This window comes from Podarcis melisellensis, assembly GCF_964234715.1.
Source record: "Podarcis melisellensis genome assembly, chromosome: 4".
Taxonomy (NCBI): Eukaryota; Metazoa; Chordata; class Lepidosauria; order Squamata; family Lacertidae; genus Podarcis; species Podarcis melisellensis.
The window spans coordinates 5,444,978-5,517,066 of NC_138531.1; the positions used below are offsets into that span (position 1 = coordinate 5,444,978).

Sequence of the window (72,089 nt, forward strand, 5' to 3'; positions counted from 1 at the left end):
AGGACCACAATACCCGAAGGACCACCTCTTTCCATATGAATCTACCTGGACCCTGAGATCTTCTTCTGAACCCCCCTTCATGTGCTTCCTCCTCAAGAAGTCCAGAGGGTGGCAACACAAGAACAGGGCCTTCTCTGCAGTGGCTCCCCATCCGTGGAATGGGAACTTCCCCAGGGAAGTTTGCCTGGCTTCTTCATTATACACCTTTAGGCACCAGGCAAAAATGTTCCTTTTTAACCAGGCCTTTGGTTGATTTGATTGACATCCTATGCCCTTTTAAATGTGTTTTTTTTGGGGTGGGGTATTGGGTTGTTTTTATTTTGATTATATATTTTGTTGTTTTATATTTTGATTTTGTTCCCTGAGTGTGTGCCCTGAGACCTCTGGGTATAGGGCGGTATATAAATTCAATTAATAATAGTAATTCAATTAATAATAATAATAATAATAATAATAATAATAATAATAATAATAATAATAATTCCACTGCCTGCCATCAATTTGTACTGTTAAACCCTTGCCATTTTTTTTTTAATTTTGCACAAAGTTAATGTAAATCAATGATATTTGAAATGGAGATTCTTCTTACCACTGAGAAATGAAATTGCCTTGCAACACTGCCAATCTGCAAGGGCTTCACAAACCCTCAAATTTTAACTCCAAAGGGAGTTTGTCCAACAAAAATATATCACAGAATGTGCAGTCTTTTCCTATACAATCCTGAAAACCATTACACTACACAATAAACATTTCATGTCACCGAAAAACATACACCCACCTTTCCAGGAGTGTATTCACGATGAGGTAGAAATGCATGTCAGTGCTTTGTATGGGTGCAAGAAACTGCCAAGGGTGTCAACCAATGAGAATAATAGCCCAAAGAATTAGAAAAGAATTGTGCATCACACCCAAACTTTGGACCACCCTATATGATGCAGACACAGCAAGAGAATATGCAATGTCTGCTGCACTAATGTTGGCCATAGCAATGGAGCACAAAATAGCCCCATCTTTTGGCAACTGAAATGATTTAGTTTGCACATATCTGCAGCCCCACTAAGGATGAGAGTTTCAGAAGACGAAGTGAGGAAGGCTGCTTGCACATTATTCTTTTTATTTCATTCTGTTTTACAGTTATTACTTCTGTTAACTGCTTTCCAACTACATTTACATTACACAAAACACTTAATGTGAGAGCCTGCAAATCCAATATGCATGTTATTAAGAGAATGGAACTTTTATCAGTAATTGTGAAGAAATAAGCAGCTATTTTAGAGTGGGGAGGGGACAACCTACATCAAGTCTTGGTTTTATTACTGGTTTTGTCTCTCCTCCCTCCTTGCAACAGTTTTTAGAAGACAATATTGGTCATGTGAAGTATTCTAACTGAGATTGGTATAATGTAATGCAGTCTCCAAATTTCTGCAAAGGGGGGGGGGGATTTCCCCCTTAGTGCACACATGATAAAGCAGTTTCCTGATTCCTGATTCAAAGCTTAACCACTCACTACAAGGCATAAAGTTTTTTTCCTTGATGTCTTGATGTCAAACTTGTCCACATGGATTTCAGTAGCAGTAGTAGTAGTAGTAGTAGTAGTAATAATAATAATAATAATAATAATAATAATTGCATTATTTATTCCCCAGCCACTCTGGGCAGCTCCCAGCAGATTAGTAAAAAATGATAAAACATCAAACATAAAAACTTCCCTAAACAGGGCTGCCTTTAGATGTCTTCTAAAAGCCAGATAGTTGTTTATTTCCTTGACATCTGAAAGGAGGGTGCTACTACCAAGAAGGCCCTCTGCATGGTTCCCTATAACTTCGCTTCTCACAGTGGGGGAACCAGCAAAAGACCCTCAGAAGAGGACCTCCGTGTCTGGGCTGAACAAAGGGGGTGAAGATGCTCCTTCAGGTATACTGGGCCATCCTTCTCCTTGATGTCAATGGGAAGCAAATTATTTTCCTCCTGGTTCTGTTAAACCTACAAACGTTTTTCACATATTACATGCATCATTATACATATGATATTACATGGATATTATATGCCTATACACTACAGGTTTCTTAAAGCAAACAACATATAAACAGACCCCTGCAACAATGCTGATAACTATATAAAATCACTTATGCAGTAGAAACACAATACAGCATGGGGCTCTTTCATTCATATTGTATGTATTATATATGTGGGGGTTTTTTGTACAATTAGTTGGATTTTTTTAAAAAAACACACCAACAATGGCAATATGACAATGCATGATAGTCTTAGAACTAAGCAGGCCCTTGGGAAAAGAGGCCGTCTAATTGATCCAAAGCTTAGTTGGGTCAGAATGGCTGGGTTCCATGTATAAAACAATTTTAAGCAAACTCTTCCTCCATCTCCCCTAACAGAAATATATCAACATAAAACTAAGGCTTTGGTCCTTGTGTATTTATATACACACACATGCATGAATCCATGAAGGACACTTGTTAGAGGTTTCTTCTAATGGAGTTGTAGTGCTGAGAGTGAAAAGTTAAAGGTAAAATGTTACCGTTTGTCACAATTACGTCTTCTATTGGCAGGCATTCTGAACTTTTCTGTTTGATAACTAGACACAGAAATTTGAGTTCTTAAAGCTTTGCAGCCAATTTAAAGGCTCATTTATTTCACTGACAGCAAGATGTATATGCTGCCTTGGAAGCAGGATGTCTGGGGCCAAATGCTGCCACTTTGTTGCTCGCTTGTCTCTCAGGAAGTAAATAGTAGCAATTTTTCAACAAAGGAATACTAGAGCAAGGTGTTTAGCAAATAAATGAGCACAATATGACCTATGGTGTCCTGAAAATTACTAAAATTCATGAATAATAAAATGATCTATAGATTGTTAGCAGAAAGCTATAGCAAAGGCTAATTTCTAGCCAGTGAAGCTTCACAGGATAATTTGTAACTTTTAAAATTTTAATGACTTCATCATTTTTTAACCTTTTTAAAAAACCAGTATAATTGTTTGGATGCAACCTTCAAACAAGACGGCCTATGTAGAAAAGGTCTGTATGGATGCTTCAATCATGTTATGAAATATTAACTGTTTCTGTCAGAAGGGGGTCTTCAGTTTTATTTTTCCTTTCCTTCCACATATAAGGAAGATACGCAGCCTCAGACCTGGTCCATGCGCGCAGGAGAATGAAATGGGAAGGGAATACGAGAATGTGAGAGTAACATTAGAATGCAGGCAGGGCCTTTTTTTAACATTCTCATTTCTTAAAGGTAACATTTCTGCTTGCAGAAATGTTTGTAGAAACTAGCACAGAAAGGAACTCTTCTTTCCCTCTAGCAAGATTTTGCTTTGTCTTCAAATGTGGAGGCCTTCAAATTTGTATTCCCAAGCTGCAGCTTGATGTGGTACGGTCTACTTCTACTTTCTGATTTACACTGGACACCCTGAAATCTCACTATTTGTTTTAGGGATGCCAACTTGAATAAAATATTGAGGGGCAGATAAGCCCTGCCCCACATATTGATCACTAACACTGCGCATACACACCATTTGAATGACAATGCCCATTAACTTTTTTTTGGGGGGGGTTGGGGGGTCCTCTCTAATATTTTCTTGGGGGGTGTAGTAATGTCAGGAGGGAGTTTTAATCCCACACGCTGTCACCATGTAGTAATGCTCCGGCCACTTGCCCCTCCCTCACCTGTCCTTACCCTCCAGCTGGATCAGGTTTCTTGGACGGCGGACGGCAGTGTTTACTTTTTTACAGAACAAAACGCATCAAAAATGGTATTGCTGCCACCGCTCCCTTATCTCAGGGCACCAGGAGACACAGCCCAGGGAGAAAGCTATGCTCCCTAGTTACCGGCTGCCCCACCCTGCAAGTTGTTTCCACAAAATTGCATGCAGAAATTCAACAGGTAGTGCATAACCAATTTGTCAGGCTTTTGGACTTAGACTTTCCCTCAGATTGGCACACAAGACAGAAGAAGGTCTCTTTTTTTAAATTTATTTTAAAAAGAACAAAGTTAACATGCTTAAAAAGCAGGCACATCTTTTGTATATTTCAAACAGGTAAAACAAAGACATTGCAAAGTATAACTAGCTAGGATACTCACACTAAGAACAAAGAAAAAGTTTAGGTAGTTTCAGAGTCCTCAGCAAAATCCACATCACAAAGACAGTAGGGATCTTCATCACAAAGAATACAGGCAGGACGACTGTTAGCAAGGTGGTAAACTAGCAGATTGCAGAGCACGCCTTCTCAGCCCTCTCCCGGGATCTTTATTTCTAAATCTCACGTGGAAACGGAACTCAGACCCAATCAAAATTCTTGATTATGTTCAAATTCACCAATGACCAGCCAGTTGGCTAATAATTTTAACTTGTGACAGCTGAGCTCGTTAGTTCCCAGGACTTTGGATATCAAAGGGTTCCTCCCTTCCGTGGACACACCACAGATGCACATTCCCAGGGTAATTGGAAGGTTGATAACAAGCTATTTGGGTGTGAATGAGCTGGGCACCAGGTGTCAAAAAGCCCCAAATCAAACTGGAGAAGTTCCTTTCCCAGATAACAGTTCACACATTTGGAGACTGTTAGTCTGCAGTGTTAAAGCAACAAGACCCCTTTCCCATAACTCTTATGGCTTTTGACTTCCCACAATACTCTGCTCCTCACTTGACCAAAGTTTGAGCTATTGAAATTCCTAACTTCACTACAGGGGGGCTGAAGGGGCCTCAGCCCCTAGGAGCTGACTCCTATGCTTTGCTTTACATATTAATTTGCAATCAGATGGTGGCGGAGCATTGAGTGCTGCCTCAAACTCGTGACTAAGAAAGACATGGACCCTCCTCCCCATTCACACTTTGCACTTCTTAGGGTAGAATGCCCAAATATGTGAACATAGGCTTACTTTTTCATTGTTGTTTATGTCTCTTCTGGCCCAGATAGGAAATCAGGTTGTTATCACATGCCAAGCTCAAAGAAAGATGGCACAATTTGCTGTCACAAAGTGATTGACCAATTATGCCACATTGGTGCTGATACAGCCCCTATGATCTAATCTATGGACCAATTTGCTTGAAAGAGGGGCAAATTATCTGCTGGCAAGGGCTTGGGCTTATTCTCACTGAATGTGCAGATGTGGAAGGGGAACAAGAACAGATACATGTACATCATCCTGCTTTCCTTCACACTTCCTATCCCACCCAGGCCTTGGGGTACCTTCCAATTTTACAATTCTATGATTCTCCGTGTGATTTTGAAAGTGAGAACAGAGCTCCCCCCCCCACTTCTCAGGTTGTTGCTTAGTCACATCTGCACAGGTGAGAACTCAGGCAAAATGTTGGATGAAAAGAGGTCTGGAACAGGGCTTTTAAAAAATAAATCCTTATTTATATATCACTTTTATGGGACTGAAAATAGACCCACTGCTCCCTGACCTGGGGTCACCTCATGTGGAGAGACATGACTGGATCTCAGCTCTCAGTGGCTGGACACTGCTGTGATTACTAAGTATTTAATTTGTTCCAGCTCAAACACACACACACACACACATACCATTAGGTCTCTCTAGCCTGTTTTGAGTCTATGCTGTATTAAAAAATAAATTTGTGTGCCCTGGTAATACAAATTCAGCATCACGAAGAACTGGCATAGTCCCATAGAAATTATACAATTCAGGTACCTTTGTATAATTTATTCTATTTCCTATAATGTATTTTGTTTTTTACATAATGGAGGCTGCAATTGTATAAAATTTACCTGGAATTAAGCCACATTGAACTCAGTGAGACTTACTTCTGAGCAGAACTATAGGATTGCATTGTTTTTCTAGGACCAAGGTGAGACTGTAAAGCTCCTTTTTATTTTTGCTATTGGACGCTGAATGTAGTTTATGTAATGCTGTTTTATTTATAATACTGATTTTTGCGTACGTACAGTATACCACCCTTTATCAAAATATCCCAATGTGATGTACAACATTAAGAGCATAATTTACAGAGCATAATAATAAAAACATAAAATAGAGCATAATAATAAACAGTACGATAATAAAATAATTATAATAAGAGTCCTCGCCCACACTTTTAACAAGCCATAATTTGTTGTTACAAAATTGTTTTTACCTGTTTGGTTTTGAACTATGTTTCTGTTTTCTTTGTTGTACACTGGTTTGGTGTGGAAAGTTGGCATGCAAATAAAATGAATGAATGCATCTTACTAGTAATGGGAAAAGGCAAAAACATTTCATCGCTGCTAATCAGTGGGAATCCTATTAATCCACTTCTTCTGACTTTGAAGATCCCAGCAGCCACTGATTGCCCATATGCTTCAAACATATCCTCATAGCCATAAGGGCTAGAAACTTTTATAAAAATAATGTTTTAAAAATAGATTCTCTGGTTATTAAATTCTGACTTAGGCTGTGCACACATTGCCGGCTAAAATTGAGCTTTGTTGTTGTTGTTTAGTCGTTTAGTCGTGTCCGACTCTTCATGACCCCATGGACCAGAGAACGCCAGGCACCTCTGTCCTCCACTGCCTCCCGCTGTTTGGTCAAACTCATGCTGGTAACCTCAAAAACACTATCCAGCCATCTCATCCTCTGTCGCCCCCTTCTCCTTGTGCCCTCCATCTTTCCCAACATCAGGGTCTTCTCCAGGGAGTCTTCTCTTCTCATGAGGTGGCCAAAGTACTGGAGCCTCAGCTTCACAATCTGTCCTTCCAGTGAGCACTCAGGGTTGATTTCCTTCAGTATGGAGAGGTTTGATCTTCTTGCAGTCCATGGGACTCTCAAGAGTCTCCTCCAGCACCATAATTCAAAAGCATCAATTCTTCGGCGATCAGCCTTCTTTATGGTCCAGCTCTCACTTCCATACATCACTACTGGGAAAACCATAGCTTTAACTATACGAACCTTTGTTGGCAAGGTGATGTCTCTACTTCTCAAGATGCTGTCTAGGCCTGTCATTGCCCTTCTCCCAAGAAGCAGGCGTCTTTTAATTTCGTGGCTGCTGTCACCATCTGCAGTGATCATTGAGCTCAAGAAAGTGAAATCTCTCACTACCTCCATTTCTTCCCCTTCTATTTGCCAGGAGGTGATGGGACCAGTGGCCATGATCTTCGTTTTTTTGATGTTGAGCTTCAGACCATATTTTGCGCTCTCCTCTTTCATCCTCATTAAAAGGTTCTTTAATTCCTCCTCACTTTCTGCCATCAAGGTTGTGTCATCTGCATATCTGAGGTTGTTGATATTTCTTCCGGCAATCTTAATTCCGGCTAGGGATTCATCCAGCCCAGCCTTTCGCATGATGAATTCTGCATATAAGTTAAATAAGCAGGGAGACAAAATGCAGCCTTGTCGTACTCCTTTCCCAATTTTGAACCAATCAGTTGTTCCATATCCAGTTCTAACTGTAGCTTCTTGTCCCACATAGAGATTTCTCAGGAGACAGATGAGGTGATCTGGCACTCCCATTTCTTTAAGAACTTGCCATAGTTTGCCGTGGTTGACACAGTCAAAGGCTTTTGCATAGTCAATGAAGCAGAAGTAGATGTCTTTCTGGAACTCTCTATCTTTCTCCATAATCCAGCGCATGTTTGCAATTTGGTCTCTGGTTCCTCTGCCTCTTCTAAATCCAGCTTGCACTTCTGGGAGTTCTCGGTCCACATACTGCTTGAGCCTTCCTTGTAGAATTTTAAGCATAACCTTGCTAGCGTGTGAAATGAGTGCAATTGTGCGGTAGTTGGAGCATTCTTTGGCACTGCCCTTCTTTGGGATTGGGATGTAGACTGATCTTCTCCAATCTTCTGGCCACTGCTGAGTTTTCCAAACTTGCTGACATATTGAGTGTAGCACCTTAACAGCATCATCTTTTAAAATTTTAAATAGTTCAGCTGGGATACCATCACTTCCACTGGCCTTGTTATTTGCAGTGCTTTCTAAGGCCCATTTGACTTCACTTTCCAGGATGTCTGGCTCAAAATTGAGCTAGGTCATTCTTTTTCTTAATTTGGATCAAAGCTAGTTTGGGGAACAACATTTCAAAACACAATATTTCTTAAGAAAATACAGAATAGATACAGGCTAAATATAGACTGTGTACACCACTCTCCAAATCAGTGGAGGGAGCACACTGAGAGTGTATATAACCTGTGTGACACATTCAGGACTTTTTCTTTACTATATATTCTTCTTTGGCGATCACTCGTAGTCGAGTAAGATTGTCTTCCATAAACAGGGTTTTAATGACGAGTCCGTAAGTGACTGTGGAGGCCAATTCTGGGCAGCCAATTTTCAGAAGAACAATTCTTTACTATATAGCAGCTTAGATAAAGGCATTCTGCCTCCTTCACCTCACACATGGAGAAAACATCATCAAATATTAAAAAGAAATAACAATAGCAGCAGCAGTAGCAATAATAATAATAATAATTTATACTCCACCCATCTGGCTATGTTGCCCCAGCAACTCTGGGCAGCTTCCACAACATAAAACATAATAAAACATCAAACATTAATGGTAGCAATCTGATCCAATATAAAAGTCACAATAAAATAAACAACTTGTATCAAACGAAGCCACATTCAACAATACATCAGAATCTGCTAGTAAGCAGTAAAATTAAACATCAGCAAATAATAATTAAACAGTTCACACTTATCAACCACAATAAAGAATTGCCAATCTATAATCAATAAAAATAACAGCAAATCACAACGCATATAATACCACAAAACATACAAAACCATGTAAAAAAAGAAAAACAAACAATAGTTAAATGTCAGGCTGCCAGAAAAGCCCCTTTACTATTGGCCAATGCTGTAAGCAGAAGCAGGCACAGCGCTTGCAGTACAGTGGTCCGTTCCGCGAGTCTCTTCGTCTTGCGGTTTTTTCGTCTTGCGAAGCAAGCTCATTAGCGGCTTAGCAGATTAGCGCTATTAGCGGCTTAGCGGATCAGCGGCTTAGCGGATCCGCTGATAAGCGGCTTAGCGGATCAGCTGTTAAACGGCTTAGCGGATCAGCTGTTAAACGGCTTAGCGGAATGCAACAACAGCAGCAAGGATACTTGTAGCTAAGCACTGGAAAACCCAAGATCTACCCACATTGGAAGAATGGCAGACGCAACTGATAGACTACATGGAACTGGCGGAGATGGCTGGCAGAATCCGAGACCTGGGAGAAGAGACGATAGAAGAAGACTGGAAGAAATTCAAGACTTATTTACAAAAAATATTGTAAACTGTATGAATGTTAAGAAGGATGCTAGAGTATAAACAACTTGGCACCATTAAGCTAGAGGAAGTGAATTATGAAGATAAGCTAAATCTAAGAAAAGATTAATATTTGGAAGTTCTAAGCTATATTTAATGCTTTAAGAGTTGAGCAAAAAGATATTTAAAACTAGAGATATAACATTGGAAAATTAGACAATAAGAATAGAAACAAGGGGATAAATTTGCTGGACAAAGTTTTATAGACAAGAACGCAGGAGCGGGAGATGTGAGGGAGTCCAAAGAAGCTAAGAAAATTAAGTTAAGAGATGTGATATTGTTTTGTTTATTGGCATTGTAATTAAAATAAAATGGCTTAGCGGATCTGCTGTTAAGTGGCCTAGCGGCTTAGCGGATCAGCTGATAAGCGGCTTAGTGGCTTGGGAAAAAGGGGGGGAAAGGAAAAAACCCCGCAGGAACTCGCAAGACATTTTCGTCTTGCGAAACAAGCCCATAGGAAATTTGTTTTGCGAAGCACCTCCAAAATGGAAAACCCTTTCGTCTAGCGGGTTTTCCGTCTTGCGAGGCATTCGTCTTGCGGGGCACCACTGTAATTAGGTAAATGCAAAAGACCCCTGGATGGTTAAGTCCAGTCAAAGGCGATTATGGGGTTGTGGTGCTCATCAGGCTGAGGGAGCCGGCATTTGTCCACAGACAGCTTTCCATGTCATTTGGCCAGCATGACTAAACCGCTTCTGGTGCAATGGAACACCATGACAGAAACCAGAGTGCACAAAACACTGTTTATCTTCCCTCCGCAGTGATACCTATTTATTTACTTGCACTGGCGTGCTTTTGAACTGCTAGGTTGGCAGGAGCTGGGACAGAGCAACAGGAGCTGGCCAACCTTCTGATTGTCAAACGCAAGAGGCTCAGTGGTTTAGACCACAGCACCACCTGCAGTAATGAACTTTATTGCTCAGTAATCAAGGAGTCATCACACTGCACATCCATCAGATAAGCACGTCAGTTACAGAAGCTAAAGTTCCGTTCTCCCTCCCCCTTATTTATACCTCCCTCCTTGCATTTTTCTGCTGTGACTCAGCTTTTCTTAATTTTGTTCTAGCCTTTTCTCGACCCTTCGTTCCTCCGCTGAGAGTGGGAGAGGGGAAGGGGCTGAATCAGGACTGTATTGCAGAGCAGGGACTAGTCCCTGCTCCTTCTCTGTCAGTGTCTGTGGAAGCCTCCAGCCTCTCTCCTTCCCCCTCACTCTCTGGTGATGATTCCTTCCTGTCCCCCAGCCTGAACCTGGTTCAAAGTCCCCCTTCAGCTGCCTCCTGGACTCCTGGCTGCCACCACCCTTCTTCATCCAGCCAGTCCCTGACATTAAAACAGCAAAAGAAAAAAATCAGGAAACTCTCAAGAAGTCAATACTTGACTTCTCAAGTCTCATGCATGTTTTGATGTTCTTTGGGACAATAATTGGATAAAGTACATTGCTTTTCCATACTAAGCTTGGCAGTGGCCTATGCATGGGAGCCTATGCTAATGGAAGAAAATGGGGGCTATTTTGAGACGTCTATTCTTCTTTACACTTCCTGTGAGTCTGATCTCTGTGAAATATGTCATGTCAATGACAGTTCTGAAACATCAGATAATGTGACAGTGAATATGAGCGCTCTCTCATGCTTTGAGACCATCTAGTTTGATAAAAGTCTAGCAACCTAGCTAGCATATGATCAGATTTTGCTACCACAGATGTAGGCAGTGAAACATTCTGACTATGCTGAAAGCAGTTTTTTTAGTGTATGGTCAGATTCTTCCCTTCTAATTAAGCAGGACTTGAAGTTAGCTTTAAAAACTCCTAAAATTTATGGGTTGCACACATACATATTTCTGATTGCACAATGAGACTTCCCTTTGTTCCTTCTACAGTCCCCACACAGCCTCAAAATCACCCTCCAGAAGGTTGAGGGGCTCACTGGAGCAGAATTTGGGGGCATGGAAGGGGCTGCAAGGGGAAAGAGAGGAAGGGGGAAGGAGAAAAACTCTCCCATGCTGCCTTGAATGCAACCAATGCATAAATACATAAATCAGTCAGCATGAATGACTGCTTCAATATGCTGTTCACTCTTGCAATATAACATGATGTGGTATGCAATATAACATATAATGAGTAGGGTGTTGCACTGGCTTCCATTTTTGCAGTACAAAAAAGTATTGATCTAATGTGTAGAAATCTGTTTGCTTCAAGATGGTTCTGGAAACTTCTCTGTGTGATACAAGATAGAAGCTAGCACTCTCTAGCTGGTGCAAGCTGCCTCTTTTCCTTCTTCTTCTAACAAGTAAGTTTCCTTTGTGCTGAGAGCAGGTGTTGTTTGGGTTTAAGCTGGTTCAAACTGGTCCTGTATCCCTTTCTCCCAAGGTCATGCTGCCAGAATGATCCTGCCTTTCACTTTCTCTTTCCTTCTTGGTTCTGTCTACAGTACTTATTTCCAGTGTGGTGATCTGTATGTTGTATGTTTAAGTGCTAGGGGTTTAGTCTTATTGTTAAGTTTAAGCTAAGTTTTTTTGCTGCAACTGGATTCTTAAGGGCTATGCCAATCCTGAAAAGTTTTGCAAACTGTCATGCTTATTTGCCTTCAGCAAATAATACTGGATGAAGTTGGTTGCCTTTGAGTTGCCTCTTGAGTTGTTTTTTGGAACCCTGCATCATGTTTACTTTGATAACTATTTGTTGTGACTTGCTCTGGGTTGTAATGGAGCAAAACCACAATAGGTGTAACATATTACTGTATTGGCCTGAATATAATCCTCACTTTTTCCCCAAATCCCAACCATGAAAAGTTAAAGTGGTGACTATTTGCGACCTTATGGTATGCAGCCAGGAGTGTGGGGTGAGCGCGGTGAAGCGGCTCCTGCCCCTCGTGTAATCCCCCATCCTCTTCCCCAAGGCCAGGAAGGGAGAGGGCGAGGAAGGGGAAATGCGGCAACGTGGCTCCCCACCCCCAGTATGCAGCCAGGAGCAGCGAGGAATGGAGTGGCTTATATTTGAGTATTTTTTCTTTTCCCCGCCTCCAATTTTAAAGGTGCGACTTATATTCGGGTGCGGCTTATATTCAGACCAATATGATATCTGCTTGATTTTGTTTAGATTGATTTTGTTTAGACTAAACCATAAACATTAAGAAGAGATATGTGCAGAGAGGCCTATAGGTACTCTATGTTTAAGTCTTAGTGTGTGTGTGTGTGTGTGTGTGTGTGTGTGTGTGTTTAATAGGATACAGTAATACCTCCACGAATGTCCACCACATCTAGCATCCATTCTGGCAAACGTCTGCAGCAAACCCGGAAGTACCAGAATGGGTTACTTCCGGGTTTGTCACTCGTGCATGCGCAAAAGCGCAAACTGCTCTGCACGCCTGCACAGATGTGACTCTTTGCCCTGTGTCCTTTTTGGCTAGCGGCCGGGGCTCCAAAACAAGGTACGACTGTATATGCAAGGAGTTCTATAGATACCCTTTCTTTATATTTTGGATTCAGTATAAGCAAATTAGACAAAATCAAGCAAATAAAGGTAGATGATTACAGACCCAGCAAGTGCAGTGTGGGTTGGAACTTCCCTCTAATCATACAAAGCAGCTAGTGCCGACAGGGCTGTAAAACTCTAGGCCTGGAAGGTTTCCAAAATGGAATGTCCAGCTCCCTGCCGTGAGAATCAACCTTCAGTAACCAAATAACCAGAAACTATTTGCTCATGCCATCAAGATCATAGTGTGCCAAAAGTAGTTTGCAGGGCTGGGGAAATTAAAGAATGCCTTAAGAGAAGAAGTAAATTAAACTCCAGATACTTAAGCAAGCAAGCGAGCAAACAAACAAACAAAACCCCAAATTCCTGGCAGTCTGATTACAGGGGGGAAATTCCTCCAAATGTAGAAGTGTCCTGCCTTCTGAGCCTTCCCCAGGGGAATGTATTCATAACCTTTCTCTTGGTCACCTTGTTCAGTTTTTTGGGGATCAGGAGTTGTTATTGTATGCATGGTTAATAATGCATGCCTTAATAATGGAAAATACTATGGTACTTCTCATTTCCATGTGAGGCTTCTCTGGAAGGACCTGCCCCAACTTTGTTTACTTAAAAGAGTAGTGCTTGCTAGGAGCAAAGACTTTTTCAGCTCTAGAACAAACTCTCTGAGGAGATATAATGCAGGCCAACAAGCCAGGGCTGAAATTATCTGGGAATGCTCGGGAATGCTCAGGCTGTAAATAACTCATCTTTACTGTTCCAGCTCTTAAATTCTGTTTTAAATAGATTAATTTCAGAATTACATTTAGAATGAAGGATCAGCTTTAGCTGTCAAGTCTGCTGAAGTTGTTAATAAGAGCAAGAAGTTGTGCTGCACCATTCACAACCACAATTATCTGCATAAGTGAGTCCACCAGTGGAGAATTTGAGCAACGGGGCTCACTCCAGCTTTTAATAGAGGAGGTGAGGACACACTTGCTTGACTATCTTGCCCCCACTCCATGGCAGCCATTTGGTGGTGGTCCCTATGAATTTTGAAATGTGACTGCAGGCCACCAAAAGGTGGCCAATAGCTAACATAAAGTCATTAGGCCAACCTATGTTGGTGAAGAGAAACTGTTAAATGGACATGTCAAATTTTATGCTGGATCTATAACTAGATAAACAGGGGGGGAAATAAGCAGAGGAATATATTGGAGGGGGGGATGTGCAGTAGTCACTAGTATTGGAGCCTGGCACCTAAAACCTGGGCTGTTGATTGCTGCCATATCTACCTGAATGCCCTGTGCTTTTCAATTAAGCCTCACTTTTAAGAAAAGCAGCAAGCTTATTAATGTCTTTCTTGTAATTGGGGCTTGAGCTCAGTACCTGTCAGCTGCCTGATTACTTCAAGCTCACCTGGGATTGCCTGCTCTCCAGAGTTTCAGATCAGGAACTCTGGCGTGTAGCTGATCTAAGTTGGGTTGGAAGTCACCAGCAATTGACTGAATAGTGGTGACTTCAAGTCCTGTGGGAACATTCCTTTGTGGCACGGCTTGTCTCCCAGTTAATGTTGCAATGCAAAAAAATGGATCATCTGATGTCATGGTGATATCAGTTGATGTGTACACAACTCCACCTGTCAAAGTGGCCTACTGGGGGTGGCGGAGCTTAGGATCTGGCCTGCCAGGCTGAAAAGTTTCTCCATCCTTGCTTAATAGTCCAGCCATAGTGTACTGCACTAAGCTGCAGCTTCCAAACCAGGCTTAAGGGCAGTCCCACACACAGCACACAACAGTAGTCCAGTCTTGAGGTTACCAGCACATAGGTCACTGTAGGCAAGCTATCCCTGCCCAGGAACAGGTATACATGTTTGCAAAGGGGCTGTGGGGCTATACTGTTAGTCCCTACCTCATCACCACTCAATTCATTTAGGCTTCCCACAGTATTAAGCATTATCTTGCAGTGATACTGAAACCCCATGATACCAGGCCAGAAGTTAGCAATCTCCCTTGGCGTACACAAAAGGACCCCTTGACCTAAATTTGGCCATGTTTGTATTCGGCTTCTTCAACCCTGCACAAATATTAAGACCCCTTTTGCTTGACATACCTAGCTCCCTGCAACATGACACATTTAACCAGCTGCAGTAGACATTAGAGGAGCATACACAGCTGAGCTTTGTGGTTAGCTAGCTTCCCAGAATTGCAGAGGGTACAAAGATGGTAAGGGGAAGAGGGACACAACACAATGAGTTGCCTCTAAATCACAATACTTGTCTGAACTAGATTGACACCCACCTCTAGCCAGAGAGTTGACCACAGAAGTTCTTGTTCTTGTAGTTTTGTCTGCTTGTATTAGACAATTGTTAGAGAAGGCAAATGCTCGCTTGCTGGAAACACAAGAAGAACATGTCCACACAAGGACAAAGACCCCTTTCTACCAATGGGGCACAGCAGGGATCACAGGGGAGGCGGGAGGGTACATGTAGAGAAAGTACATAACATGTGTTCCGTATATAACGTGTGTGCTTCGCTGGTTCAGCTTTGGAAAGAAATCCCTGAACCCAAATTCCAGTGCTGAAATAAAACTTGTGAACTTCGACTCAATTGTTTGTCCTTATTGGCTGGGAGGTTCAACAAAAGATCGGACCAGTTGGGGCCCTAAATCATGCAGCGAGATTTACAACTACATGGGAAGTTGCCTGATGTGCGTAATGATGAGGCACTGGCTAAATGGATGGTCCCACACCCCCTTTGCACCCACACTGCCCTTTAAAGTGAGCAGCATCTGAATAGAGCTAGTGTATTTGGGAGAGCACAGCAGAATGCACTAATGTGAAGGCACTAGTTTCTCCTCTCAGTAATATGTGCAGGTCTCCATCTTTACCTCCTGTCCCATGTCCAGCCTGGCTCCTAATAAAATCTTGCTGTGTAATCCTGTTAATCCTATTAATTTTGATGCAAATTGCTCCCAGGTATGTGGGTGTAGGATTACAATTGTTGCAATCAGTTAGTCACAACCAAGTAATAAGGGTGATGATGAAGACAAAGATCCCCGGTAGGAGGCCAAGGATTTTACAGGTACACAAGACTTTCCCCTTTTTACAATTAAACCATTGCACAATAATCAAAGATGCAAGCATGGGGTGGGGGGAAGGAGAGAGAGACGGCTCTTGGACAAGGGAAACAAGAGCAACTGGTTGGAGAAAAGGAAGTAACACAAAGTAGGTCAATTAATAAATTAAGATGTAATGAAATGAAATGCTTTTTTAAGCCTTAAGAGACAGTGCCTTTCTTTCTATTTGCCTTCCATAAGAAAACTAAAGAAAGGTTGTAGCTAACTAATCAAGAAGCTTTTCCTAAAAATGGTCATTGAAAGCAAACTGGGAAATAATTTGAAAATTTGAATCTGTTCTGGTGTAGTAGATAAAACTCTAAAAGATATGAAATAAATTAACAAGCTTCCCTTAGCAAACCACTGACAATTATTTTTGAAAAGCCATGGTAAAATTGACAAAGCTAAGTTTTAGATCAAAGGCTCTTTCTCATTTTCAAAATGGCAACATTCACTCCCAGCACTAACTTTTATTTCTAGAAACCTCCCCAGTGAACCTCGAGAACCAAACAAGAAGGAATGCCAGGGGAAACAGCAGGTGTGCATTTCACCCTTGTTGTCTAATGCCTAGAAGAACTTGCCTGTATTTTGACACTGCAACATTCTGTGTATCCATGGTGGAATTGTTGCCACATTCCTAGTTGTAGGCTCCCACATAAAATTGCTGGTGCAAAACAATGCATCTGGGAGACAAAACAAAGAGCAGTTGCAAAAGGAAACCACTGAGTGGAGTTGACATGAGCAAACTTGCTCTTCCGCTGTGTGGGTTGCAAAAAGCAGCTGCTGCTAGCAGAAAAACAGCAAGCACATTCAACACACTTTTAAAGTGCATGGCTCTCCTGAAATAATATTGGGAAGTGCAGTTGGCCCCTCATACGCATCTAAAATTCCCAGCAACCTTAACAAACTAGTTCCCAGGATTCGGGGGGCAAGGCAGGGGAGCAGTGGGTTTGACCAGTGTCTCTTTCCAATGCTTTGGCCTTCCCATGTAAGCTTGACTCATCTTAAAAGAGCACTCCATCCTTACTGTTGATTCAATCTTTAAAGCTGTTGTTCATCAAATATGCCAACTTGCTGACAAATATGGACTCCTACTTATTACTGATTTTGCTTCAGAAACTCTGTGCTGCACATCAGAGGTTGGGTGAGTGGAAGCTTGTTGGATCTACTTTGCAGTGAAAACAACAACAGCCTAACAGCTGCCAGCAGGAGCCAAGTGCAAAAATGCACACACAGCCCAGCTGCAGTATCAGTTAAAGGGATTATAATACAATGGGATTATAATAATTCAAGTAGAGAGGATTTTAATTTCAAATTAACTTTGTTTGATGCATTTGCAAAGTTGCTTGATTAAAGGAATGCTGAGTAATGGTGGGAGGCACCAGCTAAGAAACCCCCCAAGGGAACCCCCAGGGGAAGAAGGCTCAGAGTCAAGGGATTGGTGGTGGTAAGAAAATGAGTGGTCAGAGGGAGAAGCGGGAGCAAAGCAGGAGGAGGTGACAGGGTTTAGTGAACAGGAAGAGGCTGCGGCAGAGCATAGTTCAGACTTTGAGGCATAAGCAGAGGCTGGAGGGGAGGGGAGACAGGAGGGGTGCTCAAGAGTCTCCCCCTGCTGCAACCAGCTCCCCTCCCTCTTGGTCTCTGAGAACCTATCAAAAATGAAATGAGGAAAGCAGAGGGTGGTTGTGTACAAACGCAGCCTGAGACTGTGAGGGAAAGACCCTGGAGAGGAGGAATCCTAGTGGGCACTGGGAAGGCAGGTTACCTTAAGTCCTCACAACTGCAAGACCTCCTAGAAAGAATTGCTGAGAGCTGTGTTTCCTTGACTAAAAAGTTAACTTCACTGGTCTTGGATGACATAGTTTTGTTGCAGACCAACGCCTGACTTCAGCCCTGACAGGCAAATACTCAGACCATAGAAATACAATTGGTAGATAGGGCTCTGTGTGATGTCATTTCCTATCCGTTCCTAGAGTGGAAGGAGCACATACTAGTTCCTGTTCCTGTTCCTTTGACCAGCATTGGATGTAGACATGTCCCCGCTTGCTCCAGCTTTGGGCACATGCTTGAAGCGAGTTATGCTGCAAATGTAAGTATTTTGCCTGCATAGTTTTTACTGCTGCCTTTGCTGTGAATCAGTGACATTCAACTGCGTGTATGGAAGGCTTCCTATATATACACTGCTGCTGTATGTGCATGGGGTGTTCCATGCAATTAGAAATCTTACTCAAATATAGACTTCTATTATGAATTTTCTAGTACCCCTCCCCCCCCCAAGTACTTATTCATGCAGCTCATATTTAAATGATGGAACTCGCTTCCACAGGAGGTGGGGTAACCACAAACCTAGATGGTTTTAAAAGAGGATTTGACAAATTCATGGAGGAGCAGATGGCTATCAGTTATCATACCTTTTAGCTACGGAGGTTGTGCTTTGTCTCCTCAGTGGGAGGCTGCAAGGCTTCTGAATACCAGTTGCTGAAAACCACAGGAGGGGAGAGATGCTCTTGTCCTCAGGTCTTGCTTATAGGGGCATCTGGCTTGCCACTGTGAGCACCTGAGCCAATGGCTTCAAGTTACAAGAAAATAGATTCTGACTACGTAAATACCAGGAAGGCCTTTCTGACAGCAAGAGCTGTTTGACAGTGGAAAGGACTCCCTCGGGAGCTTTTGCTATTCCTCCTTGGAGGCCTTTAAGCATAGATTGGATGGCCATCTGTCCTGGAGGCTTGAGTTGAGATTTCAGCACTGCAGGGGGCTGGACTAGATGAGCCTCAGGATACCTCCCAACTCCACGGTCCTATGAGCCCATGACTAGATATGCCAATGTCCTGATCCAGGAGGCTCTTCTTATGCCCTTATTTCTGTTTCCCCATTGTTAACTGTATTTTGCTTTGTCATTGTTATTCTAAAACAAAAGATGGACTTGCGCTGCAGCTTGTCTACTGCTTAACAAACATCTGAGAACAGGTCAATTTTCACCGACAGTAGAACAAAACAGAGTATGTGTGAGTACTTTCCTCTCGGCAAGAAATACTTGCCATTGCTGTAATCTGCTAATGGCTTCCTTACCTTAGAGGAAATTCGCAGGGTCAGCCCTGTAATGCAAAGAAGATAAGAACATAAGAAGAGCTCTGCTGGATCAGGCCAGAGGCCCATTTAATCCAGCGTCCTCTTCTGACAGTGGCTGGGCTGATGCCCAACGCAAGTCTGCAAGCCAGACCTTAGTGCAACCTCACACTCTCCTTTGGCGGTTTCCAGCAGCTGGGATTCAGAATCATACAGCCCCCAATGGTGGAGGCAGAACGTAAGTATCATGGTTAGCACTGGCAGAGGAAGAGGAGTGTGGGTGGTGTGCCACGCCACCGGGACGTGCGCCAGCTCCGCCCCTGCCTGCTCTCCGCCCCTCGGTACCATGCCAGAGTATGAAACTCCACCACTGATGGTTAGTAGCCACTGATAGCCTTTAAAGCTAATATGGAATGATTAGTGCAGCAGCCCCAGGATACTGAGTGGTTTGGATATTGAGTGGTTCTAGTCATTGTCAACATGCCCTTGCATTCAGCAAGCAGATTTTCATCTTGCCTAGGATATAAAAGACAAATAGGTTAACACTGCTCTTTCTGAATTCTGATAACTGACAGATAGTTTGAAGAATATGTTTTTGTCTATATCCTGACAAATAAATCAATATTGCCTTTTAGTTTGAATTATTGTAGTACTTGGAGATATGAAGACTAGCTTCTTCCTTGCACAAAGACTGTTAGTAGTCAAAGTTAAGTGTTCCCTAATTCGTAGTAGTAGTAGTAATAAAATAATAATAATAATAATAATACAGACAGTCTCTCTCAAACCCTTCCATAACATTTTATTTTAAGGATTATATGACATTAAACTTCTAAAACCATGGTTTAGCAAATGGTTACTGGTATGAATACATTTGGGGAGGAAACTAAGGACAATTAATAAGTTTTTTAGTTCCATCTAGTGGGAAAGATGTGTATGCTGTTTTGTAATGAAATTGGCAACAATCATGACAGAAATGCTGAAAAAAGAGAAATGGCAAATGTTCTGTTAAATATAAAACTTCTACATATGGGGAGATATAATCAAGAGGGGGTGCTTATGTTAGTGTTTTTTGTTTACTTGGTTATGTTGGAGAGAAAAATGGCTTCGAATTTTCAAGCTCCGAGAAGTGTATACGTTAATGCAGGTTATAGCTTAGATCAGAAGAAACCAAACATGGCTGGAATTTTCCTCAGATACCCAAGTAATTGAGAAGTGAAGGGAACAAAACTTAGCCAAAAACCACCATTGTAGGTTCTGGGTTGGCTGAGTAGGTTAGAACTTAGGCCCCAATGAAATCAATGGGGAAAGATAGTCACAGCTTTCAACAATTCTATAAAGCGTGTTCTCCTTCATGGAGAGCACGTGTTGCGGTGGGGGCCACCAGGACACTCCAAAGTTGGGGGCGGGCTAACTGATCGTTGGCCACTGATGCGATTGGGGCTTCCCTTGTTGTTGGGAAGAAATTAATGTTGCCATTTATTGATTGACAGCCAGAAATGCTAAAACTCCTTGCACGAGGCTAGGTCTTCCTCTTTTCGCCTGTGCAGCGGATTGCCCGTCCCTCCCTCCCTAGAATAGGGTTGTTCGCTTTGACCTTGCTATGCCTGTCATGGGGTCGTCTGCTTTGGAGCGGGGGCCTGGTAGGAATTTTGTCCATCTGGCTGATTGGCTGGGGCCATTTGGTTTTTGCCTACTGCGTAGCAAATCGTCACAACTTGTAAGGTTCACGGTTAGGCATTGGTTTATGGTTTGGTTGGTTGAGGGGCATGGATTGGCTGTGCCTGCCCCTCTAATGCTGCTGCTGCAAGGGATTCCGTTAAAGGAATTGGGGGCTAACTATTGCTTGTCCACTCTGTCAAGGGGGCTCGGGCCATAGCAATGAGCTCCTGGTTGCATTTGGGGTGAGGGCAGGTTCCCCTATTCTGTATTCCCCCATTCTGACTTTCACATCGTGCGGAATGTCAGTCTGTCCCCCATGGTGGGGGCAGATAGTCGCAACCAATGCCTAAGCAACCACTCACAAATTTGTATTTTAATAAAGTTGTGGCCAAAATTATGCCAAAAACCTTAAACAAAAATTCTGTGTGATGTGTGAGTTATTGGGGTGGACCTGGGGACCTCGACACGCAAATGAATGGAATTTATCTTAAATAAAGGGACTACAAAGGTCCTCTATTCCAACCCCCTGCAATGTAGGAATATTTTTGCCCAGCGTGGGGCTCAGACCCATGACTCTGACATTAAGAGTGCCATGCTCTACCAACTGAATGTTTGTTTATTTCTCTGTTTTTGCACTAATTATATTTCACCAATTGGAGTCTTTATATCTTGACATGCCACATCATGATGATACCTCTCCTTTCCTTAACTCTGAGAATAAACAAATAAATAGTAATTGAAAACTTGGATATACAGTACACCAATTCTATCACTCCTCTTTTGATTCTTCTTCCTTTATACCCAAGAGCATAATTACAATCTACAATAATGAATTTATAAAAGCAGATCATTATGTGTAATGCCAAAGTCCTTCAGTAATTTATTTTTAACATTGTAACACTGAGCTGCATTATTGTCGACAGAAAATCATGTAAATTCTCTGAAGCCTCTTAAACAGGCCCTCAAGGTAGAGAGTTATAGCATTTTTCTGCTACAGGCTAGTTTCACTGTCAAAGTATAATGTTAGAACTTAGGGCATGAAGAGCCAACTCTTCAAAACTGAAGCAGAAAAATAGGTGGAGAATTATTTTCATATAAAAGGTGCATTACTGAGTAGCTCAGTTGAGCGGGAAGTCTGCACGTGAGTCAGACCTACCACTAGTACTATTATTATTTAGTGACATTAATGAATTAATGACCTTCTATACATTAAGGCAAGGGACGCGGGTGGCGCTATGGGTTAAACCACAGAGCCTAGGACTTGCCGATCAGAAGGTCGGCGGTTCGAATCCCCATGATGGGTGAGCTCCCGTTGCTCGGTCCCAGCTCCTGCTCACCTAGCAGTTCGAAAGCACGTCAAAGTGCAAGTAAATAAATAGGCACCAATATGGCAGGAAGGTAAATGGCGTTTCCGTGCACTGCTCTGGTTCACCAGGAGCAGCTTAATCCTGCTGGCCACCTGGAAGCTGTACGCCGGCTCCCTCGGCCAGTAAAGCGAGATGAGCACACAACCCCAGAGTCATTTGCGACTCGACCTAATGGTCAGGGTTCCCTTTCCCTTTCCCTTTATACATTAAGGCAATGTACAACGAAAACAGCAAAAGAAAAATTAAAAAATACAAAAAAGGTATTGATACATTTAAAACAGAACTAAAACCATACAAATAGACACATGTGACAAAGACCCATATATCCAGTTTGGAAAGCCTGAGACAAAAAATGCCTTTAATTTAATGTCCAATAAATTTCATTATGGTTGATTTGTGATTCTGAACTTCCCTTCTTCCCTTCTTGTGTCACATATGAATGCAGGACAGAATGTGGACAACACAAAACAAATGAGGTCAGCTACTAGAGAGAGGACCTTCTCAGTGTTGACACCCACAGAAAGGACTGCCTAGTACTGATATGATAACCTTTTTAGGTGCCAGGTCAATACTTTTTTTTTACTCCTTTTTATATTAGCTGTACTGATATCATTATCTGTTGCTGGTTTTAATTATGTGTTAGATTTTAATATCATGTTGCATTTTATGTTTTTAATTTTCAATTCCCCCCCGGGGGGGGGGTCTTGTTGTATCTTGGCCAGAATGCTATTCCACAGAACAGGGGCAGCCACACTGAAAGCCCTGCTCTGAGTTATTGTGGAGTGGACTTTTGCAATCTTTGGAACTTGCAGGCTTTTGAAGACTTTGGAAGTGCTGTGCATATAACGGATCTACAGCATATGTGATAAGGTGGTTTCTCTAACGGCTCTGTGTATAACGAGTTGCCAATATAACAGAGCAAGCAAACGTTGGCTCAGGTTGACTACTATTCTTATGCATGGGACTTGGACATGAGCACTAACTTCAGATGTTATATACTGCTAAAAATAACAAAGACATACCTCTGCTAATGCCTCAATAGTCATTGACACTATTTGCCACATCTAAGGCAATCATATGCCTCTATACTAGCATTGGTTAGCTCTGCTAGGATCAAAGATGTCATTCTGACCAACAAGTTCTACTGATAATTGAATCAGTGTACTATTAGCATTCCCTGGGAAGCAAACACCACTTGTTTCCTCAAGGGACACCTTAGATATCTGACTGTTTTCATTGGTTCAGAAAACTGTTGTGACCACCCAATCAATCCATGACAGGATACCTGCTTTGTTGTACCTGCTGATGACTCAGTATCAGTGCCAGTAGTCATTGAATGTCCCTTTTGTCTAGCTTTGTACTTGATTTAATAATATTTTTTCTCTAGGAAGCTCTGCTCTCTAATTGGTGTCTCTCAAATGACATGTCCTCTAAATGGTTTCCCTGTTTAGTTTTAGTTTTTTTTATCCCAGACTCTCCACAGTTCAACCTTTGGAATTCCTCTAGGAGAATGGTATATGCTTCTATCATGCAAGCCTGCTCAACTTCATGAAAGTCCATGGAAACAAACCTTGTAAGCCTTAACTATATCTTATCCCTTTGTCTCCTCTCTGTGTTTCTTTTCTTCAAGTTAGCCAGGATCTCTCAAGGGAACATGTTTTATGCTCTTTCTTTAAGGGAGCTTCCCCCCCTCCCATGTTTAAACCATATTATGAGAGTTCTAAGTGATCCTATCTTGTGAATCACTAACCACTGAAATATATGTATGGCCCTAGGGTGACCTATAAAAGCTTTCCTACCTTCATCCATCCCATCATCATCTGAGCCTCTTTCCTGAAGCTTTTTCCCCCCTTCTGAGCCTTACTATGTATCAACCATATTCAGGTGGGTGAGCTAAGGCAGACTAAAGAATTTGTGCCTAGTCTTCATCCTGTCCATGGAATCCCACATTTTTCAAATCAAAATGAAATCTGGAGAGTCACCTGCTTTCCTCCTCCTTTCCACAGAACAGGCAACTGAGAGTATTTCATTTCACCTTTTGTTCTCTACCTTTACTGTTTCCCAAATTGTCTTTCTACTATCATGTGATCCAGGGGTAGGCAACCTAAGGCCCGGGGGCCAGATGCAGCCCAATCGCCTTCTCAATCCAGCCCACGGACAGTCTGGGAATCAGCGTGTTTTTACATGAGTAGAATGTGTGCTTTTATTTAAAATGCATCTCTGGGTTATTTGTGGGGCATAGGAATTCGTTCATATTTCCCCCCAAAAAAATATAGCCTGGCCCCCCACATGGTCTGAGGGATGGTGGACCAGACCACGGCTGAAAAAGCTTGCTGACCCCTGATGTGATCCAAAACAAGGTAATTTGCATTCAAACATTCCCTTGTGTGACTAGGTTTCCACTGCAGCTCTGTCAGATCCCTCTCCCTGCTCCTTCTCTGGCAATCACTGAACTGAGTGCGTCCATCAATCTCTATCATAATAATGCACTAATTCTAAGTCATTGGTCAACTTTGCATACATGCAAACCCAACATTCATCATCTCTTCCCAACTCTTCCTCTTTTCGCAACCACCAACCACACACTGCACACTGCACACAAAATCTGGGATTTTAAAATAAGAAAAAAACTTAGAGTAGTAGGGATAAAGTAAGCTGATGAAGTGTTTTGTGAATCAGACTAAAAGCACATCAAATAGAGCACCAATTTTCATATGCTGTCAAACAGTTTAAAAGAAGGGGGTGTTGCCCTTACCCCGTGTTTTGTGTGCTCATCTCTGAGCTCTGCACTTTCTCTGTGCTCAATAGATCAGTTATACTTTGTTCAAAGTGCTGAAGGGTGATTTGATAGGGTGATGGATGATTATCTTCCAGGTCACTTTCATCCCATGATGCTTGGGGAAAGAGACAGAAAGGTAAATAGATCAATGGAAAGTCTTAAAGAATCCTTGATGTGTTCTTCCTTCTCAAAGCAGCTCAGCTATCTACAGGAGCTGCGGAAAGGGAAGCCATGGGGAATGGCAAATGAAGAATATATTTGCTTTGGAGTGAAGCCCATTTCAGCAGAAGAAGGAAACTTTTCCTCAATCTGCTATATTCTCTGTTAATTTTTTCACTTAAATATTTTAACTAAATCTAATTGGAACATGATAATAACTTAAACCATAGCTGTCAACTTTTCCCTTTTCTTGCGAGGAATCCTATTCGGAATAAGGGAATTTCCCTTTAAAAAGGGGAAACATTAAGAGCTATGACCTAAACATGCTAGCATTTCACTACAGAATAACCTTCCTTATTATCCTCCAGATTTTAATTGCTCATTGGGTTGGATTCAAAGAGTAAATGTAAAGCAAACATATTCTATTTGGGTAACTAACTACTATTTTATACTTCCATCCAATCTCAATATGCGTTTTTTCTGGAATGCATTGCTCCCACCCTTAACATCCATACCACTCCTTCTTTCAAAGGCCTTTTTCAAATGTGCAATCTAGGTAGAATAAGTAAACATGAGAGAAGAAGCAGGTTCTGTCCAGAAACAGCATGCATTCAATTTCAGCATCTTAAGTGAGCCAACACACTACAAGGCAAGGTTCTCATTGCAGTAACAAGACCCATAAATGAATGCACAATGGATGGATCCTTCCACCATGATATCCATGAATGGTCATTTGATTCAGACTAAAAGACTGAAAAAGGCTTGTGTTTAAACATCTCTAGACAGAATCACATTCTTCCCTCAAACCTTTCAGCTCCACTCTTTGCCTCTTTTCTCTTCCTTTCTCATTTTCCACTTTTATAATTTGCTGATTTTACATTGTAGGCCAGCAACTAGGATTTGTGCTAAATCACAAGTGCTTTATGAGTAGGAAACATGATGTTTAAGTATACTCCCTATTTTCCTGGCCATAGGAGCATACAAGAATCCAACCTCTATTTTAATTAAACTCTATAGAAGCTAGGCCTGAACACTCTTCATGCATTGTATTAATGTTTGAGGGAGTAGGGCTACATCAACTAACCCCACACCTGACATTGTGCACTCTGACTTGCCCTGCCTGCAGTACAAAACAAACATTTGTACTAGGGAAACGAATGAATTTCAGGGGAATACGACAAACTGGTATGTGTGACATTGGAAAATGGACTAGTCAGTACTTCTGATGAAGGCTGCTGACTATGCATTATGTAAAGGGAGAATTCGAACTTGGGGAACTGTTTTTGATGGCAGGGGTTCCCATAACATATATAGCTCAATGCACACTTTATGGCCAATGCTGTCTGGAAATGGGCTGCAATTACCTGATGGCCAATTCAAAGGAAAAAAGGAAAAACTTAAAATTTTCAACAAAAGTAAAGTGTTGGTTTTTCCTTTCCTGATTTCACAAGAAAGCAGTGTGTGCATATATTTAACAAACATGCACATTTTACCTGCCCACAAACCCACTAGGCATCACACCCCAAGGGGCAGAAGTAGCCTATTCAGTATTCAGTCCGAGTGTATTTATAGCCAAAGAGTCGAACTGTGAGAAGAATTTATCAGGGCTGTGAAAGGAGCATCATGAATTATTTACCAAAAAAATCAAATTTTATAACCCTTCTCAATCTTTCATAAACTGTCTCTTCCCATTTTATTTGAAATTTTACCTGCAATCATAATACAGCATAAGTCAGAGAAATGTCTTTCTGAAAGATTTGTAAGAGCACAGGTAGAAAGCGGGCACACAATAGTGCCTGTACTTGAAAGAATTGCTGGAATGACTAGTTAAGTGTTTAATTTCTAAAGCATGCAGAGGAATGTGACAGATCTCTCTTTAAACTTCCATAACCCCCTTTCTTTCCATTTAGGAGGAAAGAAAGACACAAAGCATCAGTCACACCAGTTCTTCTTTAAAGATCTTCTCCCTCCCGCCCTGTTTCAGAAAGAGCAGAAGGAAGGCAACCTGCAACTCTCCCTCCTGCCAGTTCTTCTTTGTTCCTACTGCAAAATTCTCCTTTTTATCTCTCTCCAAAACCAAAGCAATCCTCTGCACAACCTCCATGGCTGAAACCCAGTTCACTTCTTGCCCTCTCCTACTATCTCGTCTCTAGGTCAGTTAAATATTCAATTGCCGTTTTATTTTCTCTCTCAATAAAACTGGATTTGGGGGAAAGCTCTGATGTAGTCTGTGCTGCTCTCTGAGTGGGCATTCTGCTACCTAGGCTAAATGATCTGAAAGTTACCCAGATGTGCTCCTTTGTACTTGGAAAAAGTGTGACTTTCAGCAGCCTGTCTACTATTCAGCAGAACAAAACCAGGTTCAGAGTGGGAAAGGGTCTCCCTAGCACAGGTTAGCTAAACTCTCCCCAGCCATTTGTCTTTCAGAAGAGTTTATTACTTGGCACAAAGTAAAGTTTCCAGGCATGTATAAAGACATGTAGCCTAAGCAAGACAGCAGTATTGTCAAGGGATTCATGGGGAGGGGGCAAGTACACTTTTGCAAGTACACCTTTGGTGTTAAATAGTTCTTCTTGTTATTTATTCTCATGATTCTAGATGGCCCCACTCACACCCAATTTACCATATTCTGCTAGCAGTCAACCCCTGGCATGCCCTGGAGGGAGCTTTCTTCCCCCCAAATTATTTTTATTGGTTTCCATGTAAATACGTTAACAACACACAACTACCGTACCTTGTCCAGTGATGCATTAAGTTTCATATGTAGTACATAGTACACAAGCAATATGTTTATTTCTGCATTATCAGTTCAATATGTGTCTATTTTTGAAGTGCCTTTAATTACCCTTCTGTGGTGAACAAGGCGTTCTGATAGGGCCACATTCCAAATATTTATCCAGATTTCAATGGGGATATCTATAGGTTGTTTCCAGTATCGGGCTATTGTTAATCAGGCTACTGATAAAAGAACAACTAAACCTCTGAATTTAAGGTAATTGTTTAAATTTGAGTCTAAGGATAACAAGGCAAGAGCCAAATTGGGTGGAAGGGATTGCTGCGTAATTTTGGAAATAATGTGAAACACTTTTTCTCAAAAGGAATATACCAATGTGCAACTCCACCATGCATGAAATATGAGCCTCACTCTCTGCAGCCTTTCAAACAGGGGAGAGATGCTAGTGCTTATTTTGACTAGGCATGAAGGAGTCCAGTGCTAGCGAAATATACGGTAATTTTAACAGAAGTCTCCTGCCAATGAGCAGAGATGGTTCGTAGGGATGGGTTGTGCCAAGTTGATTGTCATTTATTATCTGCAATTGTGATCCCTAAGTCTTTTCCCCATATTGTCCAGAGGCCTCCTGTATCACCCGTATATTGTTCTAGAAGAATGCTATAAATTAAAGACACAACTCCTTTTATTTCATATCTTGATTTGTTAAAGACTCAAAGATGTAAGAGAACGAAGGCCTCCCGCCTTGCGTACCAAGTATCTTGCAAATGTGCACAACGGAATAGACTGAAACCAGGTTAACTGGGCATCATCCAGTTTCCCCATGAGCTCATGCTTAGAAACTGCAGAAGGCTTCTTTTCTCCTCACATTTTTAAATTGTCCATATTTATCCTCCTGTCGGAATAATGGATGGTCCAACAGTGGAGTCAATGGTGAAGATTTAGGGCCCCAATCCCTCCACACCATCAGCACTGCCTTTAAAAATGGGCTTTGAATCTTTGATGCAATTTAGACACAGATTTATCATTCTGTGTGAACTAGGCCAAACATTATTTGGTCCAAGAGCTGCTGTCAAGAACCCTACATCATCAGGTAGAAAAGGTTTTGCTATCTTTGTTTTCTATTTTTCTATTTATTAAATTTGTATGCCGCCCTTCATCCGCTGATGCCAGGGCATCTCACAGCGTAAAAATACAAGGTAAAAACACAAAATACATAATAAAAAACAAGAACGGAAACATAACAGACGAATAATCCCTCTCCCATAAACACATTTAAAAGGATATAGAATGTTAATTAACCAAATATGTTATCTAGACATCTTAGAAAAGTAGTTCCAAAACTGCTGGGTTGGGTGACAGTCCCTCAAACTATTGTGGGCAAAAATTGCATCACAAGGCACATGAATGAAAGAAGCTGCATCTGTTTAGGAATCACCTGCTTAATTTCAGACTCTCCAATCTTGGTCCAGGCCCTCTGGAAAGGCATTGCAGAGCCATAAAGTGTCTGCCGGAAACTGGAAACTCGTAGAAGCCACCCTCTTGTGTGGTAAAATATTCAGTCTGTCTTTTTTATATGAGGCAAATCTCAAATCAGAACATTTAATATAGTCCAAGATAGGAATAGGGTATGAATTTGATTCAGCACACATTTAAAGCTAAATCTATCAAATTCACATTTTTGAAAACATTATGAAACTGAAACACTGCTATCCTTTGAAATTCACACTTATCCACATTTTGTGATGCTGTGCAGACATGCTTATATTAGCAGAAAGGTTGCAGAAAAAGCAAATATATTTATCAGGGGATCTGTGTTATATTGCTTGGAAATATGTGTTTATTAGTAGAAATTCAAACTAAAGTGCTTGGTAATTTTTATAAGGTTTTTTTTTATTGCAAATTGCTGTAGAAATGTGGAGACTGAGTTTCAGATGGTGACACTCAGAACTGAGGAAACAGAAATAGGAAGGTCTTTCCATCCGTAGTCTAAGACATAATCATTTCCATTGTACTAAATTGAAACTATGTCATTTCTGAAATTAGGAACTACTTTAGGAGTAAAATCATTATCTTTGCTTCAGGAGTTGATAGTTTTGCATTTCTTCCACCCAATGTTTTCATAACTGATAAAAATAAACACATTGGGCAGTGGTATGTGAGTTACTTTTACTCAAGAGTTGACCCATTGAAACTAATGGGCATGACTAAATTAAGCCCATTCATTTCAGTCCATCTGCTCTCAGTAAAACTTAGGTGAATACTACATACAACCTCCAGAAAGTCCCAACATTAACCCTTTATTTTCCACCCATACTTCAACCCCAAACCATCTGTTGGTCCTTTTTCCTTGGAAAAGCAAATTATGTATGTGTGCATGCATGCAGTTGGCAAGCCCTGGGTTACAGTGACAAGAGGAGCAACATTTCATTTTTATCAGTTTTGTGTTGTTTTCATTGCTCCATCTACCATTACCTGATAGAGTTATCAGCAGTTGCTGATAACACCTGGCAGTTTAGGAAGAGGCACATAGTATTTGTAAGATGTCTAGACAGGTGCAGTCTGACCAGTGGAGTAATAGCCTCTTGGAAGCAGCATCTCTGCCTCTTACTGCAGGGAGTGGGAGGCATTGAGCAGTGAGGGGAAGGAAAGTTTGGGGTTGCAGAATAGCACCAGTGGAAGACCTGGATTGGCTCTGCCAGTCAACTGCACAGCCCTGACCTCGCCACTGCCTCAGTGTCATGGTAAGCGGCCACAACACTGCTGCTGGAAGGCTATTACTAGTTATGCACTATCAGGCAAATCACTCCTGGTTATTGGAATAATTTTGATTTGCTTAAAAGACTCTGGTGCCTCCTTTAATGCAAGCTTGGAAAGCAGAGTAAAAACTGGGGGGTGGGGGAAATACAGTTGTGATAATCCCATTCCAGGGCAGTGAAGTCAGCAATTTAACAAGCAAAGGCTTTTTATGAAAACGAAATGCCCTGGCCAAGCAGGATTTGATGCTTAATCCGTGGTTTGGTCTGATAAATGTGGCTGGAGCTACTGACAAAGAAGCTCTGCTTCCGACTTGGGTTAATTTATCCTCCACGAAGGAGGGAAGTTGCAGCAGGGCTTTCAGGCGAATGCTAATGCCATACCTCTCTGGTCCTTGCTACTGTTTTGCCTCTGCCTGTAGTCCTTGCTTGGATGCCTGTCTCCATCTGAATCCTAACAGTTGTCTTGGCTAAAGTCCTTCATAAATGCTTGACCTTAATGCTTGTTCCCTTGCTACTTACCAATGCCAACCTTAAGTCCTCTGGTTTGATTCTGTTTTGCACCCCCCCCCCCATGAGCAAAAGGTTACTGACCTTTGAAAGGCTCCTCTAAAAACCTCCCTGTGTGTGACAACTAAACAAATCCATTTTTGTAATGTAAACTTTGCATGATAGGTGGTTTGCCATTTCAGTTGTCTACAAACATCTATGCATTTTTATGATATTATAATAATGAATCCCAGCTAACTGGTTTAGTTGCTAATTAAGGGCTAATTGACTTCATTGGGAGTTGGCTCAGGCAGTAATTGCATCCAAGTCTCCGGGAAAGGAAAAAATTCTCTCTGGGCAAATCATAATGTGATTGCTAATGTTGTATTTGGCACCTGTATATTAGAATGTGGGTCTGAGATTTCTGCATCGGCAGAAAAACAAATCTTGCAGCAAGAATGTCTTGTTCAGATTGTTTGAATAAATATATACTTGAAAGTTAACTACATACTCTGGGTGGAATCAATTGAGCATTTACTGCATAGCGACTGTTTTAGATCTTGCCCCATGTCCGTTCTTTATATGGAGAGCCAGAGGCTTGAGTCCTCTGGCCTTCTGGGTGGCTGAGCACCATCCATAATCAGATGAAAAAAGAGCATGTGCAGGGATGCCACAGGTACCTGCAAGCTTCCTGTTGCAGATACATTTCCTAATGGCTATTACATGTGAAATGGATATTAACATATCAGTGAAAAAAGACCAGCGGTTTAATCTGCAAGCTGTTGTGCAATTAAGGTAATTATACATTCATGGCACAAAATGATTCAGATCTGCATTAATTTATACAGATTTCTTTCTTACGGAAAGCTTGGCCTATCACGCACTATCCAGAAAGCTAAAGGGCTGCACCAACAGGCACAAAACAACCTCTCCACAGGGCCACAAATCCAACTTAATGGTGTAACATTGGCAAATTTCAATAATTTTCCCTAACAGGCAGTTATCTTTCCACAAGAGTCAACATTGATGGCAAAATCTAGCATCACCTGAGCTTTGTGAGTGCAGTTTTCTCTGGATAGAAGCGTAGAGTGTTTGAGGACTGGGACATTCTCAGGGAAACCAAAATGCTTGTTTACAATGCTATTGTACTACCAACTTTACTGTACACTTGTGAAACAAGGACCACTTACGAATGCCATCTCCAACTCCTTGAAAGATTCCATCAATGGTGTCTCCAAATTTTTTTACATATCACTTGAGAAGACAGGTGAACTAATGCCAGTATACTGGAAGAAGCAAAGATCACCAGTGTCAAACCAATGATTCTTCAACATCAACTTCAGTGGACTGGTCATGTTGTTTAGATGCCTGATTGTCGTCTTTCAAAGCAACTCTTCTATTCCCAACTTAAGAATGGAAAGCATAATGCCAGTGGAAACAAAAGGGATTTTAAAAATGTAATATAAACACCAACAACTTGGAATCACTTGCCTGTGAGCGCTCCAATTGGGGAATAGCCTCAAGGACTTTGAAGAAACACAAACTCAGGAAAAAAAGGAATAAACAAGCTAAGAGGAAGGCATGTTTGGCAAATCCTCACCCTTGATCAACTCCTGCCCGAAACCAATATCCCCACTGCGGAAGGACGTGTGGATCCAGAATTGGCTTCCACAGTCACTTATGGAATACTGTTAAGACTACATTCATGGAAGACAATCTTACTAAGGTACGAGTGATCGTCAAGGAAGGAATTTAGACAGCAGTATGGGTTTTAAATCAGGAATATGGCACAGAAGTACGCCAACTCTGCATGTGACATACACAATAATGATTGTTTGTGCTTTAGAATGAGGAACAGCAGACACTAACTAATATGCAATGCACAAGAATGTGGGTACATGTTGCCAGGCCCCACACTACAGGTTAGTCAGGTTGCACACTGGCTGAGCAGCTTGGAAGGGCCCCCAATGGCCTGACCTGGCCATGCTGCCATTCACCGGCCCCCCTTCCAGACCCCTGGATCATTCTCAGTCGTGGGCAGTGCTGCAGCTTTTGAATGGGGACCATGCTCAGCTCTTATCTCCTTTCTGGAGATGTCCCAGCCTATTGATCTATTGATCGCATAGCTCTATGGACTGGGACATTGCATTTTGGCTAACATAAGATGGTGGGCATCCCCATTCAAAGTGCCACTACCCATCCTCCATGAAAGCATATTCAAAAACCTGACAAAGGGTGGCATCAAAGCAGTAGCTGTGAAAGCATGTGGCAGCCACAGGTAGGGTGTCCTGTTTGAGGGGTTGCTGGGGGGTGGTAGCCCATCATCAACACCATGTAAAGGGTCCCCTGAAATCTGATGTTGGCCCTGTGTGTTGCAGACTCCCATATCTGCTTTAGCTTGTAACTGTGCCAAGCATAAGATACTAGCTTTCATCTGGTTTCCACAAACACCATTTGGGGAGTCCAAGGAGCAGGTTGAAAGTTGGTATGATCATACAGATAAAATTTTGCCACATGAACTTCTAATTCATGCTTAGACTGAAACTCAGTTTGTTGAATAGTTCAGTTTCAGCTAAGCATAACGGCTTCAGTTTCGGTAGTGATGGTGAAGCATTTGGAGAAGCTAGTATTGCTAATTGTATGACTTGCGTTAAAAAAGAAAGAAAGTTCTAATGTACTTGAGGCGCAAGATTCTTATATACTAGATGAACACATCATATTTCACCCTTGCTGCTTGATTACATTTATCTCAATATATTCTAGTACATGAATTGTGGCAGTAATGCAAAGGTAGCAGTAAATATAATATTTCATTTGGTTGGGTGAGAAATTCTTGGTGTATTATTGAAGGTATTATTCAAGCATTTTGGGAAAGGCCATTTTTTATTAAGAGAGAACTCTTGTTAAAGAATAAATAGCAAAGTTCATTTTAATAAAAGCAGTGTTGACACTGGTGTCTCTTTCATTAAAACATAAACAATATTTTTTATTATGGGAAGTTTGTCTAGGAATGTTAGTTATGGTGGGCATAATTCAGCCTCATTTAAACTTATTTAAGGCTGCACCTTATTGAATGCAGTAGGACTTACTTGTGAGTGAATATGCATACAATTACTCTTTATGCCTCACTCTTTGTTTTTCACTTGAACAGCTCACTATGCGTGTTCACCCTAGGCAAACATGTACAGAATTGCACTGTAAATCTTTTCCATTAAAATTATTGGGAATTAAAATGGTTTGGTTTTTGCTGGATCATTCCTCATGTGTTCCAAAATTTCTCACATATTATTTTTGCACAAGGCTTCAAGAACATCAATAAAATAGGATGATCCTTTGCACCAGCCCCATTGACGCAGTTAGCATGGCACACTACTTCAGTACGTTTTGCACTAGAGTATGCCCCAAAATGAATTTAATCACTATCCAACAGATGGCATAAGATGTTTGCTATGTCTGTATACTGCAATGAAACAGTAAGCTCCAATCCCCCCTGTCCCCCAATATGAATTAGGTGCAAGAGAAGAAAGATCTGTAATTACAAAACCATTGTATCTAAAAAGGTTGACCATCAACTCTGGTTTTGAAATACTATATTTGTTGGAGCAATCTTCCTTTAAACATCAGCCAGTTCTAAACATAGGAGCCAACTCCTAGGGGGTGAGGTCACTTTAACCCCCCCCCCCAAAAAAATATTGACGAGGCTGGCCCTCCTAAGTTGATGGGCACTGCCAGTTAAATAGTGTTTGCACACCACATCTTGTGATTGATTATGTGGGGCGGGGCTTACCTGTTTCCCAATATTTCGTTCAAGTTGGCACCCCTGGTTCTAAAGCTTATTGAAATAAATAGACCCCGCTCCTATATGCTAAAGTTTCATACAAACAGGATTGCTTCTTAATGTGAGTTGCCTACAGAACTTTAAGATATTTAAGCCACTTCCTCAAACTACTTACACAATCAAGGATTCATCTAAGGAAAGGCATTTCAGTTGCTTCTAGTGGTAGAAGGTTCCTAACTCTCCCACTGACATCAATGAGACTCCATCATGTTTCTGTATGTCTTGATCGTGCCTTAAAGCTGTGTGAGAAGCATTCACTTTTTTGAAGAATATGACGGCCTTGAACAAAAAAGTAAGGTCATGCAGAATAGTTAAGGACTACTGGGAAATGATTTATAATGAAATGAAAAAAACTGTTTAAAACAGCATTCCCCCCAAAAAACAGAGGCATTCCTTTTAGGAAAGATACAGACAGAGGTACCCAGGGGTCAGAAAAGGTTATTTATGTATGCAATGACAGCAGCTCAGATTTTGTTACCCAGAAATGGAAGATGGGAGAGGTCCCAAAGGAGGAGGAAGGTCTGATGAATTAAGATGAAACTGAGAAAAAATAAGTTATAAATATAATAGGACCAAGGGGTTGCTGAAAAACTGTAAAATAAGGATGCAGAGAGGGGGAGGTATGGGGAAGTCCATGAAAGAAGGTTTATGAAAAGGAGGATATGAAAATATACATGTTTGTATGTGTTTGTTTGTTTTGCTTGTTTTAAAATGAAAAACCAATAAAAATTTTATAAAAAAAAGGAAGGTCAGCTGAAAATGATGGAATATGCAGAGCTAACAGCCAGCAGGGTAAGAGAACAAGAAGGAGTGGAGGAAGATGAATGGAAATTATTTGTGCAACATTTGGAAAATAACTGTAAGCAAGTGAAAATGCTGGCAGGATTAATATAAATTCAACAGTATAACTGAAATTAAGATTATATGAAAAAGGGGAGGGATAGACGGCAGAAATAGAATATGCAGTATATTTTGGAAGTATAAAGGAACCATGGAAGGAAAAGAATGGAAGTCGTTAGATGTAATGCTTTATATTTTATTGTGGGAAATGTATATCTGAAAATTTAACAACTTCATCACTTTTACATCCAGCTTCATCACTTTTACATCTCCCCCTGCCCCCAGAATGTGGAGGACTTGGTGGACTAGGGCCTGGGAGATCAGGGTTAAGATTCAAATAAAACTCATCATGGGCAACACACTCTTTCAGCCTAAACTATCTCACAGAGTTGTGAGTAGAGTGGTACCTCGAGTTACAAATGCCTCAGGTTACAAATGCTTCAGGTTACAAACTCTGCTAACCCGGAAGAGTTACCTCAAGTTGAGAACTTTGCCGCAGGATGAGAATGGAAATTGTGTGCCGGCGGTGCAGTACGCCTCTAGTTTCAGGTTAAGAACAGACCTCCAGAACGAATTAAGTTAATAACTAGAGGTACCACTGTATAACATGGGGAAATGGAGAACCATGAGTGACAGCTTGAATGACAGCTTGTAGGAACGGAGAGAGGATATAAATGTAATAGCGATGAGGGAGAAGAAAATATGCAGCCTGTACAATCCTGAAGCTGGTGTGCTGGGTTTGGAATAATACAAACAAACCCACATATGACAGAAAAAATAGAATCTAGAACACAATGGGAAGTGACTATTCGGGTGAAGCTGCCTGATCCACTTGACCCAAGGCTGAGCTACCCTTGCTTTATGTACCCTATAGAAAACCCTTCCCCATCAAATAATCAGCACCCTGTACCCTTGTTTCGCCCACATTCATGAGCACAGACTTTTTTCAAACTTTTGTGTGGGTGCCTCCCTTTAGAGCACACAGACTGCCTCACTTTCAGGCCCAAAATCGCCTTTAGATAAACGTGTCTCCTCGTGACTTTGTAATGGATTCATCACTTTGCTCCAGATTCAAAGACAAAATTGTGTTGCACTGATATCTTGACCTCCAGTGCAAAAATCAAACCTGTGAAGATTTTGCTCAGCTCTAGTCGCTAGTAAAAAATAAAAAAGGAATTAATTCCAAATGAATTTAGAAATAAGCATTTAAACTATTGAAATGTGCTACAAAACATCTGACCCTCTAAATGGGTTCAAGCGTAACTTACTGTTACCAATCACAAGGTCATTGCTGTAATTTAAGTGCCTCGTCCGGTGCGAAGGTGGGGGGGAGCATCTATAATTGATCGAGCTGTTCCAAATGCTTTGCTCATCTCTCCAGACCACTTTTTCAGCTGCCTGAGGTTAATCACCAAGTCCACCACATGCTAATGCCCTCTGTTACATCATAATTAGGATGAGACTGACGGAGCTGGGGAAGGCTGATGAAATTATTCATTTTTTCCCCCTGAGAAGCCAGATGTTGCCAGATAGATTTCACTTAATTCTCTGACAGCTGCAATAATAGGCGAAATATGCAGCGGAGACTATAGTGACACTGATAACGGCATAAGGAAAGGAATGAGAGGCGTGCTGCGTGGCTACTTCATTATGATTATTCATTACGGTGGATCACCTCATTTTATGTGGCAATTAGAGAAGACTGGGGAGGGATTTAGTGGCCAAAAATGTGGAGTTATTTTAAATCTGCAAATAGAGGCATGTGCTAAGGCTATGATGGTATATTCCCAATCAGCAATTCACCCTGGTTCTGTGGTACTTTGTCATAATAAAGAGTTCCACAGTACTGAGCTGGCATTATTAGAGCAATGGATTATTAGAGGACATGGAATCTCCCAACATTCCCACCTCCCCATTTCATTGTCAGTGTATCTTTATTGATCATTGAAACTGTTCAGTGGTCAAGATCAAAAGATCCCACAGTGTAGGCCCATAAAGGTGAACACACCACAGCTCACCAAGGCCTTGGTAGAATTCCTAGTTTTATTAGCTGCCCAGAGTAGGGGAGAAAATAAAAAGTTGCTGAGTACTATGTTAGTCCACAAATGGGATTAGCAGACTTCGGGTGGCTGGTGAACAAAAGTTCTACATAATGATACCTCTTGTAGGTGCATACTGGCCTAACTGTAAGGTAGAAGAATGACATAAACACAATTGCGTGTCGAGGTCCCCAGGTCCACCCCAATAACTCACACATCACACAGAATTTTTGTTTAAGGTTTTTGGCATAATTTTGGCCACAACTTTATTAAAATACAAATTTGTGAGTGGTTGCTTAGGCATTGGTTGCGACTATCTGCCCCCACCATGGGGGACAGACTGACATTCCGCACGATGTGAAAGTCAGAATGGGGGAATACAGAATAGGGGAACCTGCCCTCACCCCAAATGCAACCAGGAGCTCATTGCTATGGCCCGAGCCCCCTTGACAGAGTGGACAAGCAATAGTTAGCCCCCAATTCCTTTAACGGAATCCCTTGCAGCAGCAGCATTAGAGGGGCAGGCACAGCCAATCCATGCCCCTCAACCAACCAAACCATAAACCAATGCCTAACCGTGAACCTTACAAGTTGTGACGATTTGCTACGCAGTAGGCAAAAACCAAATGGCCCCAGCCAATCAGCCAGATGGACAAAATTCCTACCAGGCCCCCGCTCCAAAGCAGACGACCCCATGACAGGCATAGCAAGGTCAAAGCGAACAACCCTATTCTAGGGAGGGAGGGACGGGCAATCCGCTGCACGGGCGAAAAGAGGAAGACCTAGCCTCGTGCAAGGAGTTTTAGCATTTCTGGCTGTCAATCAATAAATGGCAACATTAATTTCTTCCCAACAACAAGGGAAGCCCCAATCGCATCAGTGGCCAACGATCAGCTAGCCCGCCCCCAACTTTGGAGTGTCCTGGTGGCCCCCACCGCAACACGTGCTCTCCATGAAGGAGAACACGCTCTATTGGAATATAACAGAACTACATTCACTAGCAAGGAATAGTGACTAAACAAACAAAATTTGAGAAAACATATTAATCACCCCCTGTGGTACTTAATTTTAGAAACTCTTTATAGAGAGGTCCATTTTCTCACTCCTCAATGACTTTTAAAACAATCCATCAGTTGGTCAGTCATCAGGTAGAGACTTCTTTCCTCAGAAACAAGCCTCTGCAAAAGCATTAGGGCAACTGAATTTTGGGTCAACTTGTAAGGGTTTTTGCAACATTGCTTTGTATATTACCTTGAATATAAATGTGGAATTGCATTTTTTTTTTAAAAAAAAATAAGATATTGAGAGCAATTCAATGTCACACTATTTTGATTGTTTCATCAGCACAAATATTTCAGCTTGTTGGCAGAACTATATCCCCTCCCCTCAACCTCCATGCTGTTCCGGGGGTTATTCTGACATACACACCCCTAACCAATTTGAGGGACATCGGGGAAAGAGAGGTGAGGAAAGTCCCATTGCACCAGCAGGACTCATTTCACTAGTTTCCTCTAGCAGCTCAACTGTTTAGTTCAACCCAGGTCTTCACAACTGTTTACATTGCCTAATCAGAGATATCGGAACTACAGACATGCAGGTAGCAACTGATTGTTACTTTCATTTATTGCCTCTTGCTCTTCTATTTCCATAGAATAAGCTGCTATTCTGAGACTTTTCAACTTGGCTTCTACGTCAGCAGATGTATTCTGTTTTATCCATGAGAATATAAATCAGATCAAAAATATCTTTGCACCAACATGTTGGTAAGCAATGTGTAGTTATTTGTGGTAAAACTTTTAACCAAGTATGTCAAAGATAGTTAATTTTTGCAAATCTCGAATACGTGTGTTGTTATATGTGGTGACATAAAATAATTTTAAGAAATGGGGCAGGGGGCGCTTTGCATTTCAAGGAATGTAAATGAAATGACCCAGATTTGCATTTTGTGTGTATGTTTAATTTTCTTTTTAATTCAGTTGTATTTTCTTTCTTTCTTTTTGCATTAAGTCATAATAAAAAAAGATAGTTAACTTAGCTGAGGTAGAAAAATATTTATCTTCCAGGATATTTCTGTTTTTCTGTTTAGTGATAGAAAAGCTCTTTCTTTTGAGTTCTCCCCACTCCCAATTGATCCTTGTTATGAACAAATACAGTTCACATTTGAGTATGTTAAATATGCAATGACTTTCAGAAATCTCGCCTGTTAGAGTAGAAATCACTATCTCTGTCACAAATGTTTGGACAGCTGTCCATTGTCTGTATAAATTAGAAAACTGTAACAACGACTGTCTCTGAAGAATAACATTTAATAGAACAATGTTCTGAAAACAGCAATGAAGGAACCTGTCGTGTTTGGCCAGGAATACATTTTTATTGAACTATTTGGAACCAAAAAGGGAGAAGTTAATCCTAGGTCTTTGGTCATTTTACAGTAACTAAAAGGCAGGGGTGGCCATTTGGACTGGATCCTGTAGTCCCCAGTGGCCCAGCCCATCTTAATTTTAATCAAGTTGAGGTACATACTGAGCTTCTCCTCACTTTACTCATCCTGTGCTGCAAGATGGCAGACCAGTGGCAGTGGTTGAGGATACACTGAGGTGGGTGCCACAGTGTCCCATTCAATTTAGTGGACCAGCCTTGAGTGTTTATTTGGTTCCGACATATTCTAATCCTGATTTGGTAACGTTGGTGGCCATTCCAAATTTCTACACAATATTGACTTTGCCTCAGGGCCATAGAAAATGTGCAAAAACAAGCAATCTATTGAGTATTTTATTTTCTCTCTCTGTTTCTCTCACTCTCTCTTACACACACCTTATCCACAAATCTTTTTCCCCCATGAAAAAAATCCTAGTCCAATTATTTCTTTCTAGATAGGGCTGTCACAACTCAAGGCTAGACAGCAGTTAAAAGCAGAAGAATTCCAAGGGGAAATCCCATAGGAGAAACAGAATTTTCTCTCAGCCTCAGCACAGCAGGATTTGTGGTATGGTAGCAATAGTTTCTCCATCAAATTTCCAAATTGTAGCCCTACTCTTTTCCATTTTCATCTATATGAATGAGTGGGGGGAAGTGTCCATCCGTTTGGATGAAGTGCAGAGCAAGAACAAAAATCAGGAAAATGGCTAGGGGGAAACGCTAAATCACATGATGGGAAGGATGCATTTATTTTTGCCTAGGGAAGAAAAATAGCTTCTGCAGATAAATTAGTATGTTCTGCAGTTGAGAAGCTTTACTTAGCAGACATGAAGTTTCTCCCCTTTCAGAAGAAAGGTCAAAGAAAGCCTAGAAGAATGGAGCCCAGATGATCATTTTGGATATTGATTTATGTCGCACTTACTAAGACACATGTACCATAATGTCTGAAGAGACTCAGTAGCTAGAGACTCCTTTTACATTTGAGATGCTGGAGGCAGACACAAGAAAAATGATACCTACATACCAAGTAAGTTCCATCTCCAGAAGGCAAACACTAGCATGAAACTAGCTAAAAGAGTGTAATGAGATAATGAAACACTTTGCTTTCACAGTCACTTGCTGCCTGGACATATTTATTTAATCCTGGAGCCGGCCATTGAATTCACTAAAGCTAGAAATATACTGAAGACCAGTGAAATGTAGTGATAGAGCAGGACCTGCGTTCCAGTCACTGTCCAGCTCTGAAGCAGGTTACTTTTATATATTATTATGAAGCTGAACATATTTGAATAGAGGACGGTGTCACTGAGAGCAGATAATGCCAATAGATAAAGTGTGTGAACATAAGAAAAGATAATAGAAATCAACTGGAACAGAGAGGAATCAGATGGATTTTTTTCACATTGGCAAATGTGTGCATAAAAAATTCAAAGTAGCTCAGCAGTAATATAAACACAGAGAGAACAAAGCAGTCAGTGACACTGACTAACAAATTCTTAGCATTCTTTGGGGCAGCCTATGCAATGAAGGCCCTGTTACTAGTGATAAATATTTTTTTGCCAATTATTTTTTATTGATTTTTCTAATTATTAAAAATCGTTACCAAATTAATACAATTTAATACAATTTTCCAAAACTGGTTTCCCACTCTCCTTACAATATATGTCCAAGATAGACTCCCATTGCTGCATTAGTTCTTAATTAGTCTCTAGTTGACATAGAATCATAGAGTTGGAAGGGTCTAGTCCAAATGGCGATCCAACCTCTGCTTAAAAACCTCCAAGGAAGGAGAGTCCACAAACTCCTAAGGGAGACTGTTCCACTGCTGAACAACTCTTACTGTCAGAATTTTTTTTCTGAAAGTTTAGTCGGAATCTCCTTTCTTGCAACTTGAAGCCATTGGTTCGAGTCCGACCCTCCAGAGCAGGGAAAACAAGTTTGTTCCCTCTTTCATGTGACAGCCTTTAAGATACTTGTAAATGGTTATAATATCTCCCCTAAGTCTCCTCTTTTCCAGGCTAAAAATACAGTACCCGGTTCCTTCAAGCGCTCCTCATAAGGCTTAGTTTCCAGATTCATGATCATCTTGGTTGCCCTCCTCTGCACGCGTTCCAGCTTGTCAACATCCTTCTTAAACTGTGGTGCCCAGAATTGGACACAGTATCACTGGTGTGGTCTGACCAAGGCAGAATAGAGTGGTACTATTACTTCCCTTTACCCGGAGACTATACTTCTGTTGATGAAGCCTAGAATAGCATTAGCTTTTTTGCTGCTGCATCACATTGTTGACTCGTGTTAAGCTTGTGGTCCACCAAGACCCCTAGATCCTTTCCACATGTACTGCCAATAAGTCAAGTGTCCCCCATCCTATATTCGTGCATCCGGTTCTTCCTGCCTAAGTGCAGAATCTTACATTTATCCCTATTGAAATTCATTATTGTTAGTTTGGGTCCAGTTCTCCAATCTGTTAAGGTCATTTTGAATTCTGATTCTATCTTCTGCAGCATTAGTTACCCCTCCCAGTTTGGTGTCATCTGCTAATTTGATGAGCATCCCCTCAATTCCTTCATCCAAGTAGTTTATGAAGACGTTGACCAACAAGTGGCCCGGGACAACATACTGTGGCATCCCACTTGGCACTTTTTCCCAAGATGATAAGGAACCACTAATGAATACTCTTTGTGTCAGTCAACCAGCTACAAATCCACCTAACAGTTACCTCATTCAACCCAGGTTTCTTGCAATAATATCATGGGGGACTTTGTCAAAAGCTTTACTGAAATCAAGATACACTATGTCCAGAGCATCCCGTTGATCCACCAAATCTCTCTTTTTATTTTTATTTTTAAAAATCCTTAGTAAATTGAAAATTACAGAATATGCAGAATTGGCTAGTTTGACTTATAAAATTAGAGATAAAAAGGAGATTGACTTTAAGGAGAATTGGAAAATGTTTTTAGATTTAAAAACTCAGTGTAAACATGTTAAGACACAAATAGGATTTGACTGAGAATAGCAGTGGAAAGGTCAGTGGAAGTTCTTTGTTTTTGTGTTTTTTTGTAGAAGCAAAGGCATGGAGTAACTAAAATATGCAGCACGAATCCAAACTTTGGGGAAACCATGGTGGAGGCGGAAGTTCAAGGTTGAATGATTGATTGTAAAACCTGAAATGTTGTTAGATTATTGTGTGTGTGTGTGTGTGTGTGTACAAACAAACAAACAAACAAAAAACCAGTAAAAAGTTATCAGCATTTTCTCTCTCTCTGGATTCTATCTGCATTATTTAAGTGACTTTTCTAAGAGATTATTCATATAGCCAGAAGTCATTGTTCTCATTTATGTCAGAAGCAGGCCAGTGGTGTTTTTTGGTTTTGTTTGTTTGTTTGAAAAAAGGAGGAAAGATTAAACATTTTTAGCTGAACATTTTAAACAAGACCCACAGGTGTTTAAAACTGTGCAGCATATCATTAGTGGCATTATCAGATACCCAAGGTTGGTTGTGTTTCTCTGTTGCAAATATACTAGTGGCAATTCTAGGGCTGTTGCAGTGAAACATGTGTACTGGCTAAACATGATGGGTTTTGGCATAAAGGATCTTAAAAACACAATGAAATCCGCTAGCATCTCTTGTGTTGGCTCAGAGTTGATTTTGCCAAAGAGATTTAGACGTTTCCATCCAGTCACCCCCACTCTGGCAACTGAGTTTGGCAATGGAGATTCTCAATATTGGTGAACTTACAAGTATTGAATCTCGCTGATAATGAAAGCTTACTTAGTCCACTGAGTGCACATACTTCCTCTCTCTTCCCCCCCTTTTGCATATCCTCTGTTGTTGGGTTATGTTTTTTAACACAGATGCTGTATACAAGAAAGTTTAATGATGCTGCCTTGTCAGAGAACTGGGTCACCATATTGCTGCTGATTAGCAAGCTGTTTCTGAAGCAACCTTTGCTTATGCATTTTTTGAAAGTTACTTTCATACTGTCATAACTTCTGGAGGGCACAGATGTTCCCTTCCAATTACTCTTAAGGAGATTTTAAATCTGAACTGCTTTGGTTGACAACTGCACTGTGACGATGCATACTGAAATCAATCCCCAAATTAGCTACCTTTTTTTGTTCAGAATGGCAAAGAAAGTTTCTCTCAGTTGTATATGGAAACAATGAATGATATCCAACAACCATCAAGAGGTGCCAGGACTTACGTGGTCACTTTTTTGCTAATGCTGTTTCAATGAATGCCAAGGGCAGACAGGCATGGTGGATACTAATAAGACTATAGAAGATTTTGTTTACCAAATTCTAATTTGATTGCACTCTACATTAGTCAACTCAGATGAAATGCAGCTTCATATACTACATTATGCTCTTAGGCAGGGATATCAAAACACAAACTACATGTACTGTATGCCTACACAACACAGAGGGTGCACACATATGACATACAATTATTTTTTATTAGTCATTTTCAAATGTGGACCACATTTTATAGATACACTCTGAACATTTATAGAACTAATACATGCATGTGTGTCCTGATTCCCTATTCTAGTATATTTATTTTACAACTGGAATGGGAGTTTATTTATCACATCTGCATCCTGATGTTTATATGAGTTCAGAGTGGCATGAACTTCACAACAAACTTGTTTAAGGTTGAAAGATGCTGTGACTCACTAGGCCTGTGTTATTAGTTATATAAATCACCAGGATTACTAGGTAGCCTTGTGCAGCGAGGCTTACCTTTTCAATGAGGGAATGATACTCAGCTATTTTTCTCACCGTAACATGCTGTGCAGCTTCACCTTAACCCCACATACCCAAACCAGTCAACAAGCTTCATAATAATATCCCCTTCTTCAACTCTGACTCTCTAGCCAGCACACACACAGTGGTTGCTCATTCTTCCAGTGTCAGCAATTCCCAAGTGACCTCTCTAACTAATAACAAGGCATTTTTTAAATAAAAAAAATTATCTTCATCCATGCTTTCACGAAGTATTTCTCATTAAGTAGGTCAGATAAATGGACTGAGGCACCATTAGTGGGTGGTTCCCTAGACCGGATGGATGGGAAATTGCCTGTTCTTGATGGGGTTACATTCCCTCTGAAGCAGCAGCTTGGGGGTATGCCTAGAACCATTGCCTTGAGGCTCAGGTGACCTCAGTGGCAAGGAGTGCTTTCCATCAGGGCTAATTCAAAGTGCTGGTTTTGACCTGTTAGTCCTTAAATGGCTCGGGGCCAGAATACCTCAATGCCTCTCCTCATATGAACAATCCCGGACCTGAATTCATAATCTGAGAGCCTTCTCCATGTGCCTCCTCCATGAGAGGTCCAAAGGGCTGCAACACAATAATGGGCTTTTTCTTCGGTGGCTCTACATTTGTGGAATGCTCTTCCCAGAGAGGCTCACATTGGGTGTAAATTTGATAGATTTAGCTTTAAACACAAGCTGAATAAAATTTCTCCCCCAGCCCTACTTTGGAGTAAGTACCACTTAATGCTGTGGGCCCTACTTCCAAGTAGACATGTATTTGTAAGATTCTCATCCTTTTGCTGGTACAGATGTGTGATGTTTGAGTTAGAATAGCATTTAAGGTAATCACCACTTTCCTATAACGACTTCCAAAATGTGTATTTTGGGTTGCATGGTTCTTACTAGCCACATGTAGATGAGCAATATGGCCATTTAGGAAATTAAAACTGTACTAATGAAAATGCAATCTTGCTTCTGCCTAAATATTCTTGAACAATAAAGAAAATTCCATTAAGGAAATTAGAAAGGACTTTCTTTTATTGCCTCTTTTTGTAAAATCGGATCAAGCAGTATTCCCACATATGCTATTTGGTACATTAATCTGCTTCTTCAAACAGTGTGCAACCAATTGCAAAAAGTTACACAACATTGCATTATTTTAAATGGACCACCTACATTTCCCTAAAGATATTCTCCAAGATAACTTATCTGCTTCAGACACAGTATTGATGGCATACATTTTCTAAAATGAAGTTCTAAAAGTTGACTGTACAATGGCAGAGCAATGGCATTATGGTGTGTTTAGAAGAATGGTTTAATTCCTCAGCTTACCAGGACAAAGCAGCTGAGAGATCCCAAAATAAAGCACAAATCAAAGTAGCTATACTTTATTTTTATGAATATTGTTACGAATAGAAACAGGTGGTGATATTTGTGTGCACAGTTACTTAATAAACTAGATGGTAACATTTACTTCATTACAATTACCTTAATTTTTTTTAAAAAAAATGTTAACACTATATGGTTCCTCTCAGTGTGAATGATCTGCCACTTTAAGAGGATATGGAAGAGATTCAGTTCCTCCCATAGCCAAACCTAAGCCAAATTCCCTATAACACTCCTATCCAGTTAAGATTCAGCAAGCTAGGCTCTGAGGACTATATTTGCAATCTTCAGTTAAGACAGCAACCTCTTCCATGTGGAATCTCTCAGGTCTTTTGCTTCCACCCTGGTCCAGCCAGTACCGTCTTTTCTATTTGGTTTAGTGGGTCCTGCGCCAGGGCACCTGCCCAGCAGCGGGCAGCAAAGCCTACAGCTAGCGGTGCTTAGCTGCCGCTTGGCCACTCACTGTAGGCTTGGGAGTCACAGAAGCTGCATGAGGAGCAGCTGACCCACTTCCACTCATGGGAAAAAGGCTCTGGAGGGAAAGACCAAACTTACTTGAGATTGCCCCCCCCCCTTTTTAGTACGTGTGCTCATCCCCTGCCCAAATTGTGTGTGTGTGTTTCCCCCTGCGTTACTGGTTTGGGTTCTAATGAGCTGACTGCCTCTTTAAGAAGCTTCCACTCTGCTGCCAAGGCTTTGGATTTTTGCGGGCTCTCTTCCCTTTCCCCCTGTTGCCTGCTTTCGGTTTACAGAGCTTGGAGAATATCTACTCCTTTAAGGAATCAGCATTGATACCCCCCCCCCAATTACTGAGCGGGTGTGTGAAATCAGGTGAATCCCCACCCTCTGGGAAAAGTTTGCAACTCAAAACTTCCCCCTCCACAGCTGATTTTGTTAAGATCTCCTCCTGCTTGGCGCCACTTTGGGGGATATCCCTGCTTCTTGATGGGGCAGGTTCTCTTTCAGAAGAGGAAGTCTGGGCTGGTGGAAGGAATCCTGCAAATATCTGATGGTGCCACTTTGCGAGGTGTGGTTTTGTGTGTGTTATCTCTCCCCTCCCACTTTTTTTTTCATTGGGAAGTTCTAGGATTAGTGGGAAAGGAAGTATGTAGGACAGCCCCCAGACTTTTGCAGGTGGAAATAATATGGATGCATGTCCAATGAAAAGGACGTTCAGAAGCACCTAATGTTCCCTGGACTTTTGTTTTACACATAAAAATCTGCTTGCTCCCAAAGACTTGTCTTTCTGTCCCTGCACCAAAACACTGCTTTGGACCTGGGAGAAGAGGCCGTGGAGGAGGACTGGAAGAAATTCAAGGACTATCTCCAAAAATATTGTAAATTGTATGAGTGTTAAGAAAGATGCAAGATTATAAATAATATGGCACCATTAAATTAGTCGAAAGGAATAGGAAGATAAGTGAAATATAAGAAAAGTTAAATTTTGGATAAATATCATGTTAAAATTAAGCTTTTAAGGTTTGGGTTAAATTATCTAAAATTAGAGATATAATATTTGAAAACTATAAAATAAGAATTGAAATAAGGCGATAAATTGCTGGATAAAGTTTGATTAATTTGGAACGCAGGAACGAGAGACGCGAGGAAGTCAAATGAAGTGAAGAAAGTATGATTATTGTATGTTACTTTGTTTGTTTTGTTTTATTGTATTAAGAAAATCTTCAATAAATATCTTTTAAAAAAACAAAACACTGCTTTGGAGCAACTTCTTTCTGATTGGTGGTTAAAATGACTGTTGGTTGGTGCTGGTGCTTGAGGATGATGAAAGCTGCTTAACAAAAAAAAGTTTTTAAAAATAAATAAACAAACAAACAAATAAATAAATAAAATAAAAATAAAATAAAATAAAATAAATTCTTGGAAAAGATTATTTAAAAAACGCTTCCCCCCAAAAAAATTCCTTTAAAAGAATCAAGTCCTTAAAAAAAAAATTCTTTCTAAAGAAGTCCTTAAAAGAATCCTTCCAAAAATTGTCTAGTAGCACCTTAGAGACCAACTGTTTGATATGGTATGAGCTTTCGTGTCCATGCACACTTCTTCAGATATCTGATATCAGGTATCTAGAGAAGTGTGAATACACACCAAAGCTCATACCCATAACAAACAGTTGGTCTCTAAGATGCCACTAGAAAATTTTTGGAAGGATTCTTTTAAGGACTTTTTAATAAGGAAAAAAAATTAATGAGTCATTTAAAGGATTTTTTGGAAGAGTTTTTTAAATAATCTTTTTCAAGTTTTTTTTTATTTTGACTATGGCAGACCAACACAACAACCTACCTCTTGTTGTTTTTTAAATAATAATCCTTAAAGCCATGTTTCAGTACAGTATAAGCTATGATCCAACAGGATAAACTAGAATGTCCATGAACTGATATAACAACAACAGCAACAATTTTATTATTTGCCGCCCAGAGTGGCGGGGTATAAATAATAAATTGTTGTTGTTGTTTGTACCCCATCTATCTGACTGGATTGCCCCAGCCACTCTGGGAGTTTACCCACTTCTGATACATTGGCTCCTTCATATAAAGGGAGAAACATCACTAACAGTACCATCTTTGAATTGATTTGTAGTGATTGCCCCATTCCCTAAAGAAGTGGATGTTCTGCTGGTAACATGGAGTTTGATCACCCTCAGCTTTTCACTTTCCTGCCACTAGAGGTAAATTACAGGTCTCTTGTAGAAAAGGAAAGAGAGAAGCTTATTAAAAAGGAAAGAGAGAAGCTTGGGCTACAGAGAAAGCAGAGGTAGGCACGAGATTGGAGTCAGCCAGGCCCTATTTGACTCAACCTAAGTCATTAGGACGGGTGTTAGGGGATGGGTAGTACCTCTGGTGGGGGACATGCCATCCTACTTCTGGAGGAGTTTGCCCATGCTTGGTCCCCAACCTGCACTCATCTTGTAGGAGCCACAGGTGAGAGCTATCAGCGTGTGACAGAGGTCATACCCAGGAATGGCTTTGAGTAGCCAGCTAAACCAGCTGAGAGTAGTTGATGAGTCTCAAACTCTCAGAAACTTAGGGACTTACCCCGCATATGAAAACAGGCTCTGGTGGATTGAGTGGACAAGACCTATAGTATGTTCAACATTCAAGAAGACGGTTTCTGAAAATTCTGTAGAGGGAGATGGGCAGATATGGCTCATCAGCCTGAGAAGGTAGCGCATCTAGGAAAAGGAAAACTCTGATCCTAAATCTTCACTGCCTTGCAGGATATCTTCAAGAGAAGAAAAGGTTAAGGAGTATACCATACACATATCCAGAGTTAAGGCCCTAAGGTGGTTGGATGCTGCCTTGTACGCCTCCTTCCTGCAACTCCTGCAGCCAAGCTGGTGCCAAATGTCTTGCTCTGCTTTCCTTTGGACCGCATCAGTGAAGCTGAGAGTGGGGTCTTGTCCTCTGGGTAGCCCAGGACCTCCAGACACACTGCCCAGGCTTGCGCCCCAGGGAGGTCACTTTGGTGCTGCTAATGCAGTGATATGACTTCACCTCCGGAGGCGCACTCCAATGTCTCTCGAGACAGATGCCAACAACTCATCAGGAATCAACTTTTGTGAACATAACTTTTTGATGTCTCACAACATCCCTAAATAGAGAGGTTAAACAATGAATGAAGTACTTGCTTTTGAAAGACTTTATAATCTTGCATGGAGGATTGGTTGATTTGTCCTATGTGCACAGAGAGAAGTTTGATTGCCACATTAGTGAGGTCAGGAAGAAGGGTGTTTAATCCGCCCCCCCCCCTTGAAACAGGCTAATTGGTAGGAGACCATCTGCCACATCCTGAAGCATAGCTGCTTGAGTCCACTGGAGAGATCATACTAAACCTTCTCCATTCGCTGTAAAAACATTTATTGCCTTAATATCTAATCTGGTCTCAGTGTGTAGCACTCATTTTCAATTGAAGTCTTTTATTGATTACTATTGGACTTATTTATGTGCCTTTAATTAAAGCCATAGCACAATGGTTCACAACAGGATAAATTCATTGATCTATCTAACAGTGACATCCATGAAGTGGTAAAACTGACATTAAAATAACTGTGCCCCAGGAATGCCTGGCCAAATTAGTAACCACCACGGTTAGTACCTGCCAGATATTTGACAGGTGATCATTCCACAAAACAGGTCATACCACCAAGAAGGCCCTCTTTAATATGGTCATGTGATGCATTTCCACACAGCACAGAATGACCAGGAGGGCCACCTCTGAGTATCAATGTGGTCAGGCTGAGCAATATGGGGGAAGGCGTTGCCTCAGATATCCTGGTTGCATCAACATCAACACCTTAAACTTGGACTTGGTAGCAAATTGGCAGCCAGTTCAATTTCTTTAGCATATGTTCTATGTGTATGCTGTGAGGTGCTAAACTCAGCAACCTAGAAGCCACATTTTGCACCAGCTTCAGCTTTTGCACCAAGTTGAGGGACAGCATCACATAGGGAGCATTGTAAAAATCCAGTCTTGATGTTACCAATGTCAGCATTAATAAGCTATTGGACCTTCCAATGATCCCAAGCATACCTCAAATTCCAGCAAGGCTTGGTTGCAGAAGTCCTGGAAAGTTCTACAGTGGCCACCACAGTCACCTGACTTGAACCCCATAGAAAATCTCTGGTGGCATTTGAAGGTGGTTGCACCGTGCAAACTCAAGAATATTGCTGAACTGGAGGCCATTGCTCATGAGGAACGGGCTACGATTCTTCAGAAATGGGGCCAAGAGCTGCTGTCTGGTTTGCATCTCATTTGCAGCAGGTCATAGCACCAAAAGGCTGCTCTACTAAATACTAAAGATGCTTGCCATGAAGGGGTTGAATAGTAGTGAGACTGGAGAAGCCAGTATAAGTTGCAATTTCAGCTGAATTTGGGGAAAACACTTGAAGCATCCATTGTGTTGAGCTACTCAATTGCTTTTGTTTTATTTGCTCATTGTAAACATCTGATAATCTAAATTTTGATAATAAACCTGATTTATAATGGGGGCTGAATAATTTTGATTGCAACTGTATATGTGTCACAGCCTGATGGAAGGCAAAAACATACAGGGTCACTTTTCCACTGCAAGGGAGAAGGAAAGATGCATTAGTCACCTTTCCAACAACCCTGTAAGGTAATACAATGGAGCACTTGCTCTTAACTCCAACATTCACTGATTGGAGGAACACAAGTGTAAGTTAGAGCTGTAAGTTATGGAACTTTCCTCAATTTGGGCACAATCCACCATTAGTGTGGAAAGGAAAACTCCACATTCACTGTCTGTTAACAGTGACATGTGACCAAAGACACAGACCATCAGCTACAAAGTCATTTGGAATAACATTGGATCAAACAGCAACTGCATCACTAACAATGATATGCGCTGGAAGACCCTAAAAATGAAACGTGAGATGAACCTGATGATTTTGCAATACATATATAGGTAAAGGATCTCTGGACTCCAGTCAAACGACTCCAGTCAAAGGCGACTATGGGGTTGGGACGCTCATCTTGCTTTCAAACCGGCGTTTGTCCACAGACAGCTTTCCAGGTCATGTGTCCAGCATGACTAAACTGCTTCTGGTGCAAAGGGACACTGTGACGGAAGCCAGAGCGCATGGAAACGCCGTTTACCTTCCTACCACTGTGGTACCTATTTATCTACTTGCACTGGTATGCTTTCAAACTGCTAGGTTGGCAGGAGCTGGGACAGAGCTCACTCCATTGCAAGGATTCGAACTGCTGACCTTCCAATCAGCAAGCCCAAGAGGCTCAGTGGTTTAGGCCACAGCGCCAACTGTGTCCCTATACATGTAATACATGTAGTGCCCGCTTTGTAGGTACAATACATTCCTGGGTTTCTGCCCAAAATGGCTGCTACCAACCAGCAAAACACAAATAAATAAGCAAGTGGGCAAACTCTGGCTTTTCAGATTTCTGAATTAGCTGTTAGTGTTGTGAGGTTTGGGTATAATTCTTGGTGTTTGGATAACTGAAATTTCTGATAATAACCATTCCAGCAGTGGGACCTGCATGTACTGACATTTGAGATGTTGAAACCCACCTTTTAAATGCTAAAATCCACAGCTGACCTTTGTCTTGGTGACAAATTTCAATCAATGAATCTATTGTTCATCATAAATTTCAAATGCTGTGTTGCAGATTTGAAAACATTTTTGTATAAGCTCAGTATAGTTTTAATCCTGGGTGAACAAAAATATGAAGAGATGAATTCCAGTCTAGTTCACATTTCTTATAAAAGTTAAGATCTAATAGCTATAGCTAGCAAGTACTGAAAACCAGAGTATGATTTGACTTTTTGCTAATAAGCATGTGCCTTGGGATAATATTAATGTTAAACATGCTGAAATGTTTGCATGTGTTCGAAAGGTCAAAGCGCTGGAAAGTTATTTTGTTTGGGGGCTCAGATTGACACTTCGAGCAATCAGTGCTGTTTTGCTCTCTGTGTTGTTTAACAAATCTCCTGCGCCTTCCGTTTCTTAAATCAAAAAGGGCCAGAGGCGGGAAACCTCCATAAATGCGCTTTGGAAAAAAGAGTGTGCTAATTTCTTGCTTGCCTATCTCACATTTGCTGCACTAAATTCATATGAAACACCAATTAATCAGCTTTGGGGGTTTTTTTTTAGTATTATGGGCATTTGACGTATTCTGATTTGACTTCAGGAGTGCATGAGCCACCATAACCTCTGTGTCTTCTCCTTTTGCTTGAAATAATCCACCCTTTCTTTCAATCTCATCATTACTTTCCAATTGTTTGGCAACCAGTAAATGCTAGGAGAGTTCATGAAGCACCTTATTAAGTTTTGTGACCTCTGGGTAAGGAGTTGTGATTCAGGCAGCCAATCATTTATGCACTTTGTCTTTTGGAATAAAACCCTGATACCCATTGAGTGAGTTTCTGTTGAAGTAAGGGTAGCAAAAATGCAGCTAAGAAGCTCAAATAATATATATGACTGATAACCTCATTTGGAACTTAGATCAGTGTCTGGACTTTAACATTCAAAAACTTTACTTGCAGCAACTTAGAGTTATAGATGAATTAAAACACAATATTTACAGTCACATGCTTCTCCAAGCATGGGCTTACAGTTCTTCTAATTTCCAAACAACTGTATTTTTCTCTCTTTCTAGAACTCAGCACTCAGCCTTCTGTATCTCACTTAGGCCATGTCTTTCAGGTCCCTATGAGACATTTCCACTTTTTCCTTCTTCTGCAGCTTTGCTTTCTTCTTTTCACGCAGAGAAGTAGCACTCGAACACTCTATTCAATTTAGCAGTGTTCACAGTGGACTCTAAAACACAGTAATCTTGCTTCACATAAAATGGAGTCTCTCCTTCACTAGATACCTCCCATGTGACCAATATTAGCCAATCACATGAGAATTCAGTTACAAACCAATTAAATTTAAACACATAGTAATGAACAGTGTTTTTTTCTGGGGGAATGCAGGGGTACGTATACCCCTAAACATTTTGTGAATCTAAGTTTGGCCTCACTGAGGGACAGTATTTCAATATGAGTAGGAAAATGAGACTACCCCTAAACATTTTTTTTAACAAACAAAGCACTGGTAATGCATACAATAACTTACAATTTCAGTGAATTAAATTACTATACTTAATAATTTAGGACTGACATGTTTCACATAACTCCCCAAGTTTCGGTCTAAAACTCTAATACTAATAAGAAAGTAAAACCTACACAAATCTGGAGTTCCTAAGACAAGCTTGTAAGCCTCATTCCAGCAACTCTTGCAGCCAAGCTGGTGACAAACATTTTTCTCTGCTTTCAGTGAAGCTAAGAGTGGAACATTGCCCAGGATCTTCATACACAAAGCCCAGGCTTGCACCCTGGGGGGGTCATTTCAGTGCGGCAAAAACAGTGGTTTGACTTAACCCCTGCAGGCGCACTCCATAGTCTCTTGGAAGAGATGGATGCCAACATCAAACTGCTATATAATAGGAAGACCTGAGCTCAATACTGGAAAAATCAAAGACCCAAGAGAAACCGAAATTGACATTCACTCATCCCTTGTTGTCACCAATGCACCCAATGCAAGAGGTGTTGCACATGTAGCTTTGAATGGCAAATGGTATCACTACCTCCACTATCAAGATGAATATATAATATCACATGTTGTACCTGCCAGTTGCTATAACGCTCAGCCTTTGGATAATAAAAATGTTAAGTCCTTTTGCTATTAGGATATGGCTTTTGAAATATTGGAAGGAGACTAATTTTGCATTCCAATTTTTCAACCTGCCTGCTTGAAGAAAATGCCACAGCCACATTACAAAGAGCGTAGGCACCAAAGGTCAAATTTACAATTCATATTCTGACACAGTAAGTTTAATTAAAAGATAATAAAAGGCAATCATTTATTGATAGTTTTAACATTAATGAATGACTTTGACCTCAGGCATAGCTGCTGTTCCCTAGTTAAAGCAAAATATGACTGCTTGTCATTACAAGATTTTTATTAGTATTAATGGTTTTAACTTTCCTCCCATGTATATGTCACAATATGTCAACAGTTCATTGAAAAAACTATTGATATGTTTCCAATTTGTAAACAACCCTAAAACCCTGTCTTTACAGATTCCTTGTGTTATACCCCAAACAACGTTTCACAGATGAAAATACATGCACTCTTGTATCACCATTATCTTCATACTAAGGAGAAGTGCCTGAACACCACAAGCACCTAAGAACATAAGCAGAAACTGCTGGATCAGGTCCATCTAGTCCAGTATCCTGTTCTCATAGTGGCCAACTAAATGCACTTGCAGAATTCCAAAACCTGAACTTTTCTGTTCTCTCATTTATTGTACAATACATTTAAAATCAGATGGGAATTTGTTGTTTAAGTCACTGATTGAGAGTACAACAAAGTCAAACGAAAATAATTGTCCTGGAATAAGTTGTTGTTGTTGTTTAGTCGTCTAGTCGTGTCCAACTCTTTGTGACCCCCTGGACCAGAGCACGCCAGGCACTCCTGTCTTCCACTTGAAGTGCCATATATTTATTCTGAAATCCTTGTTTGGGTTCATCGTGGGGCTCAAGCTGCACGTAGTTTAAACCACATCAGTTGATGTGTAATTATTACATTATGCTTCTTGTTTAAAAGAGAAATAGCATACTGGCCACCTTCCAGGATTGGGAGCATGGTGTAAATAGATAGAGGGCATTCCTCCGCTGCCACTGTTTGGATGGAAATTGCTCCCTCCTCCCAGCTTGAAGATCCCACTGGCATCCAAGTGAACTTTCATCATAGGATTAAAGGCAGCAGGGATGGGGAAGGGACTTCCTCACAGGGACTGTGATGGGGAGAACAGGGTAAACCTGATCCCTGAATCTTCATTAATACATAAATGGCAAGCGGGGAGGGGGGAGATCCTTCTCCCCTTCCTGTGGTCCAAATGAAAAGCTCCCTCCCTCACACTACCCTGGGCTATTTGACAGGAAGTTGAACGTTGAATTTAATTCTACTATCTGTATTTTCCTGCAATGTCACAGCCCTAAATAATTGGCTTTATACCCTTCGGAGTATAAGCATGTATACAAAAATAAATGTTCTGCCTAGTTGTGGTCACATGTGCTGCTCATGGAAGCAGTTGCACAATGTGGAGACACCCCCCCTGTTAGAGAGAAGTGTTTCACACGTTAGTGTTTCTTACTCACTTAGCTGTGATGCTTTACTTACTTTTTTAACCCTTTTACCTCTGCCACCATATAACTAAATAGCTCAGCTTCCTGAGGTTGTGAATAAATGTGGGACAAAGCAGCACAGGTTCAACTTTAAATTGAAAACAAAGTAAATTTTATTGTATTTTAAATAAGCAGGCGGTGGTGTTAATTTGTATGGTTACTATTAGGGATTTTTTCAGGTTCAGTTTTATCCTTTCTTGAATTCAATTCTCCACATTTCCAAATTGGTTTCCAATCTTTTTATTTTTAAAAAATAAGTTCTCATGAAAATTCACCAGCATTTTACTGCAGAATTATTCCAATATGCTGTATATTAGGAGAATTTCAAAATACAATGCACTTTATGGGCTATTTTAACAATATACTTTTTCTCAAAACTTCATTTTGGCATAGGCATCTTTGTACACATTACTTCACTGAAAAACCGCATTGCAAAATTCAAAGAGGTGAGAATTTTGAAAGATGGCTGTGTTTCAGTTCACATACTGTTTTGGGAAGTTCATTTAAATGCAAACTCAATATAGTTTCTTCCCCCACCCCTAACTGGTATGTGTTGATCTTGGTTGGTTACTGTTTCTTCAGTGCAAAATGGTTGCACTGTGTGGTTGCTGCTTCTTTAAGAGCAGAGTTAAGAGAAATTTAGTTCTTCCACCTAATCAAAGCCAATTTCCTAAATCACTCCTGCTCAGTTACCGTAACACCCATTTATTTGGCACTCGTGACTATACTTGCCATAAGGCTCATGAACTCTTCATTCTGGAGTTTCTCAGGTTTTTATCAGGACTTCTGCCACAGTCTTCACACTGGTCCAGTAACCTCTGCTTCTCCAGCTTGCAGCTGACCTCCTCCTCTTGTTTTATTTTTCACCCTTCATCTGACTGACCTTGGCCTCAGATTAGACTTTTATTTCAAAACAGAGTCAATCTCTAGCCAGTCATTTTGAATCTGTGTGAAATTCTCTCACCAGTTCTGATCCATTGTGAAGAGGCAGAATATTTCCTATCAGTTTTTAGTTCACAAAAATGGGTTATGAGCCTGTATTTACAGGCTTGAGATCCCCTTTGCTATAAGCACAGCTTTTTTCTTTTGCTTGAATTTATTAAGTAAGGGAACCATGTCATACAATGTGCATAGTGCTTTGGGGGCAGGGTATGTGGAAACCATGTCACTGTTCCAGCAGTGTCACTGTTCCATCTCACTGTTTCAGGCCTTTTGTGTTCTGCTCCTGGAGATCAGTTCAGCAACGGAGGGTGTCCACAGCCACATTTCAACAGATGGGCTCTGCTATAGGATTTCTTCTTGCACAATGATTCCACTAAGAGTAATTGAGAGTAGCCTGCTTTGCTGTTTATTAGTTTTGTAGTTTTAATATTGTATGTTTGCTACTCTAATTGGAAACCTGATGAATAGGGTTCTTTATCTGCTTTTTCGCTGTTGTAATTTTTTTACAGTTCGTGCATTGTAACCTGCCCTTAGATCCATCACAGCGAAGGATGGGCTATAAATATCCCAAATAAATAAATAATGTTTATAAAGAACTGCAATTTCAACTCCATCCTAGTAGAAACACACTGAATATTAATTTTGCTAGCCCCAAAATTCTTTTGAAGGACTAGACTATAGGAGGTATCTATTATTGGAGGTCTGTTGCCCATCCTTTAATTTAAGCAGTTTGTGTTCTCTTATCAGGTATACTGGGAGGAACTGATTAAAAGAAATATCATCCTGGATGGTGGCAATGAACAAAATGAATCTTCCTTCCATTGTTAGTATATCTGATACTAGATAAGACATAGGGTGGTGGTAGGTGATCTAACCACTGTTGTTTTCCAGAAGTGAATATGCTTTTTAATTGATGCCTTCCAAAAGATGTTGGTTGCTTGTTGGTGTGCCATTGCTGTTAAGACCCATGAACCAGAAACAATCAGTTCAAATTTTACCTCAGCCATGAATGTAATGGATGAGCTTAGGAGCACCATTCTCACCAAGCCTCTCCCAACCACAATAATGTTCTTATTTAAAATATGTATATCTCTCACCTTTCAAGGCAGCTGTTGAGAATAATGAAATATAAGAAGAAAGGCAATATACAAAAAGAAGTGGCAATAGAAGCATGCAATGTAGCAATGTAGTAAGACAGCCAGTACGAAACATATTAAAAAGTTGGAGGAAGGAAAAATCCAGAAGGATGGCATGTGATTATGGCAGGCAAGCAATGACATTCAGCCTTCCTAAATAGGTAGGTCTTAACACCACATGGAAGAACAACAAGATAGAGGCAAGATGAACCTCCTGTGATAATACGGTGATAATAATTCAAGCCAGCCTTCCAGCATTGTTGTAAGGACCACTGGTGTAATATATATTCATGTAAATCATTTATTCGTCTTTAGAGGAGCAGAATCCATTTCACTCACATAGCCTGAAGAGTCTAGATTGCAGTTCTTCCTGCTTGCTTCACCTTTATAGATATTTCTGCTCCACTTGGCTTCTTTTGCTCTGACAAGATTTGCAGAAGCTAATGTGGATCCAGGAAGAATGGCAAGAAATGGTTTGCTAAAGTTGCTAAAGTTTTGACAAGAAAGTCTGACACACACACCCGTCCCGCTTCTAGTAGGAACCTGTTCCTGCACCATGACCATTTGATCCATTTTCTACAACAGGTTTTATAACATAGGTCAGTGATCCTAAATTCAAGTTTGTAGCAACTTTCAGTTTCACTAGTTTCAGTGTCTTGGGGAAAATCCAAGGAAGATTTGTTCATCCATGATCGGAACTGGTGGATACATAACTTCTATAGTAACAATCTTCTAATTGGTTGTCTCAGTGACAAAGGAGAGTACTAATTATCTCTATAGGAAAAAAACCTCAACTGAGGAAGTCCTGTTTTGGTGGCTAGCACTTCTAAACCAAGTTTATACAAGTCATAAATTTGTGGCTGCATTATATATTATTATATATTATATCTTATTAGTTCTTCACTTTCACAAAGCCCTGTTAACACTACTCACATGCAATATTCTTATGCCCCATTCAAATATAGCTCTTGTTGATGATACATCAAGCATTAATGCACATTTATATCAGATGGCCAACAATGTGACCGGAACAAAAGCAGCTTTTTGGGTGACAAGACCCATGGCTTCAAATAAACATCTCCTGGGCTTCTGCAATACCATTAGTAGGCCATTGGATGCGCTTTGCCCTGCCTGGAAGTGAGGCAGTGTTGAAGGAAGGAGATGAAACAGGAGCTGAGTCCTCAGCAGGATGCCTGCTGTACACTGTCTTCCTCTCAAGTTGGGTAAAAGGCATCCAATGGCCTACAAATAGTATCGCTATCATTCTTTTTCCTCCGAGCCACATGCTACTATATGTACACCTGGCTACATTTTCTCATTTTTATGTTTATTTACCAGTTCTCCCAGGACATGGTTGGTGCTGTGGGTTAAACCACAGAGCCTAGGACTTGCTGATCAGAAGGTTGGCGGTTCGAATCCCTGTGACGGACTGAGCTCCCATTGCTTGGTCCCTGCACCTGCCAACCTAGCAGTTCAAAAGCACCTCAAAGTGCAAGTAGATAAATATATAAAGGTAAACAGCGTTTCTGTGTGTTGCTTTGCTTCACCAGAAGCAGCTTAGTCATGCTGGCCACATGACCTGGAAGCTGTCTGCGGACAAACGCCGGCTCCCTTGGCCAATAAAGCGAGATGAGCGCTGCAACTCCAGAGTTGGCCACAACTGGACCTAATGGTCAGGGGTCCCTTTACCTTTACCATTTACCAGTTCTCCCTAAACCTGTATTCTCACCCCCACCCCGAAAATCTTCACTTTCTTACTCCAAGATACCCCTGAATGTCCAAATGTTGCATCTCAGGCCCCCATGAATTTAATATACATATATTAATCCACTATTTGGAAGGGCATAAGACATTATTCTGTGTACTTGTCAGTGTATGTCTCTTCTATTGATAGCTCTTTACAGCAGTCCATTTTCCTTAGAAATGAGCTATTTGTATCTTTCAAAACCAATTTGTACCAGTTCAGGAACTCATTTGATTATGTTGGCTGCTCAGAAGATGGTTACAACACCTCGAAACTGTAGTAATCCATTGTCTGATTATGAATTTGAGGAATCTGTGCTGTGTTTGGAGCATAGTGTTTCTTCTGTTCCTATCTGATCTTTAACAAAGCAGTTTACATGTCATTGGTCATTACGTACTCTTCATGGTTCCTTTAGGCATCTGCTGGTGTTGGGATTATCTGTGTCCTCCTCTGATCTTTATGGCTCTGGCTGGCTTGTGGTTTTTCTATGTTTTTCTTTAATTGGGATGCACATTTAAAGCAGCTCCTTCTGGACTACTGTGTTATAGTTTCCATTTACATAATACAATACTTTGCATCCAAGATTTTAACTTTATGGGTTTACTGCTAGTGTACCTTAAATTTTTTACAGTGGTCCACCTCTAATTTTATACTAATAATGTTGCATTCCAAAACCATAAATGAAATATAATCTAGCTGAAAAAGAACGTAATGGTGCAAAAGTGACAAAGAAGATGAGGCAGCAAAACTCTAAAATGAGGCTTCCCAGGTAAAGTTAACTGTTGAACAAAGGCAGTAAAAGAGAGAAGAGGACATAAATCTGATGGCTTGTAAACAAAGGCAGCCTGACATGTATCTAATTTAAACTGCCTTTTCCTTTGTCAGCATTTTCTGTGTCCTCATCCTGGAGACTTCTCACACCACTCATTACAAAACAAAAATGATGGGAAACTATACTGAACCGGTAATTTTTTTATTAAAATTAGGACAAAAAAGCCTATGATTAGGGGTGCTTGAGCAGCACTGTAGCTAGCCTTGCTTGTTAGGTGGGGTAACCACGTTTGTAGGTGGGGCATTGGGGGGGTGCTTTGTCATTGCTCATACTCAACAAAGAGTGCTTGGAAAGACCATTTCTGGCCATCCCTCATACTACAGCTTTTACAATGCTCTGTAATGTTCAACAAAGAACTAATTGATGATGGTTCTCAGAGAAGGTAATTGGAATTAGAATTTATTTGGTAAATTAGGAACAGAAATAAAGCTAATTGTAAGGAAAGAAATCTGTGGATAACACATGAAGACATTTAGCTAATAACTGCAATTTGCAAAATATACTTAAATACTAATGTAACTGTTTAAGATTTCATAGCTTTAAAATAAAACCCAGAAGTTTCCTTTTTGCATGCTATTATTTAGCACAATTTACTTGCACATAAATTGAGTTCTTTCCCTATGAAAAACAACAACCATTCTTCTGGCTGTTGGAGTATTTAAACAGAAGTTATCTTTCAGAAAAGCACAAGATAGGAATTAAGTTTCAGTGTTACATATGCAGGCAGCCCTGTATAGGGAAGCCAGAGTGGCAGGGGCAACCCGGTCAGATGAGTGGGGTAAAACATTATTATTATTATTATTATTATTATTATTATTATTATTACTACTACTACAGAAAGAATAATTAGGGCATAACTAGAAAAAAGGGACAGTAATGATTCTCAAGATAGGGGAGGTAAAGCATATAGCAAGACTTAGAAGATTTGTTGTTGATGGTAATTTTAATTTAATACCCAGCCTTCATTCTGAGGTCCCAGAAGGGGTTACAACAATTTAAAAGACAACATTAAAACCAGAATTAAACATTAAAAGACAGAATTCCAGCATACCGCAAAGGATTTCTGGTGTGTGTTCCAGCATGCACAGTCAATTCACCCATGACTCACTGCTAGGCTTGTTGGGTATTACCAACACCAAAGAACAAGGAAGCCCAAAGGTTCTGAGGATTAGATTGAAATCAACAACACTCTGGATCACAGTGCCACAACTTAACTTATTCTGAGCAAAAATCTCTGTTCCTCATTGACAAATTTGTGCTTTCTCCCCATCTTGCATGTATCAGTGCAAGCTAGTCATTTTCTTCTCAGGAAAACTACTTGTGCCACTTGTGAAATGTGTAGGTAATCTGGAGTGGATTTTTTTTTTTAAAAAAAAAGAATGAAACTTAATTCTCTACACCTTTGGGAATCATCTTGGCTTTTGGATTTGCACTGCCTACTCTTTCAGTGTTTTTGCTTTAACCAGCACCCCAAACAATTATTAACACTGTCTCTAGAACATGCTCAACACACCCCTGCAGGAAGCTGTGTAATTCTTTCAGCAAAGATCTGATTATCTATCACGGATGAATTCTTGAAGCCCACCCCAGAACACTCCATGATTCCTGGTCACATACAAAGGCGACATGGCAGTCCTGAGCTCTCCTTATCCCAAGGGCAGGCAGTAATCTACACCAGTCCCAAGGACAGCAAGTGCAAGAGCCTCTTGGCCCGTCTTCTCCAACTTGCTGCTTCTCCTCCCAAGAACTGAAGGTCCCTTTGCCAGGATAGCAAAGCATAGGTGGCACGTGGAGGCAAACTCTGTCCCCTCCCTCCTCTGTGCTTCTATCTGAAATCTGAAGAGGTTGCAATTCTTGGCTATTTGACATATGGTGACTAATGAAATTAGATAGCTAATTTATTGAAGGCTGTTCTGGTGATTTATGTGGTCATCACCTCATCAAAAGAATGAAGTTGGTTTCTTTTAACAAGGTGACAGTTAGAGGGCAGAAGAGAAGTTCAATTTCACTGTAAACACAGTTTGGGTGGTTTATTTTCAGGCCCAAAATTATTTAAATTCTAAGCATGTGCCCTGGGATTTATTTGTCCTACAAACATTGAATTCCTAAGGCTGCAATCCTAGGAGTGAGTCCTATTGTTCTCAACGGGACTTACTTTTGAATAGGTATGTGTAGGATTACTTACACTTAATTAGAAATGCTTAATTAGAAATAAATCCTGAGGAAATAAATTGACCCTTACAGTAAACATGACTATATATAATCCGAGTTATAAATAATGTGAGAGGTGGATAGGGAAACATGTAGATGGGCAGAATGTTTATTCAACTTCTACCCCCTTTTATATATATTTAGTCTTCAGGATTGTAAGCTTGGACCAATACTTTTATTTTGATTTATAAACAGAACCTAGTTAATTTAGGCTTTATAGGAACTGACTTCCTAATAACTGAAGTGCTTTTAAACTGGATATTATTTTAAAGCTATAAACTAATTCAGTGGCTGATATATACCTAAGTCATACTCAGCGTAGCTCCATTGAAATCAATGGATTTACAGTTCCACTCTGGAAATCATCCAGTCATTTCGCTCTGGGGATGTAGAAAGAATTGCACACAATGATTTCTACTGTTGTGTCACACCACACCCACGGGTATGAATGAAACTTTGTGTAATGTGGTGGTATATTGATCAAGAAGCCACAGTTCCATAACAGAACAGGTAACATACAGTGTAAAGGGAATATTAGAAATTGGGACACTAGCATTATAGCCAGGAAAATGTATGCAATAATCCCTGCATCTGAATGCACCCTGTCAGTCTACTGAGCATTCCAGTCCTCACTGGGCTGTGTTTTTAAAGCAGTTTTTCTTTTTGCACCCTTGATTGCATTTTTGAGAAATGTTGGCACTGTATGCACTGTGAAAAAGACTGAAAAAGCAAGGCAGCCTCTTCCCACAGATTTACATTCTGATAAATGCAACACAACAGTGGAAAGAGGGATGTGGAGAGAAAAGGAAAACAAGGAAACTGCTACCAGTTCTTAATGTTGCATTGCTCTTATAAATATGAGCTGGAATGAAGACATTTCGGAAAGAGAAGTCAAATGGCAGCTGGTCTGTCAGATGAGTCAATGGAGTGGGACCAGTTACCCATTTTCTCCCTCTCCTGCAGTGAGTTGTAATGAATGCTGATATACGGCTGTTTAGGGAAGAACGGTGCCAAAATCTGGTTAGTTCCATCCAGGTGTATTGTGTCTTTCTCTCTGCTGAAGCCAGGTAGGATGAAATGGGCATCTAGCCCCTGGTCATGAACCGTCACATGGGTGGTGGATACAGATTCAATTGTTCTGACTCAAGGAATGAGGCAGTTGAGCAGCTCGACAGCTGTATCCATGACTCAGCAGTCCTATTTAGGATCCACCCCGAAAAGGTGCTCTAAACATAGCCTCCCTTTCCCCCTGACTGGATTACCATGCTCAGTGGGGTCGTAAAATACAATGAACTTTGGGACATGGAATATACAGAATTTGTCGGATAACACAGATAATGAGCGTCCCGAATGCAGTACTGTCATCATTGCAAGAGAGTTGCGATGTTTTAGCATAGATATTGCAGCACTTCACGACACTTGAATTTCAGGGGAGGGACAACTGAAGGAAGAAAAAAGAAGCTACACATTCTTTCGTAAAGGTCTACCTGAACAAGAACATGGAATACATGGAATAGGCGTTGCTATCAGAAACGATCATGTGAAGCACTTGACAGAAGTCCCTACCAGCATTAATGAGCAGCTTTCAACCCTTCAAATAAAACTCACCAAAAACCAACAGGCTACTATTCTAAGTGCTTGTGCACCAACACTGGATGCCAATGAAGACATTAAAGAAATTTTTTTACTCTCAGCTGTATGCCAGCCTGTCAGAGATAATAAAATTATCCTCCTGAGTGATTTTAATGCAAGAGTTGGGCAAGATTTCAACCTGTGGCTTGGAACTATTGGAAAATAAGGAACTGGCAACAGCAAGCAGAATGGAATCTTACTTTTGATGATATGTGCAGTGCGCAACCTTGTTATTACCAACACACTCTTTCAACAACAACAACAAAAATTTAAAATATCTTGGTCAAACCACTGGCACCTATTAGACTATGTAATTGTCTGAGCTGAAGATCGCCATGATGTGCTCTTTACCAGGGCAATGATGAGTGCCAATGACTGCTGGACAGATCACCAATTAATACGTTCCACAATGGTTAACAAGATTATACCTCAACACAGGCTTCAAGGAAGGAAACGAGGGTGCAAAAGGAACACTCAAGCCCTTCAAGATCCTATTAAGTGGGATTGCTTCCAAACAACTCTTAAGGACCACCTGCTTTTGGAGTTCCTTGACAATATTGAGAAACACTGGACCAATCTAAAAACATCCATTATTGCAGCCTATGAACAAACACTTAGATACCAAACCAAGAAACACCAGGACAGGTTTGATGAGAATGACAGTGAGATTGAATGCATTATTGAAAAGAAAAGGAAGGCCTTTCAGATCTGGCAAAGAGATAGAAACTGTGTCACTAAGAAAAAAAACTATGCCAATGCTAAGGTTGAGGTTCAAAGAAAAACCAGAGAACTAATCCACCTGGTGGATTAAAAAAAGCTCGAGATCCAGCACTTAGCCGACACTTATGATGCACAGCTTCTTTAAAGCCACAAAGACCTTCTATGGGCTAATAAATCATGGCATATGCCTCCTATGCTCAACAGATGGTGCCATACTTTTAAAAGATAAAGAAGCTTTTGTAGTGCACTGGAAATAATATTACCAGCATCTCCTTAACCACAACTCCCCCGTAGCTGCTGAGGTCCTCTCAAAAATTCCACAAAAACTTGCACAACAACTTCATGCTTGAACTCGGGACGAAAGAGAGAAACATGCTAAGACAAAGGCATGTGTGGGAAACCCTCACTATGATCAACTCCCACCCGGAAACCTATGTCCCCACTATGGAAGGGTGTGCCGATCCAGAATTGGCCTCCACAGTCACTTACAGACTCACTCTTAAGGCCATATTCATGGAAGACGATCTTACCTGGCTACGAGTGATCACCAGAGAAGAAGAAGAAGACTGTGTCCTTCTCTCTGCTGCAGTCAGGTAGGATGAAATGGGCATGTTTTGCTTTGGATAAAATTGGAATTGAAACATAATGTGCACTATATAAAATAAACATGTTGAAGGAGGAACTCCAAATTAATTGCATAATGTAATTCAGGAATCCACGACCGACCACCAACACATCACCTACCAGTTTATGTTTGTTTGTGCACAAAATTGCCACTTTTAAATCATTATCTCTAAGATGTAGAGCTAGATAGTTAGCATCTGTTTTCTGTTTACCAATTTCATGAGTGAGGCATTTATTCACTGTGGGAAACCTTAATAGTGTTTATGAAGGATCCCATGAATGCAGCATGCTCTTATTTTCTGCTCCATGGCGTGTGAATTAGGACTATAAAAAATAAAAGTAATTATCATTCATGAATTACTGTCAGCTAAAATTCCTTTGAAGCATCATATATTCTTGTTTCTCCAGAACATATGAAGAGGTAGGAGGGAAAGAGTCTAGATTGGAGGTAGGAGGATTGGAGGTAGATTTCATGAGGGAAATTGGTTGATATTAGAGATGGAGAATTTATTTTCGTCCACATTTTTAAGTGAACTGACTTTATTTGAACCTCCCAGACTAATGCACGGATCAGAACATCATCATCCTTCTGATTTTGCATGTGTCTGGATTTCACAACGCAGTTCCTGCCTCAAAATCCATATCAAAATGAGTGAGAAAGATGGTGTACTTTGAGATCAAATATGTTTGGAAATGCATACAGTGAAAAAGAGTATGTAGTGAAATATGTACTCTTTTTTGTGATAAAATACTCTTTTAGTATGCATTTAAATGCATTTTTTGGGGACTGCTTTTTAAGATTAATGCAGAAATGGACTTATGAATAAACATATATGAAATTGACATGAACTGGGAATGGTCTCATTAGTCTATCCTTAGTTAATATACATATTTAAATGTGAGAAATGGGAAAACAACTGTTCTTCATAGTGACAGAGGAAAGAACAAGAAAAAAACACTAAACAGATGTATTCTAAATTTAGCCATGTTACTTGCATAGATATATCCACTATTCCATGCCTTTGTGTTGTGTATTGAGAATATGGAACTAAAAAAAGAAGGTATGCAGTTTTCACAATACAGATCTTAATCACTGCACACATATTATTTGCAATTCACTTAATTGTTCATGATCGTACCATTAAAAAGTACAAAGAACCCTGGAAGTCGTGCAAGGCATATCTAAATTATTTTTGCATACCATGTATGCATAATGTTGGCAAAATTACCTTCCAAACACAGTAGTAACTATGAGAAGTTAGCTATGGTATTTTCCAGAGGTGTGTTCAGGTCACAGCAGTTGTCTTGTTTATTTGTCTATTTCTGAGTCACTCTGTGCTCTCTCCACATGGATCTGTGTTTGGGTTCTGAGTTGTGTCAAAGGAAGCCTTGTGTTTCCTGATTCACTATAATGGGGTGTGGCGTTTGCCTCCTAGGATGGGTCAAGGAAAGGGTTAAAATGGGTGTGATGTGATTGGCCAGTGAGAATGCAAGGGGGGAGTAAAAGATAGAGTGGGAGGTTTTGAAAGTCAGTTGATGTTTGGGAGTTGGGAGTTGAGGCTTGGGTGTTGGAGAAGGAAGAGGGTGGGATAGGCAGTGGGTTGGTAGAGTTGTATTGTGAGAGAGTGAGAGGAATTGTTAGGGAGTTAGATAGATAGTTGGGAATAATTCAGTGGGAAGTTGTTAGGAACTAAGATTTAAGAATCTGACAAGAGAAAAATAAACCAAAACCATACGCTTATTCCTGCACTTAAAAATAAACTTGATTATTTGTTTGTTAACAACTGTCTGGACTCCGTGTGTCCCCGTGAGAAGCGGGGTGGTGGCAGCGAAGAAGGCTATCGCAGTGGTGGCACAGGATCAATAGACCGTGAAACGTCCGGGGGCCCTGTGTGATCGCCACATGGGGTATCTGAACATGGTGGTAACTTTCCCCCCTTTTTGGCCAATGTGGGTAGGAGCTGGCACAGGAGTCTCTCCAGAGTAGATTAACAATGCCTGTCAAATGTAGGCAAATAGGTCTGGGGGTCTTTTGTGGGGGAAGTAACTCTCTTTTCTTCATATTCACTTATGGGGGTAGGTGAACAGTAGCTTGTTTCTCAGTTTTTCACACCTTATGAATTATGAGGTGGCTGACTTGCATACCCTTCAACATTTCTCCAATGAAAATGGGGGTGTCCCATTCCATAAAGATAATTTTACAATTTATACCGCACACATCTTATTGGGTTGCTTCAGCACTCTTCGTAGCTTCCAACATATAGTAAAAAATAATAAAACATTAAAAAAATAAACTTCCCTATAGAGGATTGCCTTCAGATGGTTCGGGGGTTGGATAACTCCATACCCTCCAACATTTCTCCAGTGGCTTCTCTAAATCAGGGACATCCCTGGAAAATAGGGACACTTAGAGGGTCTGGACTTGTAGAGCTCTGGGTTTGTCTGTTTTTGTTTAAGCAGAACAACACAGGATCCCCCCCTTAAGTTTTTAATTCTCCCCCACCCCCAAAATCCTACTGTTGTGCATTACCAGAAAAGTCTAGAGTTCTTCCATTATCTGCAAGCAACATTTTGAAGCTCTTTACTTGCTATTACAACACCTGTGGACATAAAGATGCACTGAGTTATAGGAAGACATACAGAAACAGCAAATCTATGGAGTGGCAGCATCAGGCCTTGTGGGGTGTTACTGACATCATGCTTTGACTAATCAGGGGAGTAAAACCAGATCAACTGATGGGATGGGGTGGAGTGAGCCACACAGGTCCAAAGACAGCCTAGAAGAAGCATGGACAAGCTGGAGTGGCCAGGTAGGCCTACTAACAAGGACACACTAGGCCTAGTGGCAGTGCAGACATGAGTGACCCCAAATCAGAACCCAAACCTCTCCATAAGACAGCAGCAGGGAGACCTGGGTTCAAATACCCACTCAGTCATGAAGCTCACTGAGTGACCTTGGCCAGTCACCATCTTTTAGCCTAACCTACTTCACTGGGTTGTAGTGAGGATGAAATGGGGAGGAGAACCATGTACACCTTTCTGAACTCCTTGGAAGATGAAGGTAGTATATAAATTAAATTTTTAATTAAATTAAACAATACAGAGCTGTGTTCCTGTTGATGGGGAGAACATAGACGAGTAAACAAGATAGAAGCAGCAAAGAGAAAGGAGCAGCAGTGGCCTCTGCTTAACCACGCCACTGCCAATGCGAGGAGTGCAATCCATCCTGTGGCAATTTGTGAAGCAGAAGGACAATGTGAGCTTATCAAGGCTGCAGCAGCAAAAGGAAGGAAGCAGAGCAGCCCTAAATATAGGCTTCTTTCCCCCCTCCAGTTGGGCACTCATCTACCAACCCTCTCAGCCTGGGAGAGAACAGCTCGTGCCTCAAGACAAAGGAGGTGAGGAAAATCCACCCCCAATGAAGTTGGGGACATCGTTCTCTAAGAAGGTGAAGTGCACATACCCGGTGAAATAGGTTGCTCTGAGAAGCAGTAATAGACCAAAGACCACTTAATGATCTGGTCCTCGGATCACAATGCCACACTGTCTTTCTGGTTGTTGCTTCATTTCCCAGAAAGCAAATTCAAATGGTTTTTAAACCTTCTCCTCAGGTGAGACATCTGAGGAATTTCAGGTGAAATCAAACAGAGAAGAAAAACATCTTCCAGAGGTTTTGTAAACCTTTATGTTTTTGTTGCAGTTTGGTTCTTCTAAGTTGGTTTGTAGTTTTCTGTGCTGGAGGATAGACTCTTATGGATTGATTCCATTTGTTATGCATCCCCAGTCTTCTGAATGTTTGAGTTAATGTGGCACATCTTTTTTATTGAGAGAGGCATATATAAGCTCTGAACTAGCTGGCCTTTTATCATGTTCCCAGGTGGCAAGCCTTGGCCTCAGCAGCCTGACTTAATGCATACGCAGATTACTGAACTTGGCTGCTTATGCTCACGCCAATCTGTTAGGGTGGCATTGCGCCCATGGAAAAGTTGGCTGAACCACTGCCCTAGGGCATAGTTGCCAAGGAATGATTTTTATGAGCAGCCTGTCTGACGCAGAAGGTTCCATATCTATGCAAGAATTCATTCATCTGTGCTGATACTTACGCTCCAGTATCTTATGGCTCCTTACACTTAATCGTACCTGTTGGCCCTCTTTTGCTACAAATAGAACACCTGAATGATACCGGCACAGAAAGCATATGGGGCACTGAACACTCAGGGCTGCCTCCAGGCAATCAATCATGTTGCCTATAAAACTAGTAATTCAATCTGCTGGTCATTCATTTCTCCCATGTTCATTTAACAAACTTTCACTTAGAGGCTTGCCTCCCCACCCCCACCCTGCACTTTTTAAATAATCCAAGAAGTAAGATACCGGTAAAAATAAATCCTTTTTAAGGCATTGATCCAAAACCCATTATGTTTGTTCACTTCAGCTGGCTTGGGATGAGGACCTAATAAATAATGCTTTGCTAGAAGGCTTTATGGAAGGTCAGCATTTCTTTCTCAATATTTCCTCCAGCAAGTAACCCCAAGCAAAAATTAATAGCTGCATCCAAATTCAAATACCACTTAAATGAGCTAAGGAAAGGGCAGAAAGAAAGTCTCTTGAAGCAAGGAATGAAAGACGGTGGATGCATCACTCCTTATGTGCCCTAGGGCTCATCATAATATACCCCACAAAAATCACTGTTGAACACAATATTCAGCTATATGGGTTAACAAGTAGGAAGAGCTGCAAAAAAATGTTGTAGCGTGGACTTCTCCTGTTCCCTCTTCCAGTCTGTCAGCCATGCCCTCCTCCACAGGGCAGGCACTTGATCCTGTTTCTCTTCTGACTGGATTTTCGATTTTCCTCCCCAACAATCAGCATGCTGTTGCCACCTGAACATGCTCAGCCCTCAACCAAGTCATGTGGCTCCTCACTTTTAGTTTTGCTTTTTATATTTGTATTTCTGTAAACCTTGGGGTTCCTCAAAACTGAATTGGGAGCCAAGTCAAATGCAAATATTCAGGCTCTTTTGAGACATTCCTTTGTGCTATTTATGTACCAAATTTGTCTAAGTGACTGCTTGGAGGCAACATTCCTGTACATCATCCTTTTGAGGAAGAGATAAATGTCCCAATTTCTAGCTCTCAGGCTATACCCATACCAAATCCTAGTGCTTTAAATCAGTGTTTCCCAACCAGGGGCCATATGCCTCCCTGGGGGCCCCAGGATATCCAAGGGGGCACAGGTGAAAATTGCATAAAATGGTAGGCCACAGCATGAGGCTAGGGGGCCACAGAGGGAAGTGAAAAGTGAAGGAAAAAATCACATTAAAAAATCCTGATTGGCTGGTTATCTGCTTGGCCAATCACAAGAGGGTAAGGGGGCACCCCATCAAGGGGTTACCTAGCTCTTCTTTTTGCCATGAGCATTTTCTTGGAGCAGTCCCAGTGAGAGAGGGTGATTGCTGAGGCTCCCATTTTGGCCAGCGGTAGAGCCGTGATCCAGAACCCCCAGGTCAGGTAAGTGCGGTTGTGGGGTGGCAATGGGTAAGGCTGGGCGAGCTGGAGCTGCTTGTTGTTGCTGCCAGTGCTGGGCACAGTGGCAGCCTAAACTTGACTCCGCAAGGCATGGGGTTCAATCCCCCCTAGTGCCTAGCAGATCGGGGCCTTTGGAAGTTGCTGAGGGGCGCAGGGCCCGTCGACAGCATCATCCCAGCTCTGCAAGGCACAGGGTGAAATCTGGCCTAGTGGGGTCGTCTGGTGCTGCTGACTTGCACCTAACTAAGTGTCTACACAGAAGAAAGCCACACAAACTTCATTGGGCCTTCCTCCCATGAGCTATAGTGTTTTATCTAGGTAGCCAGGGCTCTTTTTGCACCAGGTCAGTGAGGCCACTTGCTTTTTATATTTCTCCTATATTTACAGAACTCCCTGTGTGCCTTCTGCAGACACTACAAGTGTTTCATTAGAGATATGTTGAAGGGTATGGAGTTTTCTGACCCCTGAGCCCTCTGAGCTCTCCTTCCTTGGAGGTTTCTAAGCAGAGGCTGGATGGCCATCGGTCCTGGATGCTTTAGCTGAGCTTCCTCTGTTGCACTAGGAAGATGACCCCTGGGGTCCCTTCCAGCTCTATAATTCTGTTTTTCTGCTTCAATAATATTTCATTATGTTCCTATCATTTTATGTAATTGTATTTTGTATAAATTATATAGAAATAAATAAAACATGTTCTATTTACAAACAAAACATTTAAATAGCCACCTTTCTACTGGTAAGACAGGGTGGGGGGCCACAGAAGGAAACAAGGTCGGAAGTCAACCACGGTTGGAAAAAAGGTGGGAAAAACTGCTTTAAATTATGAAGAAAAACCCGTCCCTAATAATTTAAAAATGCTTGTAAAGAAATGAGGGAGCTAGGCCACATA

At 41.0% G+C, this 72,089-nt stretch overlaps 2 long non-coding RNA genes across 2 annotated transcripts; one reads left to right on the forward strand and one right to left on the reverse strand.

Annotated features, from left to right (window-relative positions):
- Positions 1–17,799: 17,799 nt before the first annotated feature.
- Positions 17,800–27,070, forward strand: LOC309367779. The gene is made up of 2 exons (XR_014167352.1): positions 17,800–17,911; positions 26,766–27,070. It is a non-coding gene; the product is annotated as an uncharacterized lncRNA (long non-coding RNA).
- Positions 21,227–50,783, reverse strand: LOC309367780. Its single transcript, XR_014167353.1, has 4 exons — positions 50,653–50,783; positions 49,158–49,344; positions 24,673–24,811; positions 21,227–21,261 (listed from the first exon to the last, which is right to left on the reverse strand). It is a non-coding gene; the product is annotated as an uncharacterized lncRNA (long non-coding RNA).
- Positions 50,784–72,089: the final 21,306 nt, after the last annotated feature.